General features: G+C 36.3%; 4 protein-coding genes and 1 long non-coding RNA gene across 5 annotated transcripts in view; 3 read left to right on the top strand and 2 right to left on the bottom strand.

Moving 5' to 3' along the window:
• Positions 1–33559: 33559 nt before the first annotated feature.
• LOC128126284 (uncharacterized) lies at positions 33560–34889 on the top strand. The gene is made up of 3 exons (XR_008224062.1): positions 33560–33682; positions 34063–34115; positions 34427–34889. It is a non-coding gene; the product is annotated as an uncharacterized LOC128126284 (long non-coding RNA).
• Positions 34890–37962: 3073 nt separating this feature from the next.
• On the bottom strand, positions 37963–40320 carry LOC128125967 (uncharacterized). Its single transcript, XM_052763629.1, has 2 exons — positions 40171–40320; positions 37963–39573 (listed from the first exon to the last, which is right to left on the bottom strand). Exons 1-2 carry the CDS (start codon positions 40318–40320, stop codon positions 37963–37965), a joined length of 1761 nt encoding a protein of 586 aa, XP_052619589.1.
• A 5834-nt stretch (positions 40321–46154) lies between these two features.
• On the bottom strand, positions 46155–48290 carry LOC111897897 (pentatricopeptide repeat-containing protein At1g31430). The gene has a single exon (XM_023893845.3). It carries the CDS (start codon positions 48252–48254, stop codon positions 46251–46253), a length of 2004 nt encoding a protein of 667 aa, XP_023749613.1. The 5' UTR covers positions 48255–48290; the 3' UTR covers positions 46155–46250.
• A 1967-nt stretch (positions 48291–50257) lies between these two features.
• LOC111897972 (uncharacterized) lies at positions 50258–51076 on the top strand. Its single transcript, XM_023893925.3, has one exon. The coding sequence runs from the start codon at positions 50258–50260 to the stop codon at positions 51074–51076; it is 819 nt and encodes a 272-aa protein (XP_023749693.3).
• Positions 51077–70814: 19738 nt separating this feature from the next.
• The window catches only part of LOC111897903 (GDP-fucose transporter 1), a 1659-nt gene continuing 384 nt past the window's right edge, over positions 70815–72089 (top strand). The window contains exon 1 of the mRNA XM_023893855.3: positions 70815–72089. This exon is cut by the window's right edge and continues 384 nt beyond it. Within this exon, the coding sequence (XP_023749623.1) occupies positions 71206–72089 (884 nt within the window). The 5' untranslated portion in view covers positions 70815–71205.

Raw genomic sequence — 72089 nt, forward strand, 5'->3', positions numbered from 1 at the left:
AACGGAATTCAGAAGTTTTAACTAAACTGTCTTTATAAGAAAATATGAGATTTTCTTGGATAACAACTTTTCAGAAAACCAAACGAAACATGTTCTTTTTACATAAACAAACAACTTATGAACTCACCAGCTTTATGCTGATTTTTAAACTGCTTGTATTCTCAGGTTCTCCTTAGACAGGTATCCCGCGTTCTTTTGCAGAAGATGGAGCGTGTGGAAGTCTCATCTTACTTTTGATTAAACTTATGTATCTACAAAACTTGTATTACTTTACTTTCATACAAATGTAATGATTCTATGTAATGTAATGTTTTGTGTTTACTATTCTTACTATGTATATTGGTTGCGATACTACATGACGTCCTTCGCCCCGGAACGTTTCCGCCTTCGGTTTCGGGGTGTGACAGATTGGTATCAGAGCCCTTGTTTATAGTGAACTAGTATACCAAACCTTACATGGTATAAGACTATAAACACTAAAGGGCCAAAGTGCTCTGAACTAAAAGTATACTTTAAAATATAAGTACTTTCAAAAAGTATACAAGTATACCTAACCGCCGGAATCCGTAACCTCGAGTAGAACAAAACATAAGTAAATGGGTGTTGTACACTGCGGTTAAACCTGGTCAGTTATGTAGTCGTGTCTAGGGTCAATATAGTCTGATCAACTATATTCATTCGAGACACGGCCAACATGTCCTTGGGAGTGACTGTGGTGTTCAGCATGCCTAAAACTTACCCAATACCCAGACAACTAGCCGTCGTCACAGCGAAACATAAAATACTATGGGAGTATTTTCTAGAGCCAACTTCGTTATAGAAATCCTCATTCAAGCGTTACTCCTCACTCATTTCTTTAGCGATAGCTTATCTGCTTTGATAAATCTTTCCTGCTTATCGCTTATGGAACCCTATATCTGTCATAATGAGATATCCCCTGTTTCATATCTCTTGATTCAATTCAGAGGACTTACCATCCTCTTTTTCCTAATCATTTTAGATCAAAATGTCTCCAAAGAAAGGACCCAGCTCTAGGAACAACAACTCTCCGCCACCATATTCTCCTCCGTTCGATGCTGTCTTATTTCAGACAGTTGTTACTGTCGCAGTGACGGTTGCAATGGTGCTTTTGAACCCTAGCCGGTCCAGTGGACCAGGAAGTAATATCTACCCCCAAAACCATGAAGATGATCAGGAGCACCAGAATGAGAGTAATGAGAGTAAAAAGGTTTTCTGGAAAAAGCGAAAGGGTCAGAGTTCACAAGGATCTTTCAAGAAGCACAAAACAATGGTAGTTCAAGCTGCTACTACTCCTGTCGCTGCTCCTACCGCTCAAACACCTACCACTAGGTATGCTGGTAACCTCCCTTGGTGCAACAGGTGCAGTTACCACCATCTTATCCCCGGCCCATGTCGTGAAAAGCTCTGCAGCAACTGTGGCAAGAAGGGCCACCTTGCGCGAAACTGCAAAGCACTAGCTCAACCAACCAATCAAGCTTCCGGATCGAGTACCGATCAGGCCTGCTATGGGTGCGCTGAAACCAGACATTTCAAGCGAAACTGCCCCAAGACAGCAACAGGTAGCAACGTTGGGATAGCTCTGGCTATAAAGCAGGAGGAGGCAGTCGCCGATCCCACCATCGTCGCGGGTACGTTCCCTCTCGACAATTCTTATACTCGCATCCTTTTCGAATCTATTGCCAAAGAAGTTTTATTAGTCATTCATTCAAGCGTCTTCTTAAACATAGTCCTCGTCTAGTAACCGAAACATTTACCGTCGAGATGGCTAACGGTGAGAAAGAACACGTCAACGATAGATTCATAGGTTGTACCCTTATCCTGAACGATCATTCCTTTCCCATCGACCTAATGCCAGTTTCCATAAAGAGCTTTGATGTTATCATTGGCATGGATTGGTTGATTTCCAATCATGCAGATATCCTTTGTTACGAAAAAGCCATCCGTCTTAATCTCCCCTCTGGTCAGACTCTCATAAATCTACGGCGATAAAATTAGTTCCAATCTTCACATCATTTCTTGCATCAAAGCTCAAAAGCTTCTTCAAAATGATTGTCACGCATTCCTAGCTCATGTAATCAATGAGGAACAGTAAGTTAAAGACCTCAAGAGCATCCCCGAAGTCTGTAACTTTCTTGGTGTCTTTCCCGAAGAGCTTCCAGGAATTCCTCGCAAACGTCAAGTCGAGTTTCGCATCAACCTAATTCCTGGAGCTACCCTCATAGTCAAGCCCCCGTATCGATTAGCGCCAGCAAAAATGCAAGAGTTATCCAGTCAGCTTAAAGAGCTAATTAGCAAAGGATTCATCAGACCGAGTTCCTCACCCAAGGGAGCCTCGGTATTGTTTGTGAAGAAGAAATATGGATTCTTTCGGATGTGTATAGATTACCGCGAGTTGAACAAGTTGATCATCAAAAACCGATATCCTCTTCCTCGAATAGATGACCTTTTCGACCAATTTCAGGGAGCCAGTTACTTCTCGAAGATAGACCTTAGATCAGGGTACCATCAGCCTCGAGTTCACAAGAATGATGTTTCCAAGACAGCATTCAGGACTCGATATGGACACTACGAGTTCGTAGTGATACCCTTCGGCCTAACCACTTTCTTTGGTCATGTGGTAAGCGAGGAAGGCATACACATGGACCCGTCCAAAATCCAGGCGATAGAGAATTGGTCAGCATCGAAGACACCCACAGAAATCTGTCAATTCTTGGGACTCGCTGGCTACTATTGCAGGTTCATCCATAATTTTTCCAGAACCGCCAAACCCTTAACTACTCCGACACAGAAAGACTTAAACATGAGGCAATGGCGATGGGTAGAGATGCTCAGTGTTTATGAGTGTGAAATCCGCTACCATCTCGGCAAAGTCAATGTGGTAGCAGATGCCCTGAGCCGAAAGGAGAATTCAAGCCGCAAGGCGAAGACATTATTAACGATTAAGAACATCAACTGTAGAGGATTCTCTCGTCTGTTTAACACTGTGAAGAAGAAGGTACCTGGCTCCGCTGCTGGCCCAAGTAACAAATGAAGGTCTCGCTCCAATTGACGCAAAGGGGGAGATTGTTGGGTTGAAGATTTGCTCAAGTGTTGCGTCTTTGGGCTCGACTGTTTATTTATTTTATTTGTATTCCGGTTTGGTCCTGTCCAACCGAGAGCCCATTATGTTTAATATATAAGTATATGCTTGCATGCATATTAGGTTAACGATCATTCTAGAGCGTAACGATAGTATTACAGATTTCTTTGATCGTTCTTGTAACCTACCAATCCTCTACAGTTGATGTTCTTAATCGAGCTCTTCTGAGGATTCTGTTTAATCATTCGACACATTTAAGTTCGGTAGATCCGCCAGGGAGATATGATGTGCAGTTCTTGCAGATCCCCGAATCACCTTGAACCGAACGTTTATGAATCTACCTTCGGTGTAAGGCTTCAGTACCCAAACGCTTACTATCTTCTGGGCGCTCCAAGTTAGATATTGAGGACGAGCAGCCGTCAGATAGAAGTCGATGAGCTCCCTATCAAGCTCAGCGTTCGGATGAGGGACTTCAAAGATATTTGAGAAGGCATGGAAGATGAATGCCTTTCGAGTCAACGGCATGTCGAACTGCGAATCGACAGAATTAACGCAGTCGAACGAAATCACCAGCTCGACTCACCGAATGGTTTAGAATCGGATCATGTGCTTCTAGGATGTTGGATAAAGCAGCGTGTACATCCGAAACACATGTCTTGATGACCTCCCTTTCGGATCGAAGGGCTTCCAGCTGTTGTTGAGAGTTTGATAGCTGAGTGCTCTTGACCTTTACGGCGGTGGTTTTGCTTGCTAGAATGTCCATTAAAGAGTTTTCAGCCGCAAGATCCTCTTGTAGCTTAGCAAGGCGCTCATCAATGGAGGCACGAAGGGACGAGTTGCCGTCGCTTATGGTTTGGCGAAGGGCAGCGAACGAAGTCAACTCCGTTGAGACGAACTTTGCCAATTGCTGAACAATCGGTTCCAAAGTTGTCTTGGTAGAATCCGCACTCTCCTGCAATGACTTCAGCAGAGAAGAGGCGTCTGAGAATAGTTTATCGACTTTTGCGGTCGCAGCCTCACAGGCTTTGGTAGAGGCGTCGATGGCGGCAGTTGCTGAGGCTACCGAATCATGCTGAGCCCTGGAGAAGGCATCAACAATCTTCTGAAGAGCAGCTTCTGATAAGGAGGACTATTGGTAGGAAGAGGAGGCGAGAAGTAAGTCAACCTTCTCGTTGAGCTCCTTAAGATGCTTCTTTGTCACTGGAGCATCATCCTCTTCATCACTCTGAACCTGAAACGGACTGAAATAGACCGAATAAAAGGTCATGTGATCACCGCCAAGGAAAGGGTTTTCTCCATCAGAGGCATTTTCTGGAGATGGAGGGGGTGGTGAAGCTGGGGGTGTTGTGGGTTTTGAGGATTCAGGTTGAGTATGGGGTGGGGTAGTTTCGGGTGGTGGTTGAGTGTGGGTATGTTCGGTTGTATGGGTTTCGGTTTGTGGTGGTTCGGTTATGGGTGGGGTTTCGGTTGCACTGGTATGAACCCCCGTATCAGATACGTTGGTTGTAACCTTTGCTGTGGTTGTTGTTGTATTGGTGAAAATGGGTGGTGGTATAGGAAAAGAGGTTGGGGGAATAGTGGTAGTGGGGTTTATGGTCGGAATAGAAGTAGGGATAGTTTGTGTGGGTGAAGGGATGGGTGAATGATGGATTTCCATGTCTGGAGTAGGGGATCGGGGTGGGGTATTGCCTCTTTGAGGGGTTTCGCCTCTTTGAGAGCCGTCCGAACCCGAACTCTCACCTTCCGATTCACTTGAAGAGGAAGGGATGACAAGCTTGCGCTTCGGTTGAGTCTTCCTCCTCTTTGGCTGTGGGGACTGTGCAGCCTTTGTCTATTTCCTCTTCTTGGGAGAAGGACCCTTAGTAGCTTTGGTCGCTTGCTTCCCTTTGTCCGCCTTTTTGCCCCTTGGCATCGGTTTGTCAACATCGTGGATGGACTTGAGCATTTCCGGTGTGAGTTCCCTTGGCCCTGACTGTTTGAACTCCTTGATCGTCCTGATGATCCTGCTGTCAGAAGGAACATCGCCGTACATTGTCTCCGGAATAGAGCCAATGAAGGAAAATTTGGACGCATCAGATACGATTATCTTGGTGGTATGAAAAGTACCGACCGAAGACATCACCGCACCAGCAGCAGTAGGGATATCCAGCTTATCCATCGCCCACTTGGTGATAAGGATCCAGAATCGTGCAAGCGACACCTCCGAATGCCTTGATGAAGAAGAAAGGCTCTGGATGAGCTGTTGCCAGAGGACCAACCCAAAGTCCAAGTTGATCCCGTTGTAGACTGCATACATGATCGACAAGAAAAGTCGACTGGCACCGTCGGATCCTGAGCTCCGTTCCGACAAGCCCTTGAAGAGGACTGTGAACATGCCATTCCACTGCGGCGGCAAGCATGACTTCTTGAACTTCGCAACTGAGACGAGCGCCTCCGTGTACCCCATGTTATAAAACATGTTGTAAAGATGGCCCACCGGAATCGTTTCCGGATGGATTCTTGAAGAGTCAGCAGCAAACCCTAGCAGAGTGCAGAATCGTTGCCTTGAAATCGAGGTCTTGTGATCAGTAACCTCAAAGAACACCCGCTCAACTGCTTTGTCGTAATAAGCAGTCGCATACACCTGTGAGAGAGTCACCATTGGCACAGACTCAATCCTTGAGAGAGCCGGAGCTATTTGGGAGTACTTCAAGCACTCAATGATCGGCGACATGTAGGAGTCGTACGCCAGAGGGCTGAGATCAATCACCAGACATTGTTGTGGACGAATGGGAAGGATTTGTGAGGTAGCATGGACGGAAGAGGATTCTGCCATTGTTGAAGGTATGAAGAAGATGATGAACAGGAAAGCTTTTTGGGAGAATTTGTTCTCTTGAAATTTCGGAGGCAGTAAAGAGGTAAATGGTGGTGAAGACTGCCTTTTATAGTGGATGATAGGAGAGAGAAAAATCGTTTCAAATGTTCTATGGAAAGACGAAAAGGTTTTCTGAATGACAGATGTGCGACAGTTGAGGCGTGCGATGATCATGTAGGAGAGAGAGTGTCAGATTCCTAGGATCACACCGCCCAACAAGCGCCGTTTCAGAAGAAAACCGTTTCAATTCCTCACGCCCCTTTAAGTTTCAGAGAGATGACGCTTGGATTTTTCACACGCGTCCACGTTGTCAGTAAAAGTATGGCCGTTTCAAATTCACACGCGCCCATTTTTAATTACCGGTTGAAATTCAATCCATTTAATTTCCCGCCTGAGTCAGCAACTCTTCGTCTTATCTTTTTGAATCGCATCTTTTGAATTAACTGCCCACGTGGAGGATTGTTGACCACGTCTTAATTATTAACCACCAATTCAATAAATCAGCCTGAAATTAATTAGTAACGGAATTTTGGAAAATCAAGGATTTTCGTGCAAAGAGTGTAAAAAGAAAAGAAATAAAGCAACTCTTTTTAGGATTAACTGTGATGTCAATAATGACACGAAACTGATGATCCCGGGCACGAATCTCTTCCTTTAAGGTCAAGAGAGACCTTAAAGTGTTAATGTGGATTCCTGTTGAATTACGATCAAACACTTTTTAAGAAATGTTGAAAGGCTTCTTTTAATTAGGCTACTTTATGGTGGGTTTCACTTTGATGCAACAATTCTAATCTTGAAATAAGAAAGAAAGTGATCAAAGTACTTGTGAGACCGGTGTAGTCTGTTGAACAAGTAGGTAGGAATTTATTTAAAATTGGCTTGGAAAATATAAAATCTCAAAAAAAATTAAAAACTGGATCCCAAGGGAAGAAATGTTATGGTGTCTAACAATTTCATAGGAATCACACAAAATAAAATTTGAGATTTCATGAAAGGTTATCCGTCAATTCTTTGGTGAAAACTTGAGCAAAGTAATTGATCACCGTCAATTCAGATTTGGTGTTGAATTTTGGGTTTCACTCAGCTCGTAGTGACACGAAACTAAGATCATAAACACAGATGTTGTGTAACCATAAACCTCAGTGGTAATTTCTGAGAGTCTCAAGGGTTACGTTGATGAAACAAATGTAATGGAGAAGTGTAATGGAGATGGTGTAAGAAGATAAAGTACCTCTGCTGTGAAAATAAGGACCAAGCAGAAAAACTCTTAACTCATGTGAGAAGAGAGTGAGGTAGCTCATGATTAGAATAAATGAGGTAGCCTTATTGGGAAGACAAGGTTTGTGTATACCAGGTCATGAAGGCTGTTATTCAAAATCTTATGAGGCTTGGGACACATACAGCAGCATGCTTCTAGGGACACTTAAGTAATTCATCAATTATACCACCATAAACGAACGAACACACATCAAGAAAAAAATATTTTTGGAGTTTTTGAGATTTATTAAAGAAATAATAAATAAAGAAAAGAAAAGAAAAAATTTAATAAAATTAAAAAATATGAAAAACCGAACCCGAGCGTTCGGTTGGTTTCGGTTCCAGAGAATTTTGAAAAACCGAACCCGAGCGTTCGGTTGGTTTCGGTTCCAGAGAATTTTGAAAAACCGAACCCGAGCGTTCGGTTGGTTTCGGTTCCAGAGAATTTTGAAAAACCGAACCCGAGCGTTCGGTTGGTTTCGGTTCCAGAAAATTTTGAAAAACCGAACCCGAACGTTCGGTTGGTTTCGGTTCAACAAAATTTTGAAAAACCGAACCCGAACCTTCGGTAGGTTTCGGTTTTGGAAAATTTTAAGAAACCAAGGATTTTAGACATGCAATTGGAAAATATTTTCAACACTAGGAAAAACAATTTTGTACAAGTAATATACAACCAAGAAAAACTACCTTTGAAGTGATGAGCGAGTCAGATGGTTTAACCGAACCCGGGCGTTCGGTTGGTTTCGCTTCTTATGTTTGAGGTTGAGAGGTAGTGTGAGGTACTGACTCTGATTCCATCATACCTAGCCCTTGCAATATTCTATTGAATGATGCTTCAGGAAGAGCTTTGGTAAAGACGTCAGCCAGTTGATCAGTGGTTCTTACGAAGTGAACTTCGACGTTTCCATCTTCCACGTGATCTTTGATGAAGTGATACCTCAGTGCTATGTGTTTGGTTTTAGAGTATTGCACTGGGTTATGACAGATCCTAATTGCACTTTCAGAGTCACAATATAGTGGGATCTTCTTCATATTGAGTCCATAGTCTCGAAGTTGACTCTGGATCCAAATCACTTGTGAGGTGCAAGAAGCAGCGGCTATGTATTCCGCTTCGGCAGTAGACAACGACACACACGTTTGTTTCTTGGATTGCCAGCTGACCAACTTCCCGTCAAGGAATTGACAGCCACCAGTAGTGCTTTTTCGGTCGAGTCCACATCCTCCAAGGTCAGCATCAGAATAGGCTTGAACGAAGAAGCCTGAGTTGGATGGATACCATAGACCTAAGGAGGTGGTTCGCTTGAGATAGCGTAAAATGTTCTTCACTGCAAGCATGTGAGGTTCGCGTAGGTTTGCCTGAAATCGAGCACAATAACACACAGAAAACATGATGTCAGGCCTGCTAGCAGTAAGATACATTAGTGAGCCTATCATTTGACGATAGAGCGTGATATCAACAGCCGGTTTGTCTAGGGATGGAGTTAGCTTGGTGCCGAATGCCATTGGGACTTTGACTTTGGAGTCTCCCATCATACCAAACTTTGCTAGGAGAGTCTTCGTGTAAGCTTCCTGATTGATAAAGATGCCTTCGGGTGCCTGTCTAATATTTAAACCAAGGAAAAAGTTAATAGGACCCATTGAGCTCATTTCAAATTTAGTCTCCATCAACTTTCTGAATTCAGTTGTTAAGCTGGGATTCGTAGAGCCAAAGATGATGTCATCGACATAAATTTGAACTATCATAAGGTGGTTACCTTCCTTTTTGCGAAAGAAGGTTGGGTCAACCGAACCTTGTTTGAATTTAGACATCTTTAAGAATTTAGTCAGCGTTTCATACCAGGCTCTCGGAGCTTGTTTAAGGCCATACACAGCTTTATCCAGAATATAGCAATGGTTTGGATACTTTTCGTTCACGAACCCAGGAGGTTGCTCCACATACACGGTTTCTTCAAGTTCTCCATTAAGAAATGCACATTTGACGTCCATTTGGAAAACTTCAAAGTTTTTGTGGGCAGCATAAGCAAGAAATATTCTTACAGATTCCAGCCTAGCTACAGGAGCGAAGGTTTCTTCATAATCAATTCCTTCCTCCTGACAGTATCCCTTTACAACCAGACGAGCTTTGTTCCTTATAACATTCCCTTCCTTGTCCATTTTGTTCCTAAAGACCCATTTGAGACCAACAACCGAAGCATCTGGAGGAGTTGGAATAAGGCGCCAGACTTTGTTCCTTTCAAATTCGTTTAGTTCATCTTGCATTGCTTGAACCCAATCAGAGTGATCGAGGGCAGTGTTAACTGTCTTCGGTTCAACTTTTGATACAAATGAGTTAAACATACAAAACTCAACCTTTGAAAATAAGGATGTCTGTTTTGCCTTCAGTTGTGATCGGGTCAGAACCTTCTCAGAGACATCGCCAACCACTTGAGAGATAGGATGATCTCTGGTCCATTTGGTAAGAGGAGGATAGTTTGGATCAAAGGTAGGGTCTAGTTCAGCATTGATCATTTCTTCTGGATTGGATTGGCTATCGTAATCAAGCGTCATATCATCATGCTCCCCCTCGATTGATGAGCTTTGAGAAACTTGAGGTTCAGAGGTTTCTTGTGGTGCTGGACTTTCAGGCGTTGAAGCACCTTCGGTTGCAATTGTAGAACTTGGCTGCCCCTCGACATGTGAGCTTGGCTCCCCCTCGACATGTGAGCTTGGCTCTCCCTCGACATGTGAGCTTGTCTCCCCCTCGACAGAAGCATCGTTGAATGGAGGTTCATTAGAAGTCGATCCTCCTTCATTCATTCTCCTTGCAACTTCTTCGACAATCTGCTTCATGTGGTCAACCTTGTTGTCTGCTGCACCTACTTCTGAGAGAGAAGCTTTCTCTGGTTCATCAAAGAGCTCCAGAAATTTTTCGTATAGATTAGCGATCGAGACTGTGACTTGGCCAGTTTGAGGAAAGATTTTCCCAGCGGTGTCTTCTTTGGCCTGTAGCTTTTTGACATAGCTATCGTCAAAGGTCACATAATATGTCTCTTTAATTTTTCTCGAACGCTTGTTTAGGACCCTGTATGCCTTGGATGTGAGAGAGTAGCCCATAAAGATTCCCTCGTCGGCTTTGACATCGAACTTGTTGCGGTGTTCTTTAGAGTTAAAGATGAAACACCGTGAGCCGAACACATGGAAAAATTTCACATTGGGCTTTTTGTTGTTTAGTATCTCATAAGGTGTGAGCGTGAATCGCTTGTTGAGATAAGACCTGTTCTGTGTAAAACAAGCAGCAGAAATAGCATCAGCCCAAAAGTAAAGAGGTAAGGAAGCGAAACTTAGCATAGTTCGGGCAGCTTCACACAAAGATCGGTTTCGTCTTTCGACTATTCCGTTCTGTTGAGGTGTGTAAGGAGCTGAGAAGTTGTGACTTATTCCCTTTTCTGCTAGAAATTCTTCAAACTCCCTGTTCTTGAATTCCAGACCATTGTCGCTCCTGATGTTGCGAACGAACTTCTTGAGCTGTACTTCAATTTGCTTGATAAACACTTTCAACTTATGAGTCGCTTCAGATTTGAGCTTTAGAAAGAATACCCATGTAAATCGTGAAAAGTCATCAACAATAACAAGGATATACTTGCTACCACCGATGCTTTCGATAGATGAAGGACCACACAAATCAATATGAAGTAATTCGAGTGGTTCAACAACTTTTGTGTTAATTACAGATGGATGACTTTGACGACTCTGCTTCCCCATTTCGCATGCAGCACACAAATGATCTCTGTCGAACTTGAGCAATGGAAGGCCCCTAACATGACCTCCAGTGACAAGTCGGTTGATATCTTTAAAGTTGAGATGAGAGAGTCTTCGGTGCCACAACCAGCTTTCGTCAGATTGAGCTTTTGATAACAGGCATATAGCTGGGTTTCCTTTGATGGGTTTAAGGTTTAGAGGAAACATTTCACCCTTTCGCTCCGACTTGAGAATTACTTTCTTTGTCTTTTTCTCAATAATTTCAGAACCTTCATCATCGAATGAGACTTTGAGACCTGTACCTCCAACAAGCTGAGATACACTGATGAGGTTGTGTTGGAGTCCTTCCACATAAGCCACCTTCCTTATAGTAAAGTCACCATTTGTTATCATCCCGTATCCCATTATGGTGCCGAAAGAGTTATTTCCAAACTTGACATTGCCACCATTTGCAAGAGATCTATATTCCCTGAGCTCCTCTTTCCTCCCTGTCATGTGACGTGAGTAGCCACTATCGATGTACCATTCTTCGTCGAACTGCTCGTCACTTATAACCTGCAAAAATTAAGCAGATTTAGGAACCCAAAGTTTCTTGGGTCCATGTGAGCTTTTCATGGGAACGGGAACAGTAAGAGAGATGTCAACAAGATATGTTCGTTTTATGAGTGTTGTTTCATCTTTCTTTTTAATGGTAAAAACTTTTATTTTATTAGGATTGGATGCGTTCGGTTTAGACTCTGGTGTGGATAGAGAAACCTTCCGTTTGCCCTTTCGTTCAGCCGATAAATGAGATTTTCGAGAAGAATGAACAGAATGAGCTTTAGAGCAAGATGGAGATGAGTTGGTAGAAGTAGAAGAATTAGATGAACTAAAAGGAGTGGGTTTGGATTGAGAGGACTTCTTGGCTGGAGACTCTAGGTGACCCTTTTGCTTTTGATCATTGGAGGGACTGACCTTAGAGTTTTGTTCTCTTTTAACTTCAGAACCGAACCTTTGCATTCGGTTGGAATCGTTCTTTGAACCGAACCTTTGCTTTCGGTTGAAGTCATTCTCAGAACCGAACCTTTGCTTTCGGTTGGTATTCTCTTGTGAACCGAACCTTGGCTTTCGGTTATTGTGGCTCTCAGGCTTTCCGACAGGATTGTTTTCATACTTCAGATTCTTGTCTTGATGTGAGAAGTATGCATTCTGGGATTGCCAGAATTGCCTCCTTTCAGAGAGATTCTTCCTGTATCTTTGGTTCCTTTCACGTTTCTTATTCCTCATCTGCTTCGGTTGATGATGAATATTAGCCTTCATTTTCGGTTTCTCCTTGGCAGGTTCATTTTGAACTGTAGGAGTTTCACTATGAACTGAGGAAGTAGAGGGAACGTCTTCTTTTGCCGAACTTTCATCCTCCTGAGGAATGTCTTTCGTACCACTGGTGCTTGGCTCATCGAAATTATCTGGCTTATTCAAGGGTTCAGGTATGTATCTACCTTTACTCATCCAGGAGGTCCTTTCAGATAAGCCCACCGTTTCGTTTGCATTATCTATTGGAGCTGACCAGAAGTACTCATCACAGCCATCAGCATTGTCTTCGTTTACAATAGCTGTGAGTTCAGCCGTCTGATGTTCGGTTACTCCATTGACCTTGTATACTTGATTTGGAGTGGTCCTGACCTTTTGATACACAACTGCTTTTTCTGCTAAGATCGGGGACTTTTGTTGGGACAATCGAGCGAACTCCACTGAATTTTGAGAAATAAGATTCTTGTGGTTTTCAGGTTCGCTTTTAACAAATTCTGAGCAGTCAACCGTATCCTCTACAGAAATTTCACTCATGTTGTCGTCCTCGTTAAGCTCAGATGCATTTTCAACATCAATTTTGTTTTCTGAGCTTACGTTGGCGTTTAAAGAGTCAAATTTTTGTATGGTTTCGGTTCTCAGTTTAAGTCTATCATTTTCATCCAAAAGGTTTTTAAGCATGTCCTTGTGGTCCTTGGATTTAATGAAGGACTCAATTTTGTCCAGTCCATACATGTAGGTCGGATTGATATCATCAGACGATATCACACTCTCACAATTATAGGCTTCAGCATCGATCTCATCCTCCTTAAACTCAAGGAAGGGCAAAATCATGCGATGGATCTTTTGGCCTATTTCACAGTCCAAGTGAAGCTGAGTAATATTAGAATATAGACGTTTTGCAATTAAACAAAAAACATTCCGCTGTTTTAACAACTTTAAATTGTCTGTTTGTAAATAAATGTTTTCGTCTTTTATTTTAACTAATTCAGACTCCTTCAACTCGATCCACATCCACCGCTCCTCACTCTTCGAAGACACCCTGCTTAATTGATCAGTTAGGTTAGAATTGGTGACTCGAGTTTGAGTTAAGCTACTATCTAGATGAGAAATTCTTGTATTAACGTTTTTTAGTTCTTTCTCATATGAGGATTGTGGTACTTTAAATGAAATGAAAACTAATTGTACCTTCTTTATCAGTTCATCAAGCTCATTGAACTGCTGGCTGAGTGGTTTGGCCGTAAAGCACATGTCCTCCTGCCCCTTCGGTTCATCGCTTCCACCATCAGTGTTGTATCCCCTCATCTGAGATACATCAGACACCATGAAGCATCTTCCTCCACTGCTCTCCTCCTTTGCCACATAAGCCTTTCCATGAGTAGGCTTCCTCACTTCATCGTCTTCTGAGTCGGTAGACCAAACTTCCACGCTACCGAACTCATTATCAGCAATCGAACCCTACACAATAAGAGCATTCATGGAAGGGTTAGCGGTAGACTTCTTCTTTCTCATCTCATCGAGCCTTTTCTGCAGCACAGCTTCCTCATCCTTTTCATCATCCTTTTCAGCCATCTTCTTAAGGACACAATCTTTAGCATAGTGGTTTTTCCCACCACAGTAGTAACAGCTTACTCCAGAATCACCATCCACCTTCGGTTCCTTCTTGGGCTCCTCAACCTTCGGTTCATTGTTAACCTTTTCTGAACTGTAACTCCCCTGCCAGTTTCGGTTTTTATTGCTGGGGAATCTCTTCTTTATGAACCTCTTGGGATTGGACACCATCATAGCATAATCCTCAGACGTGAGGTCATACTCCTCCAAGTTGAGGTCTTCATCCTCCATCACAGCTTTACTTTTTGATAGGAGGGCCAACGAACCAAGGCTTGAAACAACGTTCTTCTCCTGCAGCACAATCTTCTCTTGGGATTTGAGAATACCCACCAGTTTCGCCAAAGAGTATGATTTAAACTGCTCATGGGCTTTGACTGTAGACACCACTGCTCTCCATTCAGACCTCAGACCATTTAAGAACGTAACCTTCTGCTCGATAAGCTTCCTTTCGATGTCATGTTTGATCATCTTGCTGAGAAGATGATTGAAGCGATCGAATGTCTGGGTCACTGTTTCTTCGGCTCCTTTCCTGAATTCTCCAAACTCAGATAAGAGTAAGGTTTGGATAGAATGTTCAAGATCCTCGTCTGTAGAATACAGTTCGAGAAGTCTATCCCAAACTTCCTTTGCCGTCGTGCATGAGCTGACCAACCTGAAGGTGTCGGACTGAAGGGCGAATCTGATCAACCTTAACGCCTTGATATTGCACTGGAATTTGTCCTTTTCATCTTGTGCAATATCTTTAACATCCTTCAGCAGATCATTGTACTCCTTTTGAGTCTTAATAATCCTGGACGTTGCAGAATGAGAGAAAGGTCCATTAATGATAGCTTCCCATATGAGGTATCCATTATCCTCAGATCCTATCATGTAGTCTTCGAAGTGATGCGCCCAGACTTCATAGTCATGTGTATATAGGATTGGAATCTTCGTGGTTGAACCGATGCTGTTAGAAATATTGATTTGATTTGATTGCGACTCGTCCATTATGATCGAAAAACCTGTTCAAAGATCAGACCTGTAATAAAGCAGATTAGGGCAAAACAATAAATATCAAGATACGTCAATAATGAGATGACGGCTCAATAAATATCGGTAGTTGCGGAAAAACCCTAATTGAAACCTTTTCACAGAAAAGATGTGTATCGATTACACAGTCTCCTGCTCTGATACCAATTGATGAGATTTAAAACCTTTAATCTATGAAGATCGATTAGATCTCAAACAGGTAAGTAAATATAAAACTGTAAGAACACGAAAATAAGAACGAGACAAGAGTGAATCAAATGTGTCGAATGATTAAAAAGAATCCTCAGAAGAGCTCGATTAAGAACATCAACTGCAGAGGATTGGTAGGTTACAAGAACGATCAAAGAAATCTGTAATACTATCATTACGCTCTAGAATGATCGTTAACCTAATATGCATGCAAGCATATACTTATATATTAAACATAATGGGCTCTCGGTTGGACAGGCCCAAACCGGAATACAAATAAAATAAATAAACAGTCGAGCCCAAAGACGCAACACTTGAGCAAATCTTCAACCCAACAGTTCAGATAAGATGTACCTGGATCTTAAGAAGCTATACTGGTGGCCAAACATGAAAGCCGAGATCGCTACCTTCATGGACAAGTGTCTGACTTACGCCAAGGTAAAAGTTGAGTATCAGAAGCCCTCGGGTCTGCTCCAGTAACCCGAGATACCTAAATGGAAATGAGAGATGATTACCATGAATTTCATCACCAAGTTACCCAGATCTCCGAGTGGGTACGAAACCATTTGGGTAATTGTCGATCGTTTGACAAAATCCACTCATTTCCTTCCGATCAGCGAATCATTCAAGATGGAAAGACTTACACGAACCTAAATCCAAGAGATAGTCCGACTGCACGGTGTACCTGTGTCCATTATCTCTGATCGAGATAGCAGGTTTACCTCTAGGTTTTTGACAGTCCCTTTAGAAAGCTCTTGGAACTAAATTGGACATGAATACAGCCTATCATCCTCAGAAAGATGGACAGAGTGAGAGGACTATCCAAACCCTAGAAGATATGTAGAGAGCATGTGTACCCATTTGCCTTTGATTGAGTTCTCGTATAGCAACAGTTACCACACCGGCATCAAGGTTGCCCCTTTCGAAGTCCTCTACGGTCGTAAGTATAGATCCCCTCTATGCTGGGCCGAGGTAGGGGACACGCAACTAGCCAAAAGTCAAATTCCCGACAGTACTCTCCTTAGTATTGAAATCATCCGAGAAACCACCGAGAAAATCATCTAGATCCGAGAATGATTGAAAGCTTCACAAGACAGACAGAAGTTTATGCCGATATACGACGGAAACCTCTGGAGTTCCAGGTTGGAGACCGTGTCTTGTTGAAGGTCTCGCCCTGGAAAGGCATGGTACACTTTGGAAAGCACGGAAAACTTAACCCGAGATACATAGGACCCTTCGAGATCCTCGCTAGGATCGGTTCTGTAGCTTATAAACTTTGATTACCCCATGAGATCAACGAAAACCTGAACTTCACGGAGGAACCAATCGAAATCATGGATCGAGAGATCAAACGTACAAAGCAAAGTCGCATCCCGATAGTGAAGGTTCGCTGGAATGCCAAACGGGGACCCGAATTCACTTGGGAGCGTGAAGACTCGATGAAGCAGAAGTATCCGCATCTCTTTCCAAATCCCTGATTTGTATCTTAATTTTGAATTTCGGGACGAAATTCCCTTTAACGGGGGGATAATGTGACAACCCGAAGTTAGTTCCATCGCTGTAACCCGTTCCGTCAATAAAATTCGTCCTTTTTCGAATTGTTTCCGTTACATTTTTAAATTAAGTCATTAAATTTAAGACTTCTATTGTGACTTAATGGGTGTCCAAACACGTTAGAAACACATGAAAACACCCCGAATTAATAATTGGAAAATTTTAGTTTCGACCACATCGGGTTACGACAACTTAATCGGGTGCGACCCAAAGCCTCGTTTAACGTCAGTATTGGGTAGAATTCCACCGTCAAGGAGGTCTCGGGTCGTATTAGCATGGTTATACGACTCACAATACGTATTAAAAATAAGTTTGTTCACGGATTTTATATCTATAGTTTTATATATTAAAACTACCTACTGTTGTACTGGATGGTAATCCAGGGTTTTCAATCTATAGTTTTACGTATTAAACTATCTACTGTTGTACCGAACGGAATTCAGAAGTTTTAACTAAACTGTCTTTATAAGAAAATATGGGATTTTCTTGGATAACAACTTTTCAGAAAACCAAAGGAAACATCTTCTTTTTACATAAACAAACAGCTTATGAACTCACCAGCTTTATGCTGATTTTTAAACTGCTTGTATTCTCATGTTCTCCTTAGACAGGTATCTCGCGTTCTTTTGCAAAAGACGGAGCGTGTGGAAGTCTCATCTTACTTTTGATTAAACTTATGTATCTACAAAACTTGTATTACTTTACTTTCATACAAATGTAATGATTCTATGTAATGTAATGTTTTGTGTTTACTATGCTTACTATATACATTGGTTGCGATACTACATGACGTCCTCCGCCCCGGAACGTTTCCGCCTTCGGTTTCGGGGTGTGACACATTTCTTCGGGAGTAGCAGTTTCTGGATTGATTCTCTCGAGCTTCTCATCGAGAACATACTCTTTGTCCTCGTAACGCATAATTGTGTGAATGTATCTTATCCATTCGCTAAAGTTCGATCCATCGAAAGTCACTTTTTGACAAAGGCTTATTAGCGTGAATGAGCTAGCAGTAGCGTTGTTTGCGTTAGACATCTACAAATATAAAGGAACAAAGTTGATTAGAATTAAGTCTCTAATTAACACCCAAATGAAAATTGAGGGCTAGGACCCAACAACATTATCTACATATTAGAAAAGGGATACCGTAATCCAACATGCAAATAATTTGGAGGTAAGTGAATGACGATTCACTAATTCTTAATCATGAAAAACATAACCTTTAAGTTTTAAATGTATTGAGAATTCCTATATTTCTTTGAGATTCATTGAAAACTTTCAATGGCATGTTTAAATTTCGATATGCCCCTCCAGTTTGTTAACTGGGATACCGAGGATCACAAAGCGGGTGTGAATAACCATGCAAATCTACATGGCGCCTTCATTGTTACAATCACCTATTCGATGTGCCGGTAAACCACACACGCTCCATCGAACTATGACAAACAATGAATCACCCTTTTCCACCTTTGCTTAGAACCAATTAGTGTGACGGTTAACCACACACGCTCCACTAACTTCTTAGCAAGGGTGCAAAGTGTAATTTCATGGGATTGCATCAATTCACTTTTCCTAAAGTAACTAAGATTGGGAATTTTATAAAACACGTTTAGTTACTTTATAGTTTCATTATACTTATTAATGAGAAGAAGTTTTCCCTATCCTACCCGTTCGGCTAACGCCCCTCCACCAGCCAAGCAAGCGGTGGGTGTGAGTGTACACCCATTGAGCGCCATTTTATAGCCAGCAACCTTATACCCACCTTATAGAATGGCTTCGTGAATGAGGCCTACTAACAGTAAGACTAGCATATTTTAACTCATACATATATATATATATATATATATATATATATATATATATATATATATATATATATATTAAGCTTGTAATAATATATTATTATAGTGTTGAATTTTAAACTTGTAAAATTCTAGGGTTTGAAATTTAAATTATTCAAATTAAACTTTTAATCACAAAACTTAAATTTCAAAACTTGAGGACAAGTTTTAAACTTTTCAAAACATAAGGATCAAATAGCAAATAATGTAAATCAACAATTAAATTATCTCAATTTGATCTTATTCAATATTACTTGCAAGACAATCACCAATTCAATTCAAATAATCAATTATTATCATATACGGACATTATTATTCAACTAATTGGTAATTATCTTTTGTTTGGTCAAAAATATACTCATCTATATGGTTAAAATCGGATTTTAATGACCCAAAACAGCTAAGGCAAGTTTCCTCAAGTAAAACAGCAAGAAATCCTGAAATTACCTTTTTCTGACACTCGAACTCGCCAAGTTCCCACTATGGACTCGCCGAGTTGGAGCTACTCGCTGAGTCCACAGTGGAACTCGCCGAGTTCATCAGGAAGAAGCACAAAATCGATTTTTTTAAGGAACAAGCAATCAATCAATGCATCAATTCAATAGAAATCAATCAAAGCTCTGATGCCACTGATGGGTTTGAGCACATACAAACCCTAATTGCTTGGATCTAGGTTTCTCTAATTGAACATGCATTGAATCCAAGACTTACAATACTAGATCTAATGTAAACAATTGAATATAATCATATGAAATTGAATCTAGAACAATACCTTGGATTACTTGCTTGATACTTCTTCTTCTTGGAGCTTAGAGTCACAATTGTCACTCCTCTAATGGCTTACAAACGCCAACTAACAAGAAGATGATCTTGAGAGAGAGGGAGGAGGGTGAGAAATCGACCCAGGGTTCCTTGTCTTGCATGAGTGCCGATTTCCCTCACCCTAGGGATCTATTTATACTATGAGCTACTAGGGTTTTACCTTAAACCCTAATTGAATAACTTAGGCCCTAAGCAATCCAAGATCCTCCTAGATAATAGGCTCGGACGATTTTAAGGTTCCCAAACCCTAAATTTCATCCACCCTCATATCCATAAGGATACATAGCCCAAAACACAACTATCACACATTTGACAGTTTATGCCCCTTTATTCAATTAAACTCTTTAAGTCACCAAATTAATTCTTAATTAATATATGACTTATATTAATCAAATAACAGTATTATTCTTTTAATATATTATTCTCAGAATATATTAACAATAATATCTCTTCTCTCTTAACAAATCATCCTGTCAAGTTGCTATAGTGAAGACAACCCAAAAAGACCATGCACAACCGGATCAAATAGTTACCAAATATAGTTATAACCTTAGACACTAATCCAACACTTAATGCATTAATCTCTCATGTATAACTATCAAATCCAATGCCAAAATACCACTAAGAGTCATAAAGTTTCCAACTTTATGACTTAGCATGACCATTAAGTGCTCAATACATAATATCCCAACTTCTTAATACCTTAAGATGCTCTAGAGCATGCATGGAGGAAAACTAAGCATCAAGACCACATTTTTATGATTTAAGACCCCTCATAAGGTCTGAAAGGACGACTTATTTGGTCAAGAGCATGTCATGCTCAAGAATCACCATATTTGGGACCAAAAGTGCCATTAACCAGAACCAGATCAACCCTAGTTAATTTATAACACATGTTGTATATTCTATTAGAATATTAATTATAATTTGGCCAAGAGATATCATCATACCACCTCTATTTGAAAATTAGATCGAAAATGAAGATTTTTCCAGAAAAGAATGGTACTACTGTGTTAGAGTAGTTACATAAAAAGCTAAAAAAGTTAGATCTAAAATCATATCAAGTGGAACTATTTAAAAGTGACATTTTATTATAGGGATAATGTCATAAAAAGCCTTAAGTTTGGCAAAAAAAAAGTGTCGGTTTTACCCTTCAACAGATTTTTGGTTCATTTATGCCGCAAACTTGTCATTTTTTTTTTTTGTCGGTTTTGCCCTTTTTACCTGTAATAGCATGTTACCATAAATTATTTTTTGCGAAAAACTCTTAAGTTTACAAATATTCTATCTTTAAATTTATGGAAAAGAAAGTGATAAAGATATTATAATAACAATCACCTTTTTTAAGATCTGTTTAATAAAATACATATTGTTTTGGACAAAACAAACTAATATTACAAGAAAACTTATAAAAAAATTGATCTTTAAGACTAAATATGCTTTCTAAGTAATGTGATCGTATTTACTTCCCCGACTTTGCTGAATGACATGGCAATGATCAAAGAATCCACCCAGCTGATGTGTCACCTGACAGTCTTATGTGGCTGCATGACATGTCAACCTTATTATGTCATGCACATCCATTGGTAACGACTCCACACTTCAACTTTTTGATAGATTCCTGTCAATATGAGTGTAACATCCTTTTCTATCATTTCTTGTGAGAAAAAAGATGCCCATCAAACTCTAAACATTTTTCTCTTGTGGGCCACACATCAAACTCCATACATTTCTTCTGATATGCATGTCTGCTGAAATTTTTAAAAATAGGGGCCCACATATACATGAGGCACAGCATTTGATCAGAACTCCACACTTATTTTCGTGGGTAGACTTATGTGAAAACTTGCCCATTTTACTTCTCTTGCTCATAAATATGCATGGCTTCTCAGTTTCTTTCCTACTCACAACCACAACCTCAACATTTCTTCATAGTCTGTCATCAAGGAAATGTCGTCTGTCACAAAGTCAATCAGAGGGTGGTTGGGTAGGAGTCATGCTAACATGGAGAAGAATGATAGCGGCTACTACTATACTCCAGCAGCCAGGTTTGAAGGAGATGGGGACGATGACGATGGAGATTACGACTATGCCCCCGCAGCATGATTTAATTAATGAAAATTTAACATTAACTCTACTGTTGACAAACGCATAACGGTAGCCACTGAGGGACCACAAACCTATTTGGGTTTTTGTATTACTAAATTAGCAATACAGCTAAATGGTTTAGTATATAACACTATTTTTTCTACTGCTTATGAGATGTAGTTGTTTACTAATCAATATGTATGAATTATAAAGGCAAGACATATGATGATCCTAGTTTCATGTGTTTAATTAGTTCATTATTTTTATATGTTCAAGCAATATGATTTACTATGTATGTTTTATTAAGGCAAGCCAAAAGACATATTCAGTTATGTTTGAACCTCAAAAGTTTATAAAAGAAAGGGTATAATGCATACTAATCAACATGTAACTTGATGCATGAACTTAATTTGATATTCTCTGATTTTTACAAATAAAATGATCAACAATGTTCACGAGCATCCTAAGCAAATCAAAACAACACTAATAATAATACCTCCTTTGGTGATTTACTGGCCAAGACTATCTCAACCCATGGCCTTACAACTGATTTAATCTAGTCATCAAAAATTTATTAAAACCGTATTAATATCTAGCTCCATATCATAATTCTCTTACACAGATGTGTTCAAACTGAAATAAACATCTTGCGTTGCAAGATGAGAATGTTGAAGTAATTCAGAAGTTTTCTTTAGTCTTTTAGCACGTGAAATTGGAATAAGAGAATAAATCAAAGCCATGTGACAGATATGCCCCTGGTCTTTAGGAAGTAGCTGTTAGTTTCCTGATTTTTCTGTATTTCTTTTGTTTAAATCGCATGCATTGGGTACGTTGTAAACTGTAGTTCCTCTCCATTTTGGAATTAATAATACATCAAAACCTTCGCCTATTTTTTGTGCTCTGTTTTGTTTTCCTGTTATTTGGTTGTGAAAACCTTTGGCAGAACCTGCAAAGTCCAACATTGTGGTATCAGAGCAAAGTCCTGGTGCATGCCCAAGTATCAATCTCGTGAAGAGATGACAGGAAACAATGGCAACAGTGACAAGGATGGTCAAATAACTCTCCATTATCCAATGTTATCAAGAACCAACTATGGAGCATGGGCAATCAAAATGCGTGTCTTCATGCAAGCTCACGGTGTATGGGAAGCTGTTGAACCACGAATAGCAAACACGGTGGTGGAGGTTAAGAAGGACAAGATGGCACTAGCATTCATCTATCAAGGGATACCAGAAGACCTTGTAATGTCACTAGCTGAAAAGAAAACAGCCAAAGAAGCATGGGAAGCCCTGAAGACAATGTTCATGGGAGCAGATAGGTTGAAGGTTGCAAGAATTCAGACCCTGAAGGCAAAATTTGAAGCAATGTACATGAAGGAGACGGAGGGCGTTGATGAGTTTGCTGCGAAGGTGACCAACATCGTTAGTACCATGCGCACTTTGGGAGACACTGTAGACGAGGCTTATGTAGTAAAGAAACTACTCAGGGCGGTGCCATCCAAGTTTCTACAGATTGCCTCGACCGTAGAACATTTTGGAGACTTGGACACGATGACAGTGGAAAAAGTGATTGGACGATTGGAAGCACATGAAGAAAGAATGAAAGGGCACAGTGACAACGAAGACAAAAGGCTCCTATTAACGCATCAAGAATGGTCTGAAAGAAATAAGAAGAAAGGAGAGGGTGACACCAAATCAAAAGCAAATCGTGGAGGATTCGGTGGATCACGAGGACGAGGCAGAGAAAGAGGAAGAAATGGCAGTAGTCGTGGTGGTCGGGGTAGAAGTGGCTCTCATCACCAACGTGAAGGAAACTTCAGTTGCATCTAGCAGTCAGGACAAAAGCAAAGTGCAGTGTTACAACTGTCAGGAACATGGTCATTATGCAACTGAATGCAAAAATCCAAGAAAAGAAAGAAACCATGAGAACAATTTGATCCAGGAGGACAACGAACCTGCACTCCTATTGATGTCTCTTCAAAATAAGGAAGAACTTGGTGAGATTTTTTTAAATGAAGAAAAAGTAAACCCAGAGTTGAAAAAGAAAGGTGGGGAATCAAACCAGTCAAAGCTGTGGTATCTTGATACCGGAGCAAGCAATCATATGACTGGTGACAGAGGGAAGTTCCATAATCTGAATAAGGAGATACAAGGGTATGTCAAGTTTGGGAATGAAACTAAAGTAAGGATTGAACGAAAGGGTTCCATAATTTTCCAATGTAAAAATGGAGAACAAAGGAAACTTCAGGAAGTGTATTACATACTTGACCTCTGCAGCAACATAATCAGTCTTGGCAGCTGTCAGAAAGTGGGGATGAAATCAAGATAAAGGTGCCATTCGTATGGGTCCATGATAAAGCTGGGAGATTGCTAATGAAGGTACAGAAGTCCCTAAACCGTCGCTACAAAATAGAGCTTGAAGAAGTCAATTCAAGATGCTTGGTTGCTGAAATAAAAGACCCAACTTGGTTGTGGCATACAAGGTTAGGTCATATAAACTTCACCTCACTGAAATTGATGTCTGAAAGAGGCTTAGTTGAAGGAATTCCTAAAATGGTGATTCCATCAATATCATGTGAAGGATGCCTTATGGGGAAAAAGTCACGATATTCATTCCCATCAAGTCCAAGCTTCAGGTCAGAAGAAAGACTAGGACTTGTACATGTTGATTTATGTGGGCCAGTCACACCACCAACACCTGCTAGCAACAGGTACTTTATGTTGATAGTTGATGACTTTAGCAGGGTCATGTGGGCGTATCTGTTGAAGTCAAAAGATGAAGCCTTTCAGACATTCAAGAACTTTAGAACAAAGGTTGAAGTAGAGACTGGGAAAAAGATGAAGCTACTAAGAATAGATCGAGGGGGAGAGTTCCTTTCAAAGCAATTCACTGCATATTGTAATGAAACAGGGCTTGACAGACAATATACCTCACCATTCTCCCCACAACAGAATGGAGTCGTGGAGAGACGCAATCGAACTGTACTCGAGATGTTAAGAAGTTGCTTAAAGACTATGAATGTACCAGATGTACTATCGGGAGAAGCGGTGAATCATGCAGTCTATGTACTAAACAGGGTATGCACAAAGGCACTAAGGATACTACACCGTATGAGATGTGGACAGGAAGAAAGCCACATATCGGACACTTAAGGTTGTTTGGGTGTACATGTCATATGAAGACTGCGAAGAACCACCTGAAGAAATTAGATGATAGAAGCAAGAGGGTCGTGTATCTCGGTACAGAAAAAGGATCCAAAGCTCATAGACTCTTAGACCCTGGCACAGGATTGATTCATGTGAGTAGGGATGTAGTGTTTGAGGAAGATCAATGTAACACCGTAAAAATTTAAAACAATTTTTCGCATTTTCAAACACATTTTTACAAACTCATTCATTCATAAAATGTCATAGTATCATATCTTTGTTTCACAAAACATCTCCCAAGATCGAAATACATAAAATCCCATGTGTGTGTACGAATCAAGTCGGCACCTTCCCCCGGTCATCACTGGTACCCGAAACACATAACACGTAACATTGTAAGCATAAGCTTAGTGAGTTCCCCAAAATACCACATAAACACATATCAGCCACTCAAGGTTGTAACTCTGTTGACCCTCTGGTCGAATATCTCTGTGGGACCCTCTTGGTCCCATAACTCTGTGGACCTACTGGTCCTAACTCTGTAAACTCTGAATCATGCAATCACATATCGCAATAAATCACAACACGTAGTATCATACAAACACACTGGCATATAGCTCTAGAATACTCTGTCACACAACTCTGTTACCACACTAGGTAATGTATAATGAGAAGACTCACCTCAGGCGTCTCGATAAATCTCTGACTCGGTAGAAATATTGCCTAGCCTCCGCCTATTCACATAAAGTAAATACTCTTATAAATATAACTCTCGAGACTAGACTCAACCTGCGATTGGCACCCTCAGAAGGGTAAAAGACTATTTTAACCCCCCCCCCCCCCCCCCTCTTGACATAAGTACTCCATTGTTGACCAAACCCTAAAAGTCAACAAAAGTCAACGGTCACACTTTGACCCTACTCGCCGAGTGCACTCTGGTGACTCGGCGAGTTCACACATGTTCTCTAACACTTTGTCCCACTTGGCACGCCGAGTCCTTCCCTATGCTCGACGAGTCATACCAGTCATGAATCGCAGGGCCACCCCGACTCAACTCGCCGAGTCTCAAGAACAACTCGGCGAGTACCGCCTTGAACTCCAGTCCTCTAACCCCCTTCTGACTCACTGAGTCATCCCCCAACTCGGCATGTCTACTCACTGAGCAATTTACGTGAAACCCTAACCTTACTCGCTGAGTCTCAAGAACAACTCGGCGAGTTCATGCCATGCACAAACTTTACTGACCTCCTGAGGTCAGATCTGATTCCCTAAACCATAGATCTGGCCTCCCCAAGCATGAATGTCACGTAAAGTCCGAAACTTGATGCTTGTATAACAACAACAACAAGGCATCAAAAGGAGATTTAGTCCCAAAAATGGCAACCTAAGTCCAATAACCCCAAACTGATCCATAAAGCTCCAAGGGTTAAGGTCTCTGGACCTCTTTGAGTCCAGATCCAAGGCACAAACTCGAAGAGGGACCATTTGCTCCACATAATCACTCTCCAAAGGGGTTAGAAAACCCTAACTCTAATGCTCAACACCCAAACTGAAGGAGGTTCGAACTATTACCTCAAAATGAAGTCTCTGAACTCTGGAACTGCTAGAATCGCACCTCCTCTTTGCTCTTGGTCACCTCCTTCTTGCTAAACCAAAGGTACAAGGATCAAAAGTGACTTCTTCTTCCTCACAACGATTTGGCTCACTTAGGGTTCTCTCAAGGGACTGGTAGTCGCAATGGGAGGCTATAAGTGCCCTTAAATAGGCTCCAAACCCGGGGGATTAGGGTTTCATTAAACGGCGTGGACTCGCCGAGTCCGGATGTGAACCCGGATGAACATCCGCGACCCTACTCGGCGAGTCTTGGCTCCAACTCGCCGAGTTCCTCCACAAACTCCAAAATAATTAAATAAAATAATATACCTGGGAATCCGGATGTTACAATCAAACTTGGAATTGGGAGAAGACGACCAAGATAAAGGCAATTCCAGGCATGAGCTTCACAGTGGAAGGCTTTAATTTCAACGAATTTCACAGAGATGATTCAGATCCAGAATCCTATACCCCACAACACGGGTACGGGTCAAGTGATGATAGCAACTGGACCGGAGAACAACAGCCCACTAGTTCTCCATTATGCTCTCATGGAAGCCCACAGAGTATACCCTTAAACCAACCTGATACACCTAATTCACCAGTGACGCCCAATTCTCCCACCACACCGAACTCTCCAACTGAAACAACGAGCACCGCTTCCAGCTCCACAGGAGGTGGAGCTCCAAAACGATACTGACTCCTCACAGAACTGTACGATCAAACAGAAGAAATCGAACTCCCTAAAGAACTAATGATGATCCAAGATGATGAAGAACCTAACTCATACCGAGAAGCAAAAGAGAAGATCGAATGGGTCAATGCAATGAAAGAAGAGTTGGCTTCAATCAAAAAGAATAACACATGGAGGCTTGTCAAACTCCCAAAAGGGAAAAAAGCGATCGGTTTGAAGTGGGTCTACAAGGTGAAAAGAGATCCACATGGAAGAATTCTGAAGTATAAGGCGAGAATTGTGGCGAAAGTGTATATACAGAAATAGGAAATTGACTATGAGGAAGTCTTTGCTCCAGTGGCTAGGACCGAAACTGTACGTGTAATTTTGGCACTTGTTGGGTCGAATGGATGGTGGGTTCACCATCTTGATGTAAAATCAGCATTCCTGAATGGAAGATTGGAAGAGGAAGTGTACGTATCTCAGCCTGAAGGATTCGAGAAAAGTAACAAGGAAGGAAAAGTGTACAAGCTTTCAAAGCCCCTATATGGATTAAAACAAGCACCCAGGGCTTGGAATTCATGCCTGGACAAATACCTGAAGAGTTTGGGATTTACAAGATGCTATCAAGAGTATTCAGTGTACACAAGGAAAAGAAAGGGGACAATCTTGATTGTTGGCGTCTATGTAGATGATTTGTTGGTAACCGGTGATTGTCCAAAAGATGTTGACAAATTTAAATTGGAGATGAAATCCAAATTTGAAATGAGTGATCTTGGCTTACTGAATTACTACTTGAGAATCGAGGTAAGTCAGCATGGTACAGGGATAAACTTGAAGCAGGAAGCTTACGCGAAGAATATCCTAAACAAGACCAGAATGATGAACTGTAATCCAACGAAGAGCCCAATGGAGCACATGTTAAAGTTGCCTAAGGATGAAGAAGGAGAACTTGTAGATCCCTCTGAGTACAAAAGCATTGTTGGTGCACTCAGGTAATTAACACACACACGCCCTAATCTTTCGTTTACAGTAGGGGTTGTTAGTCGGTTTATGGAGAAGCCAACTATAAAACACCTTCAAGCAGTAAAAGGAATACTTAGATACATAAAGGGCACCCTAAGTTATGGTCTATCTTACATTAGAAGGGAGAATAGAGTCACTCTAACAGGGTACTCAGACAGTGATTTTGGAAAAGACATGAATGATGGAAAGAGCACAGGTGGCACAGCATTCTACTTGAACGGGAATCTGGTAACATGGATGTCACAAAAGCAATGCAGTGTAGCTTTGTCTTCCTGTGAAGCAGAGTTTATGGCTGCAACTATGGCAGCTTGTCAAGGCATTTGGTTGCGTAGACTTCTCACTGAAGTAACAGGGCAAAAGGTACCACTTGTGGCTTTTTATGTTGACAATCGAGCAGCCCTCGATTTGATGAAGAATCGGGTATTTTAGGGGTGTAGCAAGCACATAGATATAAGATACCACTTTATCAGAGAATGTATTGAAAATGGAGAAATAATTGTGAGTCATGTGCGTGGCACAAAGCAGAAGGCGGACATCCTGCCAAAGTCCTTAGCAAGAGTGAAACATGAAGAAATGCGAGAACTAATTGGAGTAAAGCCAATCACCACCTCAGAATTAAGGGGGAAAATGTGGAAGTAATTCAGAAGTTTTCTTTAGTCTTTTAGCATGTGAAATTGGAATAAGAGAATAAATCAAAGCCATGTGACAGATATGCCCCTGGTCTTTAGGAAGTAGCTGTTAGTTTCCTGATTTTTCTGCATTTCTTTTGTTTAAATCCCAGGCATTGGGTATGTTGTAAACTGTAGTTCCTCTCTATTTTGGAATTAATAATACATCAAAACCTTTGCCTCTTTTTTGCGCTATGTTTTTTTTCCTATTATTTGGTTGTGAAAACCTTTGGCAGAACTTGCAAAGTCCAACAGAGAAGCATCTCCAGCAAGAAACTCATCAACATTGCCATTAATAACCTCAATAGAATTTATGTTTGCAAAGCTTTTATAGATTTTGGTAGTACTAGTGAAATGCTGCTAGTTGGCTAGCAGTAGATAATGGTTATACTGTGTAAAAGTATATATGCTACTCAGTTGTTGATTTATTAGACCATAATCGATCATAAAATTTCTAGTAATCCACAATTTCAACCGGTCTATGATATCTTTTCTACCACCGGAGCATTGTAACTCAGTAGAGTAGTTCTTGAACAATAGGTGTAACATTGTTGCTAGCATGTGTAAACAACAATTATGATCAAATTAGAAACTCTGGTGAATTGGTTACGTAATTACCCTAAGACAAGTCCAGATTACAAATCGTCCTAAGCTATTCCTTAATTCTAAATCCAGATCGATTTCATCAAATGATTTTCTATAGTAGAGGCACCGTTTGGTCAGTCTGGAATAAAGGTTGTATGTGTAATTGTGTAAGGTTTTCTATAAGGAAATATTCAGTATTCCTTCATTGGTCACCACAAATGTCACCATCAAAGATATTATGATAACCTACTCCTAAACTACACCTTAAGTCCACTTACGTCCACGACAGGACTTGAACCCTCAACCTCAAGGAGGGATGGCAACACCGGATACCGGTAGGCTAGAAGCCCTTTGGTAATGAACATTTACTCTTGTTGAATACTTGAATATCATTAACCATAACCAAATCAACCCTAGTTAATTTATTACACATGTTGTATATTCTATAAGAATATTAATAAACTAGGCGAATGTCCGCGCGTTGCGCAGAAACACCTATATAGTTGAAGTCTTTACAAATATATGTTTTTTTTAATATAGCAATAACGTTGTTGTTAAATTTGATATAATAATTCGTATTCTAAATTGATATAATGTATTGATTATTTTAAGTTATATGATAATATATACATCTATTATAATTACATAATCTCAATCGTTTGAATGACTTCTACCCGCGAGTTACACATGAATAAAATTAAATATGATATATGGTTTAATGTTATTTATAGTTGTTGTTATTGTTAATTGATTTTTTAAAATTTATTTGCTTAATGTTTTAATTTCTATTATTATAATTATTTAAAACATCAAACATTATTTTTTGATTTTAAAACTAACAATATAATCATTTATATAGAGTCATTTTTTAACTATTGTTATTGTAAGTTATTTTAAGTTGCTTATTTGAAAACTTTTAACGATTAGAAAAATATCAATAGGAAATATTTTAGTTAACTAAGATTACAATTAAGTTCTTGCATTTATCACTACAACTTATCACTTTTAACTATTTACAAAATATTCTTTGGTTTTTTAACTGAAACTGAAATTTATATTTAAGTTGACATTGTAATGTTATATTTTAATTAACAATTTAAGTATTTTGTCCAAACTGTTCAAAAATTGTATCTTTATTCTGATAATGGTTACCATACAACAACATATTAAATCTAATAAATTAAATATAATATGTTAAAAGTTAAAGACATAACTTTATAAGTAGAAGTAAAGATATTATTTTAAAATTGAAACTTAGTATATTTATGATTACACGTTTGGTTTGATATTTATTTAACCTTATTAACCAATTTATAATCATTATTAGAAAACACTACAATTAATCACTTTTAACTATTTACAAAATATTCTTTGGGTTGTTTAAGTTAAACTAAAATTTATATTTAAGTTGACCCTGTAATGTTATATTCAAAATAATAATTTAAGTATTTTATATAAATTGTTCCAAAATTATATCTTCAAAATGATAATAGTTTACATCCAACAATATATTAAAACTAATAAATTAAGTATAATATGTTAAAAGTTAAATAAAAATCACTTAATAAGTAGAAGTAATATATTATTTTAATATTGAAATTTAGTTTATATGTGATTACACTTTAGGTTTGATATTTATTTAACCTTATTAACCAACTTATAACTATTATTAGAAAGAAATTGAAAAGTCATGGGAGTTTCAAATGAATGTGGTGAAAGGAAAAATAAATGGGGGTTTCAAATGAATGTGGTGAAAGGAAAAATGTTTTAATATTTCTATTTTGAAACAAAATGTTAGTAGTAAAGCAAACATATAGTTACCATATTAGTTTTATTAAACATTATAGTTTAATTTTTAAGTCATTGTGATATATACAACTATTTGATAATTTTATAAACCGTTTAAAATTGTGTAAATTATATATCAAATGAATGATAATATAACGAGTAACAAAACATATGAACAAAAATATGAACTGCAACTTTTAAAAACATAAAAATAGAAAAACATCTATTATAACATTTGTATTAAAATATATATATATATATATATATATATATATATATATATATATATATATATATATATATATATATATATATATATATTCAACGAATAATAAAAAAATATGATAAATAAACACTATAACTTTTAATAACATAAAAACACAAAAAATATCTATTATAACATTTGTATTAACTTTTCATATTTAAATCACAAATCTCTTCAAATATATTAATGTTTTTAATAAGCAAAACTTTACAACCTTATAAAAGAAAGGAAAATAAAAAGTTATTAGTGATTACTAATTAATAATCATAAGTTAAAAACTCTTGAGTTGTAACTAATAAATATACATAAATTAGAAAACTCTTGAGTTGTAGTGTGAGTTTCAAATGAATGCGGTACTTGGAAATGTGTATTTTTTGTTATTATTATTATTATTATTATTATTATTATTGTTATATTCGTCTAAATAATTGGTTTTGATGCATCATTTTAATCTCTTCAATTATTAAACATAAAGATATTTAATTATAAATTTATAACATACATAGGTGCATATTAAGGTTGTAAAAAACGTTCGACGTTAGCTAGTTGGTGGACTAGGGTCAAATGATTAATCGGCTAGGCGGTGATTTATCGGGGGATTAATCGGAGACCATTAATTACTAATTTGTTGAATTTTAAAAAATTAAATATGACTAATATCATATCAAAGTTCGTAAATACCACTAATATGATAACAAAATAGGTTAATATGATTAATACAACACTAATCATGCCTCAAATTGTTTAAATTGATATAAAACTTCTTCAAAATGTTAAAATTTCATTGTTTTATAATGTTTCACTCATTATGTATGTAGAGATTAATCGCAAGACGCCCTCTAATCGGTCGAGTAGCGCCTAGGGATTAATCGGGACTTAGTCGGGATTTTTACAACAGTGGTGCATATACATGTTAAACAAATGACATATTATATATATATATATATATATATATATATATATATATATATATATTCATAAATGTAATATGTAATTCTTGTCGTAGTAATATGGATAAATTACTTTCATATGAAGAACATATCATGATAAGTCTATCATAATTACATATCAAATGTTAAAAATTATGTTATCTTTTAAATATGTTGTGTACGATAACCCAACAAAAAAAATAATAGAAAATAAACATAATCACAATAGAAAAACTACAATCAAATAAATAAGAGCATTAGGTGGTTGAATATATAAACAAAGATGTTACATAAATATACATTTAAATCAAAAGAAAAAACTAATATTCATCAACTTTGCTCAAACAAAAAAAAACCTATATCCGTTTTCTGAATCTTCTTTCTTCATTTAACACCATTCAACCATAGAAACTTGATGACAATTCTTTACTAACCTGCAATCAAAATATTTTTCTTGAAAAAGAAGAATCAGAAAGATATTCCAAGCAAAACATTGATGTTTGAAGATTCACATTCAAGATTGAGTAATACATACAAATCACATATAACGATTAAATGAGAAACTGAATATAAACAAAGAATAGAAAAGCTTCATTTGTTTTGGTTGAAAGATATTCCAAGCAAAACATTGATGTTATGACATCCTTCTTACATGTAAGATTTTATATAACACAAAAGTCACAAAAGATTGACCTTTTTATAGTAAACTTCTCACTAAATGCTAATTAAACATAATATAAGTTATAAAACTTTTGAGTGTTAAATCATAATTTAAAAAAAACTTTTGAGTTGCATTAGTTAAAAAATGGGATTTCAAATGAATGTGGTTTGAGGAAGTTAAAAAATAGGGGTTTCAAGTGCATGAGATTCAAAAAAAAATGCTAGCTTTATAAGTATGTATGATATGATTGGCCAAGAGATATCATAATAGCACCTCTATTTGAAAATTAGATCCAAAATGAAGATTATTCCCGAAACGAATGGTCCTGTGTTAGACTAGCTACATAAAAGCTAAAAAAGTTGGATCTAAAATCATATCAAGTGGAGCTATTTAAAAAGTGACATTTCATCATAAAGGTCTAATGCAACCTGTCTCAAGAGGCAAACCATAACACAAGAGTCAAAATACTTATATTCTATCTTTAAACTTCTGGAAAAGATAGGATAAAGATATTGTAATAAAAATCACCTTTTTTAATATATGTTTAATAAAATACAGATTGTTTTGGACAAAACAAACTAATATTACAGGAAAACTTATTAAAAAAAATTGATCTTTATGTCTAAATATGATTTCTAAGTAACGTGATCGTATTTACTTCCCTGACTATGCAGAATGACATGGCAGTGATCAAAGAATCCACCCTACTGATGTGTCACCTGACAGTCTTATGTGGCTGGATGACCTGCCAACCATATTATGTCACGCACATTCATTGGTAATGACTCCACACTTCAACGTTTTGATAGATTCCTGTCAATATGACTACAAAATCGATCCTTTTATCTCATTTCTTCTGAGAAAAAAGATGCCCATCAAACTCTAAACATTTTTCTCTCGTGGGCCACACATCAAACTCCATGCATTTGTTCTGATATGTCTGCTGAAATTTTTACAAATAGGTGCCCCCATATACGTGAGGTACACCATTTCATCATAACTCCACAGTTATTCTTGTGGGTAGACCTATCTGAAAAAATGCCCAGTTTACTTCTCTTGCTCATAAATATGCTAGTTTCTTTCCTAATCACAACCACAACTTCAACATTTCTTCAAAGTCTGTCATCAAGAAAATGTCGTTTGTCACAAATTCAACCATTCAAAGGACCCGCATGGACTCGCCGAGTCGCCCATGTGCACTCGACGAGTCGGGTCAAATTTTGACCGTTGACTTCAGTTGACCTTAGGGTTTTGGTCAAGCTAATTCAGGAGAGTTCAGGGATGGGTAGAATGGCCCTCTACCCAACCTATATAGATGAGACTATGAGAGGGTATTGATCAGGTATGTTTTTGGATGATAGGAGGAGGCTAGGTCGGGACGTCGAGCACGAGAGTTTATCCGACTTCATTCGAGGTGAGTCTTCTCACTATACATTACCTACAGTGGTATCCATGTGTAGACCAGAGGGTCTTGTGTGCTATGTGTATGTATGAGATTATGTGCATTTGTTATTTGTATGCTATGTGGTGTATAGACCGGATCGGAGGGTCCAACGATATAGACCGGACCGAAGGGTCCAACGAGCCACGGGACTGGAGGATCCCGCTGAGACACATTGACCGGAGGGTCGTGCTATAACCTCAAGTGGCGTATGTGTTGTATGTCGTATTTTGGGGAACTCACTAAGCATTCATGCTTACCGTGTTGTGTGTTATGTGTTTCAGGTACCAGTGAGAATCGCGGGAAGGCGCCGGCATGATCTGTACACACTTGCGGAGTTTTTTATGTATTGTGATCTTGGGATTTGTTTATGGAGATGTCATGTGATACATTGAGATTTGATAATCTTATAAATGAAATTACATTTTTAAAGTGAAAAATTGTTTGGAAAATTACGTTGTTACAGTCATGCTAACACGGAGAAGAATGATAGTGACTACTACTATACACCAGCAGCCACGTTAGAAGGAGATGGGGGCAATGATGATGGAGATTACAACTATGCCCCTGCAGCATAATTTAGTTGATGAACATTTAACATTAACTGTAGCAAGGTGAGGGACCACAAAACCATTCATGGAGATTTTGTATTACTAATGCAATACTGCTAAACGCTTTAGAATGTAAAACAATTTTTCCTACTGCTTATGAGATGTAGTTGTCTACTAATCAACACATATGAGTTACAAAGGCAAGCTAAATAATGATCCTAGTTTCTTGTCTTTAATTAGTTCGTTATTTTTATCTATTCAAGCAATATGAGTTAATATGTATGATTTAAGAAGGCAAGCCAAAATACATATTGAATTATGTTTGAACCTCAAAAGGTTATAAAAAAAAAGGGGTTAAATGCATACTAATTTAATTTGACAATCTCTGATTTTTACAAATAAAATCGACAATGTCAGGAAGATCCTAATTAAATCAAAACAACACAAATAATATCCCAATCAGTGATTTACTATGCAAAACTATCTATTAACATGAAAGCATGTGACGGTCCTGTATTGATGAAGGATTATGGTGATGACAATGATAGTATTGCTCTTGTTTCTTGAACTTTATCTTCTTCAAGTGGAATTCCTGATTGAAATAACACCTGAGTCTCTTCTTGAAAGGCCAAAGATAAAGTTCCTCATATCTCAATCCATGGGCTTACAACAGATTTAACCATGTCAAGAATTTATTGAAATTACCAAATTAACTAGCTCCACGTCATATTTCTCAAACACAAATGACAGTTTGAATAATGTGTTCAAACTGAGATAAAAATCATTCATTTCAGGACGAGAAGCATCTCCAACAAGAAACTCATAAACATTTCTATTAACCTCAATAGAACTACACCCAGGCTCCTTTCTTATTTTGAGTCCTTCGTATCTAAATCTTTTCTAAAACTACCAAGAACATATTTTAGCTTGTTGCATGTCCTTTGGATCAGATTGCTTGTGATTGATATATAGTTCATAGATTTTGTTTTCAAGGATTCCTCAAAAGTGCTAAAAAATGTGATTTAATAATAATCATGGACTCATTTATTCAAAAATGCATCTAAATAAATGTCGTCAAATAACTATATCCCATTTTTCGAAGTTTAAGAATGGCATGAAAACATTTTCCGGAAATTTTGAGATTCAAGTGTATTTTCTTTTATTTAATACAAAATTATTAAGTTTTAGAGTGACAAATCAAAAGTGAAAATAGTTCCCTAGGTCAAAAAGCACTCATTTTTTACATGGCTGCTGTTATGAGTCCTAGACGGTTCAAATAAATTTTCTCTAGATTTGGACACTGATATTTATTTCGATTTTTGTGCCTTTAATCATTATAAAATTTTAAAACCAGGCTAGGCTCATCCAAATAACTTGAAAATTTACAAAGATCACAATTTGGGTTAGATGTGATCGTAATAACATTTTTCAGGATTTTTAATCATATTTTAACAGGACCACCATATATTCTGGAAAGTTATAGAAATAAATTTTGGAAAAGTTTAGATATTGTTTCAGTAGTTTTAGTAACTACTTCAACTTTCTTAAAAATAAACATGGGTAATTTATAAAACCGGCTTTTCCTATATCAAATGACGTTTTAGTGTTATTAATCATGATAAATTCATGCCAATGTGGGACTAGCCCACTTGGTAGAGGCTTTGCCTCTTAGATGGGAGGTCTCGAATTCTAATCCAGACGATGAACCAGATAAAGGTTAGAAACTATTATGATTAAATTTTCAAACATTTTTATGAATTCTTATTATTTAATCATATTTTATTGCTTTTTTTTTTAGATATAAATTATAATAAATAGTTAAACATATCCAAAAATCATAAAATTTTTGTAACGAAACTATACCCACTCTTAAATAAAAAAAAATATATAAATTTTGGTTGATTTTGATACTGTTTTGGTAATATTCTCAAATTTATGAGGCTTAAAATGTATAATAAAACTCTTTTGTATATATTAAATGAGCAATTTTTATGACAAATGTTATTACAAACGTTCTAATATGTATAAAATATATTGACACTGAATACAGAGACTAAATAAAATAAGTTAAATTTTCAAAAATAAATATAAGTTTTAAGGCATTTTATAATAGTATAGTATTTAAGTATTACTTGAACTCGAGATCCAGGCACAAATCTTACTAGTATCTTTACGTTTGGTAGGATCAAAGTAGGATTGGACATTCGGGTTTCTGTCAGTGGATCAATTACGGTTTGTCTGTGGATTAATTGTAGATTGTCTATGCCCATTATTGCGTGTATTCATAGCCCCTTTTTATTTTTTTTCATATTTTGGGGTGAAAAACATGTTCTTATTATACAAAATGTTCGTACTAATTTATGACAACTCCTCACTCACACCGAAATGTGAGTGCATGTTACCTATGTACTTCTTATGTTAATGATAGAACATAGAGCTTGATAGGGCAGTGCAGTCGTAGGCTTGGTTGTGGCCTCAATGCATTAGCATGTATTATTACTTTTGCTTATAAATTTACATAACAATTACTTACACGTTTTTGTATACTTCTCAATTGGTAGTTTCATGTCAAACAAAGTTCGGATTTGTATAACCTAAGTTTCACAAACCTGTGAACTCACCAACTATTTCGGTTGTTGACCTCTCATTTTAACATGCTTTTCAGAAACACGTCAGTAAGAAGACACTTAGGGATACACCACTTGTAGAAGCAATGTGCATGTATTCATTTTTATTGTACAGTAATTTCTTAAAACAATGTTTCAAAACTTTTATAAACTTTAATGCTTTTAAAATACTATGGATGGTGTTATCTTTTACCTTATGCTATGGAACATTTTCTTGTTGTACCTCATGCTTCCACTTTAGCACGGTGTGACAACCAGATTCTTCCTTTGAAGTTCGTGGAACGTCATATAGGTACGGGTATTATCTTGTGGATGGGATCTATCCGGAGCACGCTTGTTTTGTGAAGTCACTGTCTTATCCAAATGAACGAGAAACGTTGAAGTTTAAGAGAGCTCAAGAGAAAGCGAGAAAGGATGTTGAACGAGCGTTTGACGCTCTTAAAAAGCATTGGCATATACTTAAATATCTTGCACATTATATGGAAATAAAGAAAATGAGTGAGGTGAATTATACTTGTATCCAAGGGCAAACCCAAGAAATTTTTTAGGGTGTTCCTAATAACTTGTTAAACATCCAAAAACTAGAAACATATATAAATTATCAAACAACCACAAACTTCAAACATATATATTACAAATTCACTAAGGTCGTCGACGAGTTTTCATTTTATCAAACATATTGTTGATATCTTGATTGGCAACATCCGCAAAAACCTCTTTTTCGATATAAGCAACCAAGTTATCATTCATCCATTGATCTCCCATTTTATTGCGTATCATGTTCTTCACAATCTTCATAGCGGAAAACGATCTCTCAACTGTTGCTTTTGAAACCGGTAACGTCAATGCTAATTTGATGAGCAAGTAAACCATAGAAAACACTTTATCTCTTTTTGTTTCAACCATCTTCTGTGCAAGATCGCCAATCCCATTTAGATTCAAAAACTCTGACGAATTCAACATATCGAGAATATAAGTTTCCAGTTGATCGTTAAGTATCTCCAAATCCATATCTGAAAAATCATTTGGATATAAACGAGCTAGCTGAATTAATTTGTTTTTATCAAAAGCTGCAAATGAGTTATTTGGATTGAGACTCGCCATGAAAAGAAGCAATTTTGTGCCAGTCTCACTAAAATGACTCTCTGGTTCTGTGCGTTGCAAATCAATGACATCGTAGAATAACTCTACACGATAGTAGTGTAAGTTTGTCCTCTTTGGATATTTTCGTCGTGACCGTCCAGGAAGTAAGAACATTGCATCCATGTTGCAAACCTCAATCTCGTGTTTTTTACAAAACAATGTAGTCTGAGTGAGCATAGAATCCCATCCACTATCCCTCAAATTTTGCAATTGCATCTTGCAAATTCTAACCATGTTCAATGTATTTACAATATCTTGATCTTTCCTTTGCAATGCTTGGGATAACTCATTCGTAATACCCAATAATTTTTTCATGAAGTGCAGAGAAAATATGAAATTAAAGGTCTGCAAGGAGTTAATTAACATATCAGCTTCACATTTTTGTTCTGGGGTTGCTCCACCTTCCGTAATAATCTCAAGAACATCTAAAACGGATGGAAACAATGTAATCATACTTATCAAAGTACCATAATTGGATCCCCAATGTGTGTCTCCCGGTTTGATAAGAGATGTTTCTTGATTGAGGCCTCGACTGCTTATGATTTCACCTAAACCAAGTGCTTCAATAACTTTGGAAGCTTGTTGTTCTCGAAGACGGTCAAGACGCTTGCAAGAACCTCCAACAACATTCACAACATTGGTTAGCAACACAAACAAAGAAACGATTTTTGAATTATTTTTTGCCACCACTACAAGAGTAAGTTGAAGCTGGTGAGCAAAACAATGAATATAATATGCACTTGCATTTTCATTCAAAATCAAAGTTTTAAGACCACCAAGTTCACCTTTCATATTACTTGCCCCATCATAACCTTGTCCCTGCAAACCTGAGATGCTCAACCCATGTCTTGAAAACAAATTATCGAGTGTCTCTTTAAGTGTAATAGCTGCAGTATTTGGGACATGCTCAATACCTAGAAAGCGTTCAATTACACGACCTTCTACATCTACATACCGCAACACAACACTCATTTGTTCTTTAATCAAAATATCACAAGATTCATCAACAAGGAGAGAGAAAAAACATTCGCCGATATCATTTATAATGAGCTTCGTTGTTTCAATTGCAGCTGCATGAACAATGTCTTTTTGGATATCTGGTAAAGTCAACTTTAGATTCAAATGAGCATTATTGAAAGTAACATCTTTAATGCTTTGATTATGATCAGCTAGAAATTACAACAACTCTATAAAGTTCCCTCTGTTAGCTGAAGTTTCACTTTCATCATGTCCTCTAAATGCAAGACCTTGTCTTAATAGAAATCGAATACAATCAATTGATGTATCCAATCGTATATCATAGTTTATTGAACTTTGTGTTGATTGCTTTGCGAACGCAACATCAACGCGTTGTTTGTTGTTCAATAAATCCTTGCACTTGGACCAAGCTTGGTTGTGAACACTCTTGCAACCTCTAACATGTTGATTCAACTTTTCTTTATGTCCCCAATTTTCAAATATTCCCACACTAACAAACGTTTCACCGCCTCCTTGTGCTCCAACATATGGTTTGAATAAATAACAATATAAGCAATACACAGCATTTTGAGTTACACTATATTCTAGCCATGTAGAATATTCTTTAACATTAAACCAAGCAACATTAAATCTTCGTGGTTTTTTGCCAAAAAGAGTGTAAGGAAACTCGTGAGATTTAGGTTGGCAAGGCCCTTTTAAGAGGTATGCTCTTCGAACTTCGTCTCAAACATTAGGATCATAATCTAAAATCCTAGTCCTCATTCCAGGGTCTGAGGGAAGATCTGGTAAATTGATTTCCACACGGCTATGTTTAGAAAAATCAACATTAGATGCCTCTGATGAATCCGGAATTTTTCTCTTTGTTAAATATTTCTCCATGCCTGTTGAATGATAAGTGATTAATAAATAATAAGTAATTAATGAAAAATAAGACTTGTTTCTTATAATAAATACAATAACTAAATAGAAAAATAAAAAGGTAATATAGGTTCTACTTGGTCTGTTCATATGTTTGCATAGAGAAAAGAAAGAAAGATATAATAATTAACAAATATGTATATTCAAACATCAAAAAAGCAAGAGATAACAATTAAAAGATAAGTATATTTACACTGTGAGTTGTGACTTTCTCTTTTCACAGCATGGGCAAGTGTACTGTATGCAAGTGTGCAACAAAAGGAATTAAATAAACAAATGGTGGGGATCGGTTGCTATATCTTTTCCCATAATCTAAATAACATAATTTATACAATAAATAATAGGATCATAGGAATCGTATCTACTCCAATTCTAAATAAACAAATTAACGGAATCCCAATTGCTTTGCTGCCGACATATACAACAAAAGTATACCCTAAATTCTTTGAAAATATAAAATATTTACATACAATAAGTCAATAACCTGCTGCTTTGCTTGCTTGCTCGATCGCAAACTTCAATTAAGAGAATTAGAAATTTAGAAGACGATGCCTGGTTGTCTTACTTGCTTGATCGCACTTTTCTCCATCTAATTTCCCGCTAATTTGATCTAATGAGATTTGGGGTTCGGACTAATGAAAGCGACGAGAGTGGGCCTGGCTATTTGGGCTAGTAAAAAAAACAAAAAAAAATAATAATCTGAGGGTGGGCCTGGGCTCCCTCTGGCCCCAACGTGGCTCCGCCATTGCTTGTATCATATTGCATAATATGATTCTCAAAGACGAAGGAAATGCAATATGTTGGAAGTGATGAGGAGACCAATAATTCATGATGTTGAGACCCATCATGTTCTTCGTAGATACCTAACGGAACATATTGGAACTGATGACCACATCGAGCTTAACGCAGAACCTGTCAATGATTTAGAAAGGGAAATTTTCTGATGAAGATGTCATTTAGCTCTACCTATAATTCGTTTTTTAATTAATATGTAGGTTTCGTAATTTCAATTTATGTGTTTTGTATTTTTAAATTTTTTTTTTCTTGTAATTTCCTTTCAAGTTTAATGAAATTTTAGTTTTAAAATAATTTGTTCAAGGATAAATATTTTTAATATTATTCATTTACCAAAAAAAAAAAAATAGCGCATACGTGGCAACCCACATGGTGTTTTTTTCTTACATTCAAAGCATTAGTTATATCATGATAATCAAACTAACCATAAGCTTCTAATAAAATGTAAAAATTTGATAGGTTACAAACTTGATATCCGAGTTTTGATCGACTACACACCTCCAAACACATTTTAAAGTTGCATATTTAATATAAAATACAATTTTTATATAACTAATACATATTTATACATAAAAATATGGTTTGAGTGTAAAAAAAAAATGTATTTATACAAAACTATGGTTTTTAAATGAAAAAAAAAAACATATTTATACTGTTTAAATGTATTAAAAAAATATTTATACGGTTTCAAATAGAAAATTGTCAACATTGAACAAAATTGGAAAAAATGATGTTCGATTTGGAACAAAAAAACATAGTGTCAAAGTTGAAAGAAAAAATTAAACTTGTTGTCAAAATCGAAAAAAAAAAATGAAAACTTAGTGTTTTTTGTGAGAAAAAAAAAATTCAATTTTGCCACGTCAGCATGCAACCTCGGTCAAGTGGTCAAAATTGTAACAAATTGGAAAACACAGTGTCAAAATTAACACAAAAAATAACACTGTGTCAAAATCGAATTTCTTTGTAAAAAAAAATGTTTTTTGTGCCATTTACCCTTATAAAAAAGGGGTTAAATGCATACTAATTTAATTTGACAATCTCTGATTTTTACAAATAAAATCGACAATGTCAGGAAGATCCTAATTAAATCAAAACAACACAAATAATATCCCAATCAGTGATTTACTATGCAAAACTATCTATTAACATGAAAGCATGTGACGGTCCTGTATTGATGAAGGATTATGGTGATGACAATGATAGTATTGCTCTTGTTTCTTGAACTTTATCTTCTTCAAGTGGAATTCCTGATTGAAATAACACCTGAGTCTCTTCTTGAAAGGCCAAAGATAAAGTTCCTCATATCTCAATCCATGGGCTTACAACAGATTTAACCATGTCAAGAATTTATTGAAATTACCAAATTAACTAGCTCCACGTCATATTTCTCAAACACAAATGACAGTTTGAATAATGTGTTCAAACTGAGATAAAAATCATTCATTTCAGGACGAGAAGCATCTCCAACAAGAAACTCATAAACATTTCTATTAACCTCAATAGAACTACACCCAGGCTCCTTTCTTATTTTGAGTCCTTCGTATCTAAATCTTTTCTAAAACTACCAAGAACATATTTTAGCTTGTTGCATGTCCTTTGGATCAGATTGCTTGTGATTGATATATAGTTCATAGATTTTGTTTTCAAGGATTCCTCAAAAGTGCTAAAAAATGTGATTTAATAATAATCATGGACTCATTTATTCAAAAATGCATCTAAATAAATGTCGTCAAATAACTATATCCCATTTTTCGAAGTTTAAGAATGGCATGAAAACATTTTCCGGAAATTTTGAGATTCAAGTGTATTTTCTTTTATTTAATACAAAATTATTAAGTTTTAGAGTGACAAATCAAAAGTGAAAATAGTTCCCTAGGTCAAAAAGCACTCATTTTTTACATGGCTGCTGTTATGAGTCCTAGACGGTTCAAATAAATTTTCTCTAGATTTGGACACTGATATTTATTTCGATTTTTGTGCCTTTAATCATTATAAAATTTTAAAACCAGGCTAGGCTCATCCAAATAACTTGAAAATTTACAAAGATCACAATTTGGGTTAGATGTGATCGTAATAACATTTTTCAGGATTTTTAATCATATTTTAACAGGACCACCATATATTTTGGAAAGTTATAGAAATAAATTTTGGAAAAGTTTAGATATTGTTTCAGTAGTTTTAGTAACTACTTCAACTTTCTTAAAAATAAACATGGGTAATTTATAAAACCGGCTTTTCCTATATCAAATGACGTTTTAGTGTTATTAATCATGATAAATTCATGCCAATGTGGGACTAGCCCACTTGGTAGAGGCTTTGCCTCTTAGATGGGAGGTCTCGAATTCTAATCCAGACGATGAACCAGATAAAGGTTAGAAACTATTATGATTAAATTTTCAAACATTTTTATGAATTCTTATTATTTAATCATATTTTATTGCTTTTTTTTAGATATAAATTATAATAAATAGTTAAACATATCCAAAAATCATAAAATTTTTGTAAGGACACTATACCCACTCTTAAGTAAAAAAAAAATATAAATTTTGGTTGATTTTGAAAATGTTTTGGTAATATTCTCAAATTTATGAGGCTTAAAATGTATAATAAAACTCTTTTGTATATATTAAATGAGCAATTTTTATGACAAATGTTATTACAAACATTCTAATATGTATAAAATATATTGACACTGAATACAGAGTCTAAATAAAATAAGTTAAATTTTCAAAAATAAATATAAGTTTTAAGGCATTTTATAATAGTATAGTATTTAAGTATTACTTGAACTCGAGATCCAGGCACAAATCTTACTAGTATCTCTACGTTTGGTAGGATCAAAGTAGGATTGGACATTCGGGTTTCTATTAGTGGATCAATTACGGTTTGTCTGTGGATTAATTGTAGATTGTCTATGCCCATTATTGCGTGTATTCATAGCCCCTTTTTACTTTTTTACATATTTTGGGTTGAAAAACATGTTCTTATTATACAAAATGTTCGTACTAATTTATGACAACTCCTCACTCACACCGAAATGTGAGTGCATGTTACCAATGTACTTATGTTAACGATAGAACATAGAGCTTGATAGGGCAGTGCAGTCTTAGGCTTGGTTGTGGGCTCAATGCATTAACATGTACTATTACTTTTGCTTATAAATTTAGATAACAATTACTTACACGTTTTTGTATACTTCTCAATTGGTAGTTTCATGTCAAACAAAGTTTGGATTTATATATCCTAAGTTTCGCAAACCTGTGAACTCACCAACTATTTTGGTTGTTGACCTCTCATTTTAACATGCTTTTCAGAAACTCGTCAGTAAGAAGGCACTTAGGGATACACCACTTGTAGAAGCAATGTGCATGTATTCATTTTTATTGTACAGTAATTTCTTAAAACAATGTTTCAAAACTTTTATAAACTTTAATGCTTTTAAAATACTATGGATGGTGTTATCTTTTACCGTATGCTATGGAGCATTTTCTTGTTGTACCTCGTGCTTCCACTTTAGCGCGGTGTGACAACCAGATTCTTCCTTTGAAGTTCGTGGAACGTCATATAGGTTCGGGTATTATCTTGTGGATGGGATCTATCCGGAGCACGCTTGTTTTGTGAAGTCCCTGTCTTATCCAAATGAACGAGAAACATTGAAGTTTAAGAGAGCTCAAGAGAAAGCGAGAAAAGATGTTGAACGAGCGTTTGACGCTCTTAAAAAGCGTTAGCATATACTTAAATATCTTGCACATTATATGGAAATAAAGAAAATGAGTGAGGTGATGTAAATGTTTTTAATATTATTCATTTACAAAAAAAAATAAAAAAATAAAAAATAAGCATTGCATACGTGGCAACCCACATGGTGTAAATGGCAAATTATGGCTACAGTGTGGCAAATCTGACGTGGCGCCTAGGTGGACCATGGCAAGTGTGGCACCACTTCCCCACCTTAAAGACTAAATATACTTTCTAAGTAACATGATTCCACTTACTTCCCCAACTTTGCAGAGAATCCACCCTGATGATGTATCACTTGAAAGTACTCTTATGTGGCTGGATGACATGTCAACCATATAATGTCATGCACATCTGTTGGTAATGACTCCACACTTCAACTTTTTGATAGATTCCTGTCAATATGAGTGCAACACCCTTTTCTGTCATTTCTTCTCAAAGAAAAGATGCCCATCAAACTCTAAACATTTTTCTATTGTGGGCCACACATCAAACTCATTTCTTCTGACATGTCTGCTGAAATTTTTACAAATAGGTGCCCCCAGATACTTGAAGCACACCATTTGATCATAACTCCACACTTATTCTCGTGGGGAGACCTATGTAAAAACATGCCCAGTTTACTTCTCTTGCTCATAAATATGCACGGCTTCTCAGTTTCTTTCCTACTCAAAACAACAACCTCAACATTTCTTCATAATCTGTCATCAAGAAAATGTCGTCTGTCACAAAGTCAATCAGAGGGTGGTGGGATAGAAGCCATGCTAACATGAAGAAGAATGACAGTGACTACTACTATACACCAGCAGCCAGGTTTGAAGGAGATGGGGATGATGATGATGGAGATTACGATTATGCCCCCGCAGCATAATTTAGTTGATGAACATTTAACATTAACTGTAGCAAGGTGAGGGACCACAAAACCATTCATGGAGATTTTGTAGATTTTTGTATTACTAATGCAATACTGTTAAACGCTTTAGAATGTAAAACTATTTTTCCTACTGCTTAAAGAAAGCCAAATGATGATTCCTTGTTTCATGTGTTTAATTAGTTAGTTATTTTTATGTGTACAAGCAATATGATTTAGTACGTATGATTTATGAAGACAAACCAAAAGACATATTGACTTATGTTTGAACCTCAAAAGTTTATAAAAAAAAGGGGTTAACCTTAAATGCATACTAATCAACATGTAACTAGGTGAACCAAGTTAATTTGACATTCTCTGATTTTTACAAATAAATTCAACAATGTTCAAGAAGATCATAAGTAAACCAAAACAACACAAATAATACCTCATTCAGTGATTTACATATTACAATGAAAAACTATCTATTAATTAACATGAAAGCATGTCAAGAATTCATTGAAACCAAATTAACCAACTCCACATCATATTTCTCACAAACAAATGACTGTTTAAACAATGTATTCAAACTGAAATAAATATCATTCATTTCAGGATGAGAAGCATCTCCAGCAAGAAACTCATAAACATTTCCATTAACCTCAATTGAACTACACCCAGGCTCTTTTCTAACTCCATCACCTCTCATTTTCCTTCTTACCTTCTTCACATCTTCCCATCTCCCAACAGAAGCATAAATGTTAGCCAAAAGCATATGAATACTCGAATCACCACCTTCAATTTCACTTAACCTATCAGCTAAATCCTCACCCAAATCAACATCACCATACAATCTACACGCACTCAACAAAGCACCATAAACTGGAACTAACATCTCATCTTTCTCCCTTGGGATTTTGTTAACTATCTTTTCTGCTTCTTTCAGTAGCCCAGCTCGACCTAAAAGATCAATTAAACACCCGTAGTGTTCTATCTTTGGTTCGATTTCATACACTGATTTCATTGATTCAAAATGCTTCCATCCTTCCTCCACCAATCTCCCATGGCTACATGCATTTAAAACCCCGATGAAAGTAATATCATCAGGCCTAAACCCTAATTCATTCATCTCAGAGAACAGCTTCAATGCTAAACTGGACTTTCCGTTTAAGGAAAGTGCACATATAATTGATGTCCATGAAGCTGTATCTTTTTCATGTAACCCGTGAAATACCTCAAGAGATTTCTCTATACACCCACATTTTGCATACATATCAATAAGAGCTGTTCCACATACAGCATCGATTCTTATTCTATGTTCTTTCATATATTCATGAATCCATTTCCCTTGTTTTAAACCCCCAATTTGTGCACAACCTGTTAGGAGAGCAACCATTGTGAAGTTGTCAGGCTTAATATTGTAGGTTTGCATTTGTTGGAATAAGGACATTGCTTCATCTACATGATTAAACTGTACGTATCCATTTATCATTGATGTCCATAGAACAATATCTTTAACTGGACTATTATCAAATAATTGTCTAGCATCATCTAATTTCCCACAGTTTACATATCCAGACACCATACTTGTCCAACAAATTACATTTTTATTCGGTAGCTTGTTAAAAATCTGGCGTGCTATATGTAAACATCCACATTTGCAATACATGTCGACTAATGCATTACCAATTTTAGTTGTAAACCCGATATCATGAGTGACATAATGGTGTATTTCCTTCCCAAGTTCAAGATTTTTTAAGGCTATACAAGCTGAAAGAGTGCTTACAATTGTAGCCTCTTCAGGCTTTACACTTTTCTCTTCTCTCATTTGTAGATAAACGTTGATAGCTTCCTCAAATTTCTTACACTTAACATACCCTGAAATTAAAACATTCCATGAGACTGAATCTCTTTCAGGCATTTCATCGAACACCTTCCTTGAATCCTCAATGCGGCCCAACTCACCATACATATCCATAACCGAGTTACATACATAGCAATCAAACTCGTCCCCAGATTTGACGACAAACCCATGAATCTTTTCACCAGTGGAAGCTTCTCGTAGATGCCCGATTGATTTAAACACAAACGGGTAAGTATAATTATCCGGCCACAATCCATCTACCCTCATCTGATCAAACAAACGAAGTGCTTTCCTGAAATGGGCGCTCTTTGTGTATGCTTTAATCATTACATTGTAAACGAGCAAGGAAGGGGTTTCGATTCTGTCAAAGATTTTTTGAGCGTAGAATAAGTTTCCAACCGATGGGTCTGCCGAGAAAGCCACGAGCTTCTTGATAGCGTCTACGTTTTGAGCGAGACCAAGAACAACAATTTGGGTCTGGATTTGCTTCAATTGGCTCATGGATTTGCAGTTTTTCAGGAGATGTATGCATGTTTTGTTGGTGGGGATCAAGAAGTTTTGAGTAGTTGAGAAGTTATGTGTTCTTAGATGGTAAAACTGGCGGGAAAGAAACGTGACGATCGAGTAATTGGTGAGTTTCGAAGCCATGTTTTAGCTCTATTATGTGCCTTAAGGTAACGTGATATTAACTTGTATCAAGCTTCTCAAGATAGGAATATACAAGCACGTTTTTTATTTCGTAAAATTGAATCTTAGGGTGTGTGGGTTAGCTTTTTTTTGAGTTCAAAAGTCCTTATTTGAAAAGTTACAAAAAAATAGGATTTTCATTTTTCCAAAAAGTTCATTTTCGTTGTATAAAAACTTCAAAAGTAACTTTTAAAATTAGTTTGTCAAACATTTTTTTGCTTTTTTTTCTTTTCTAAAAAGGACTTTTGGCTCTAAAAAGCTAAGTCAAACACCCCTTAACATTTCCAAAAACAATTAAACGACCGCAAGATTTTATTAAAAGCAATTAAACATATGAAAAATACGTTGATCATCTATAGTTAGCAATAAAAGTTTAAATTATGAAGAAAAAAAAAATCCCACTAAATTATTTAACATTAAACAATTTAAAATTGGTTTTTTTTAGAGTTCATTAGATTAGGTAGTTAGTCCTAAGACAAAAAAAAAAAAAAAAAGTATAGATTACAAAAATAAATAAATTAAAATATCTTATGATCAATATTAGGATCCTAACTCCTTAATTGCATGCTAGTGCCTAGTAGTGAAAATGGAGCCCTTGGGCAATATTTATATATACTACCACATTATACTGATTTTAAGCATTAACATTCATTTATACGAGGTCGTGTCTTAAGTAATAGCTAACATCTTCAAGTCTAACCTCACCTTATCTTCTTGTTTCCTTCTTGAAGCTCTCTCTTTGCATGCTCGCAATGAGCATCTCGATGGTTGTACCCTGTAGACATGTCCAATCCAGCGCTCTTGTTTCTCTTAAAGTCTCTATGATCGACGTCACTCCCATCGAATTCCTTATTGTCATGTTCGGCATCTAGTCCATGGTAACATCCTTATTTCTTCGACTTATGCCTTCTTCCCGTTTTCTTTTTTTAATCGTACAACATTTAGATTCATAAAACAAAGTAGGTCTTACCGTCACCATATATAATTTTTCCCTGGTTTTTGTTGGGTGTTATTATCATACAAAAATTTGTGGTTGTTTTCCACTTTCATCATAACGCCATTATGTGGTGGGTGATGTCAGCCTTGATACCATGTTGCTTATCGCTCATTGACATAAGGTATTTGAAACTCTCTTTTCAGTGTAGAACATGACCATTGGTATATACATCAAACTATGGGAAAATGACACATACGACCTATGAACTTTCTAGGGTTTACCCTTTTACTCACTTAACTTTTTAAGTGGCTTTATGAAGGAACGAACTTTATTTTTTCGGGTCGATTACGCCATTATTTCATTTGTGAAGGGTTCATCTAGTCATATTTATGTCACATGTGTTAGTTAAACCATTTGGCTTGCTAACTGTGTATGTCATGTCATTTAATGATAGCTTTACTTAAACGAGATCTTTTCCCGTCAACTGTTCACCACTTTCGTCTCTTTCGATAAACCCTTACTTGCTTTCGTCTCCTCAAACCTCAAACATGGATCTCGTATTCATCTAAGTCGATGCATTTCCAAGGAATCTTTGTAAAATACTCCATACACTACACTGGGGGATTACTCAGAGGTTGTCAGACATCAATTTCGCAGGCATGGACAAGAACGGGTGTTATGAGTTTATCGAAAGGTTCACTGGAGAAAAGTGTGAGAAGCTCTATTACTGTCAACCATATAATAATTTTCCCAAGGTTTTACCTTAATTTCCAATGAGATGTATTATGCCAATTTTATAGCAATAGCTTATGAATGTGGTGTTATACTCCCCATGTATGTAGACCATTTTAGTAATAGTAACATGCAGGAATGGTTGGAAGAACACAAAGAATAGGTTGTTGATAACATAGTAGAAGAAGTGATCGATGGTGCAGGACTAATTAAGGAAATTGAGGCATGTCATTTGGATGAGGATGACCATAGCAGCCCTCATTTTTTCAAAAAAGATAATGGTCCTGATGTCGATATGGGTGAGAATGTAGCTTTGGGTAACCCTTTGGAAGAAGCTATGGATGACAATGGAGATGTTTATCTAGAGTTGCCAAATATTTTCAATGAAAAGTTGCACTGGAAGGAGCGGGAACCTGTGTTAGGTATCAGGTTTAAGAGTCCTAAGCAGTTGAAACACATGCTCTGTAACTATGCTGTTGCAAATGGTTATCAATTAGGTTTTTTGAGAAATGATAGTAGATGGTTGCTAGCCAAATGTTGTGATGGAAAATGTACATTTAGGGTTTGGGGTTCATGGATGAGTGATGATAAGTCTTTCCAAATCAAGTCTCTTATTAGTGACCATAATTGTTCAGAGGATTTCAAATTTGAATCAATTATCACGTATAGATTGATAGGTACCCACTTTACCCAACAATTTTTTAACAATCAAAAGATGAGTGTGAGATTAGAGGAGGTGAAAACCACTTTTGGTATTGTTGTGAGTATGAGTGAGTGTAAGAGAGCCAAGAAGTATGCGTTGAGTCTAGTTGAAGGCACGGTCGCAAAAAATTATGCTAGATTATGGTCTTACGGTGAGGAGAATAAAAGATCAAATCCTGGATCCACTATTAAAATTTATGTGGATACAATGCTTGATGGTAAGAATTACTTCAGCAATATCTACATATGCTTTGCTACAGTCATAGAGGGGTGGAAGGGAGGGTGTAGAAGGATCATTAACTTGGATGGTTGTTTCTCGAAAAAAATTTGCCAAGGTGAGTTGCTTTGTGCACTTGGTAGGGATGCTAACAATGGAATATTCACAATTGCTTGGGCAGTTGTATGTGTGTAAAAAAGGAGAATTAGAAATAGTTCATTGAAAATCTTTCAAAAGATTTGTAGTGTTGGAATGAAGGAAGTGGTTTGGTTTTAATTTCTGATCAACACACGGTATGTTTGTAAAATATTAAACATAGTATAATAAATATTTACATTTCTAACTTCACCTTTTATTAGTACATATGCAGGGTTTGGTTGAGGCAGTCAAAGAAGTATTCCCAACAGCAGAACATAAGCAGTGTGTTAGGCATATATATATATATATATATATATATATATATATATATATATATATATATATATATATATATATATATATGCTAATTTTTGAAAGAAGTTTAGTGGAGCCAAGTTTGAAAATTTGTTTTGGAGAGCAAGCAAGGCAACAGCTGAAGCACATTTTAACATAGTCATGAAAGAGATTGAAAAGTTGAATCCTGAAGCTGTTAAGCATCTTATGGATAGAGATCCAAAGACTTGGTCTCTAGCTTTTTTTAGAGTTCACAATTCATCTTGTGAATCTTTGGATAATGGCTTTTCAGAGAGCTTTAATAGTGTCATTTTGGATGCTAGGAAGAAACTTATTATCATCATGTTAGAGGACAATTGTATATATGTGATGCAAAGGATGGCGACTATGAAACTAATAGGTCAAGGATGGAATCGTTATTCTCTTTATCCAAACATCATAACAAAATTGAATATTCTCCAAAATGAGAAAATGTATGCACACTTATTTATTCATACATACATTACCTCTCTAAACTCTAAACATTTGCATTACATTATGTAGGCATTGGCAGGTTGTGTCTTATGGGGGTATGAAGTTTGAAACAAGGAAAATGGATGAGTCGTATATTGTTGATGTCACAAAAAAGGAATGCAGTTGCAGGTAATGGCAACCAAATGGGTATGGTTGTTTTCATTCAGTAGCTACATTAGTGTATTTAAACATAACACCTGATGGACCATATGTAGACCCATTGTACCTGGGGGCCTTCTTCCATAATACCTATAAACAGTCCATTAATGGCATGAATGGGATGAATATGTGGCCTTCTACGAATTTTATACCTCCATTTCCTCCTTTAAAAAGAAGGATTCCAGGCAAGCAAATAATGAAAAGAATAAGGGATGCTTCTGAAAGGTCTAGAAAACACACGGTTTCAAAGGCAAGGAAAAAGGTTTCTTGTGGCATATGAAAACAGAAAGGGCACAACAAGACCACTTGCACTCAAGTGCCAAGACCTCCTAAGACTAATGTCACAAAGAAACAAAAGATCATGCAAACACAAGAGTCAGTGAATATGCAAGGGGGTGGATAATATGTTGTTATGGGTGATGCAGTTGAGCCACAAACTGATGAAGTTATGAGGGTAAACGAATCTAAGCAAGTGGTGAGGGTTAATGAAGTTGTGGAACTGGGCAGGATTAATCAAGTTGTTGGCCATGTGTATACTACAGGTCAACTAAGAAAGAGGAAAAAGTCAAAGAGAATTCTTAAACTAAATCTTGCTAAAAGAGTTGAAGGTGAAGGTAGTAGTGTTGGATCGCCAATGGAGTTAGATTAATTACAGCTTAAATTGTGGGTCTGTTATGTAGATTGAACAAGGGAAATTATGTTTGTTATGTTCATGTATGTTATAATAATCTTAACATTTGATATTTGGATTCATGTATGTATTTATAATTTGACACCCCCAAACTAGAACGGCGGAAACGTCTGGGGGCAGATGGAGTGAGTTCATGTACAGTATCATAACAATTGAATAGTAATGAAACATAGCAACACAAACATTCATACATTGAGATTTCGAGTATTACATTGTTTACAAAACTCTGCTTGTTCAAAAGTCGAACACAAATAACTGAAGAGTAGAAAAACATGAAACGATGATGTCGGCCCTCAAGAAGGGTTGAATACATGCCTATTGTTTTCCTGAGAATACAAGTGATTTTGAAAAGTGCCAACAATTAAGTTGGTGAGTTCATAAGCATTTTGTATGAAAAAGGTTTGTAACTGTTTCGCGAAAAATGGTTTCGTATACTTCAAGAAAATCTGATATTTTCTTTAATATGATTTGTAATTGTATGTAATTCATTTGTATCTTTTCCTTGTAAAGTAATAATGTATGTTACCAGAAAATCCAATAATTTCTTAAATATGAACTGTAATTGTATGTAATTCCTTTGTATCTTTTCCTTGTAAAGTAATAAGGTATGTTACCAGAAAATCCAATATTTTCTTAAATATGAACTGTAGTCTTAAACCCTAAGACAAAGATGTAAGTGAATGTTGTACTAAAAATAGTATATGGTTTATTTCATTTTATAAAACTAATGAAGTATAAGCTTCTTGTAAATCAAATAGTTTCGCTAACTTTTAGTAAGAGTTTCCAAAAACCATGTAGTTTTATAACCATAAGTTTTCTTATGATTTTATAACATAGATTATGTTTTTTTAACAATATGTATATCACAAATATTTATACCAAGATTAGTATAAACCATAACTTGCGCAAATAATATTTTATCTTTAACAAAAGGATGAAAACATGTAATTATTTGTGGGATAAACAAAGTTTTACTTGTATTCCCCCCCCCCCCCCCCCCCCCCGCCCCCCCTAAAACATGGAAATGCTTAAAAATATGGGGTATGAACTCACATTGGTTTGGTTTGGTGGATGATTTGAAATAAGTAGACAAGGATTTCGAACTTGGCACTTGGTTGGAGTGGGATGAACTTCTAAGAATGATTACTATCCTAACAATATCAACACATAAATATGTGTGTAAAAATAGTGGAACTAACATATAATCATATGTAAACACTAGGGTATTATGAAAAACACTTACCAAAGAAATCTAGGGATGAACTTGGGGCTTAATTCCCTTGACACTTGGGAATAGTTTTCTGGAGAGAAAGAGGAATTTAACAGAGAGTGGAATGAAGAAATGGTCAGGCTTTATGAGGTTAATCTCTTTTAAATTCAATGAATGGTATTGATGTGAAGTTTACTTGGATAACTGAAGGGTAATGTATGGATATTTGGACGATAATTCGTGGTTTACTGTGATCACATTGGAAATGGGGGTGAAATCACATCCTAAAGTCAACCATTTTTGTTTGTTTCCTCCTCTAGACCGCAAACCCCTTGGAAACACTCTTGGGTGACCGAAATCACCCCATCCCTTGGGGATTTCTGTCCTAATGGTTCTAGGATGGTGTTTATGGCCAAACTATGGTTCACTAAGGGTGTTTACGGCCAAACTATGGCCCGTTAAGGTAGTTTTCGGTTCATGTATCACCCATTAGGATGATTTCGGTCCTCATGGTTTGGATATTGGGTGTGTTTTCGGCCTTGGTGTCTTCTAGAATGGTGATTTCTGCCTTGGCAAACCGAAATCACTTGGTGAGTGGGGTCCTAGGCCTAAAACTATAAAGTAGTGTCCTCTATAATTGGTACCAATTAATTTGTTAGCTAGTCTCCTACCTGTTTACTACTAGCATTGATTTTTAAAGTATGCATGACACACCTATATATATATATATATATATATATATATATATATATATATATATATATATATATAATCATCTCATGGAGCCCTCTTGGTTTCCAAATAACCTTATTCCATAAAGTTACATAGGTATACATTGTGGGTACACTTATACACAAGACCCCTTGGACTTGGTTTGACCCAAAATTTTCTAGTTGTCACATATAATATGTATGATCTTATTTATATTAGTGTGTATGGGGTACTTTAGTCATTACAAATAGTTCAACAGGGCATGTTAATGTTAGTTTAGGGGTACTCTAGTCATTCGAATCAGTTAATCCAATAGGTGTATGTTATTTCAGGTAATTATTAAAGTAAGGGTATTTTAGTCAATCAAAGAAGTTAAATTACTTACAGTCCTTTTAGGCGTATTAGTGTCATTTTAATTAGTTAAAGAAATTGGGGTATTTTTTTTCATTATTTTTTATTTATGTGAACCTGTAACGCCCGTACATCAGGGCTAGTCAATTTAGAGACGATAGGCGTCAAAAATGACTTTTTGATGGAAGATTATCTAGAAGGATTAATCTTAACCAAGTCGTAGTATATGTCACAAGGTTTCCGTGCATATAAAGAACGCCAAAATCCGAGTTATAACGAAGAAGTTATGACCTGTCGAAGTTTCGCGACAGAACCGGCACGACACAGCGCAATGTAAAAAGTGAATTTACGTTAGAGCGGTATTTAGCCTTAGCAATCTAAACGAGGATCGAAGGTCTCGTTATTGGTATCGAAGCGATAAAAATTTAGGCGAGAACGGACGTCAAACGAAGAAGTTATGAATTTATAACGAAGTTTTTATGTCGCGGCATATTAAAAATAAATAATAAAAATAAAGTCGAAATTAGCCGATGGAGTCTAAAGGAAAGTTGTAGAGCGTAGTCTCACCTTCGCGTGGATATAAAGAACGTCGAAAACGGAGTTCGTATGAAGAAGATATGAATTTCCGAAGTTTATTAAATAATTTGTATTTATTTTTAATCTTTAATTCGGAAGCATTATCCGAAGGAGTCACCGATCTGATCCGAGGTACGCCCCGCGTACTCCGAAGGTGTCGACATCGCAGCAAGTGGCTTCGGATGACACATGCCATGACGACTTCGGACCAGTACGCCCCGCGTACTCCGAGGCTCCAGCCTCCTATAAATAGGATGCGAGGGCAGCCGAGTTCTTTTGCTATTTTCTCTCTTCTCTCTCCCATTTTGCATCGATTTGCATGCCAGAAATACCCCGAAGTCCCGGTATCATACTCGAGCCCCGAGGCAAGTCCCGAGATCCCGAAGATCCCGAGAAGTGTGGTTCCCGAGCCGAAGCTCTGTCCGCGAGAAGTTCGATTTTTGTGGAGATCTTCCAGATTTGCTGAGGATTTCTACTTCTGCAAGTCGTAGTGCTGTCCGATCATCTTATGATCAAGTGAGTGTATACTACCTTTCATAAACACGATAATAATACAAGTATGGTTTGAGTGTATTAAGTATATTGTTGTTTATATGTGTGAGTGTATAGTCACTTTCATCTTACACATAGATATGAAGTATTTTATATGAAATACGTGCTATGTGTTTATATGTTATTTGTCTATTTGAGATGGGCATGGAAATTGGAGTTTTATACAGGTGTTAAATGATTTAAACTGTGTAAGCATTTATATCTACAAAATTGTTGGGTAGAACATAGGTAGATGGAATAGTTGGTGACTATGGAGTTAGCGCCTATTGTATAAACCTTGGTAACTATGGAGTTAGCGTCTGTTATTAGATAAACCTTGGTGACTATGGAGTTAGCGCCTTTTGTATAAACCTTGGTGACTATGGAGTTAGCGCCTATTGTATAAACCTTGGCAACGATGTGACTCCGTGCCTATTTGATGAACCTTGGCGACTATGGAGTTAGCGCTTGTTGAGTAAACCTTGGCGACTATGGAGTTAGCGTTTGTTGAGTAGACCTTGGCGACTATGGAGTTAGCGTCAGATAACTATGGATTTAGTACTTGATAAATAAGCTTTGGCAGCAATGGAATTCGTGCCAAATTCCTTATGAATAAATGAATGAAGGATAGTTGGTTCTTAGGGTAAAACCTTAAGAAGAAAATGGGGATGGGTAATTGGGTTGATTGTTAGCTGATTACATATAATAATTATATTATTGTGGGTTGAAAACCCTATATGCTCACCAGGCTCCCAAGCCTGACCCACTCAGTTTTCTTTTCATTACAGGTAATGGCACAAGGGTATAAATTTGAGGACTTGACGAGAGATTTTGGATTATAGATCAGTAGTTGAATAACTATTGTAAGGTCTATTTTATATTGTTTATGCTTTTGGTATGTAACGAACATGACATCCCGAGTTTTTATTATTTAATGAAAATACATTCTTTTCGAGAAATGTTTTGATAAATGGTTATCATATTTTATTTTGGGAACAAATTCCGCAACCGTTTTCTTTAAACGATCACTCTGATTTATAAAACAAAGCATAAACAAATCGGTTTTTTCTGGCCGTGAAATTGGGGATATCACAGAACCCATCAGGGGTATTACAGTCAATATTTTTATGTGACTTAACCCATTAGGGGTATTTCAATCATTATTTTTTATTTGACTAAACCCATATGGGGTATTACAATCAATATTTTTTATGTGACTTAACCCATTAGGGGTATTTCAGTCACTACTTTTTTATTTGACTTAACCCATTAAGGGTATTTCATTTCTTCCAAGAAATTATCCAAAGTGGGTAACCAGAAAAACAACAAAAAAACTTTTCCATTGTTTTCCATTTCTCGGTTATAGGCAACGACAAATCTGGGTATTAGTGTGACATCCCCAATTTCACGGTCAGAAAATACCTATTTGTTTATGCTTTATTTGAAAATCAGAGTAACTTTTTGAAGAAAGTATTGTGGAATTTGTTCCCAAAAATATGATAAATATTTTATCAAAAGCATTTCCGAAAAAGTGGATTTCATTATATTAAAACATCGGGATGTCATTGTCAATACGGATCAAAAGCATAAACTGAAACATCATAGGCCTTAGAACATTTATTTATATCTATTGGCCTATAATCCATAAACTCTCATCCGATCATCACATCTATGCTCTTTTGCCACTACCTGTAATACAAGAAACTGAGTGGGTCGGGCTTGGGAGCCTGGTGAGCACATAGGGTTTTCAACCCACAATAATTACGTTTATTACTTTCATCAAATCAAACAACCCGATTACCCGTTCCCATTATCCTCATTTTATGTCCCTAAAGCATCTATTTCAAGGGGCCTAGCCTAAGGATTTTCATCGGAGTGACCACACTGCTTAGGGGATTCCTCAGCAATTTATGTCAAATAAGGCAACCATGAGGGGGATGGACTACACCTGGTGAACACATAGTTCAAATAAACACCTACAGGTTGCAAGCCTGCTAGTGCTAGCGTTCCACTAGACTGTCTAGAATAGTCTGTGGTCGTCATCTATACTCCGCTAGATGATTGTATCATCATAAACATCGAGGCCTCTCATCATTTTATCACACATTAACTACTTCATCTACCCATGTTTTACCCAACATTTTTGTAGATATAAAATACATATATAGTTTAAATCATTTAAAAAATGTATAAATCGTTCATCCAGCATAGATATCAAGAACACGGATAATATGCACACATAGCCTGTAACTTATATTAAATACTTCATATCTATGTGTAAGATGAAAGTAACTATGCACTCACTTGTTAAACTGATGATTCCCAACTCGGTCAGCGTTTCACTTCTTAATAATTGGTTTTCCTTTGACGAAACCTAGTATTATTACCACTAGATTTTAATCTAATATTTATCACGACTATTTACGAGCGTTATTATTTTATAAGTGTTAAACAATACTTTTCAACCACTATGTACAGACAGGGGCCCGACATGAAACACCGAAGGCATGATCATTTTGGCATTCTAGCACATCTAAAATCCAGCAACCCTATGCATCACTTCAAACTAGATTTCTCGTATCGCGAGTAGTTAAAAGCGATTATAATAACACTTTTTATATTATATTTTATAATATACTTATTGCTTATAAGTTCATAATAACAATAATAAATTTAAACATAAGCTATACTTAAAGTGGGGTAAGCATAACTCACTTATCGGGAGGTTTGGCTAGGAACTGGGCTCTGCGGGGGCAGAACTTCCGAGCCGAAAGCTCTTCTTCTCGGAGCCTTATGGCGCTCCGACACTCACCTTTTAGCACTTGGGAAGTCTTAAGGGTTGGGAGGGGTTTAGAGAGAAGTTATAGAGAGAGAGAGGGAGAGAAGGGTTGAGCTGTGAAGAAAATGGGAGAACCTCGCATGCTATGTATAGGCTTGAAATTGGATAAACTCGGCGAGTTCTGTGCCTCCAACTCGTCGTGTTGGAGTGCCACAAGTCACCATTCGGTGGCAAGGCGTGGGGAGGAAGCAATGGTCAGGATTGTGCCACGTGTCACTCACAGATTACTCCAAAAACTAATTATCTTCTAAAATCCGTAACTTTCGTATATGAGCTCTGTTTTGACATTCTTTATATCCACGCGCAGGTGGTAACGTGATCTACAACTTTCGTTTAGACTTCGTCGGCTAATTTTGACTTTATTTTTTAAAGTTATATTTTAACAGACTTAGACATATAAAGTCAATTAAAAATTCATAACTTTATCATCTGACGTCCGTTTTCATCTATTTTTATATCGTTGAGCTCCTATTAATGAGATATTCAATTTTCGAATTTCGGGCTACATACTGCTATGCCAAATCTTAGAAAAATCATAACTTCCTTATATGAAGTCAGATTTGGAAGTTGTTTTTATGCACGCTCTCGGTTTAACGTATAATACGACTTTCGTTTAGATCTCTAAGGCTAAAAAGTACTTGATTGTAAACTCACTTTTTACGTCACACAACGTCGTATCAGTTTTGTTGCGAAACTTCAACAGGTCATAACTTCTTCGTTATAAGTCAGATTTCGGCGTTCTTTATATCTCCGGAATCCTTGTCACGACCACTACAACTTTCTTCATAGATATTGGGTTTATCTATTATTTTATTGTTAACATTTACTTTTATTCTTAGTTTTTACATCATTATAAGCAAGTTTAATGCACATAAATTCACATAATATTCAAATAATTCCTCTTTATTACTTCAAAATAGGTTACAATTGTTGACCCTAACTATTACATTATCATACTAATGCTTAACCAGAAACACGGACTTTACAATTAGATTCTTCTCTTTTGTCCCATGTCCCACACACAAACTTTGGGGTTTATGTTTTAATGGTTTAAAAAGTTCGACTTTGTCGTGTGGTCCCAAGAAGAAAATCAACAAAAAAATTATGCATATTACTTCACGACACATGCACATTTAGATTTATAACAACAAAATTTTAACTTAACCAACATTTCTGTAACATCCCAAAATTTACGACCAAAATTTTCATTTTTGATTTAATAATTATAAAACCATTTGTCTGAAAACATCATAGTACTAACTCATATCAAAACCAATGTATCCATAGTCAAAACATGTCATGACAAAATAATATCAGAGTATAAATCCCATAGATCTCATGTGCGGAAATCCTGGTGTGATGTGTTGCAGTCATGCCGGCTCCTTTCCCTTTGAAGAGGAAGTACCTGAGACCAAAACTGAAAACCATAAGCGCAAAGCTTAGTGAGTTCCCCCGTTATACCATATGCATACAATAAACAAACTACCATGCATATACGGGTGTCCGGTCTACCCTGCTGAGCATATATGGGTGCTCAACCTATCCTTGTCAGGCATACGGGGGTGACCGACCTACCCCTGTCAAGCATATCTGGGTACTCGACCTACCATGTTAGACATATATGGGTGTCCGACCTACCCTCTAGTTTATCTCAACCGGCTACGAGGTCTAACCCACCCCTCCTACCACGATCAAATAATATCATAGCATACTAGCATAAAGCATAAAAGATAGTGGAACACTAGACAATTATCACAAAGACAATCATCTCAACTATAATCAACTACTAGTGGGTCGACATTGGTGCCTTCGACCCACTTCTACTGGAAGGTAACTCACATCAATAACTGGGAATAGCTGCAAAAACTCCTGCTCTGAAATCAACCCCTATCAGACTCCTACAAATAAACATTTCCTTTAATTACCCTTTTCACACTCATAACCCCCTTAAGGGTCAACTTTGGTTAAGGTCAAAGTCAATGTCAACATCCTGGTCAAATTTAGCATCCTGGTTGACTCAACTCGCCGCGTTGGTCCAGCAACTCATCGAGTTTCAAGAATCTGGAACCCTGAATTTCGATCCAACTTGTCGAGTTCTTTCATAACTCATCGAGTTCCTCCTATCCGTAGAATCGGGACTTCTCCAACCAACTCGTCTATTCATCCTTGAAGTAGTCGAGTTTTGCCCTTTACAGACTTGGAATACTTCGACCCAGCTCGTCGAGTTCCTCTATGGACTTGATGAGTTCTTCAGTCTGTTGATCCATCTTAATAGATTAAGCTCTTATCCTTCATATCTAAGTCACGTACTTCATCTACATACTGAAAATGTCCTTTTAAGGGTAAAGTTTCCAACTTTACCCGTTAATAGCCCTACTTAATGGGTTTAGCTCAAACCCTAATTCTTTAAGACCTAGATCTTGATCCAAAAGCCATAATACTTCAAACTAAAGTATAAAATTTGAGATCTAGACCCTAGACATCATATGAACACGTAAAGTCCCTGACTTTCCCTCCTTGCTTGGCCTTTTGGAGCTTAAAAGGCCAAAATGACACCTTAAAGCGTGCATGGGGCTTTAATGGCCATAAAGTTTGCACCTTTATGCCATGAAAGCACTCCATGATTCCAAATCTGATGATATACTCACTTGGGACGTCCATTTCCCAAGGACCATGCTACTAGCATCAAAACTCAATATAAGTGAAAATGCAGAGATCTAAGCATACTATAGACAAGATAGGAGATTATACCTCTGATGAACCAAAAATGAAGCTAGACTTCTGGATCTACTCTTCTCCAACACTTCCTTGCTCCTTCTTCAAGTCTCTTCTTCTTCAAACCCTTAAGAATGCACCAAAAATGGCTCAAAACTATCAAAAGAGTTTAGGGTTTCGTGGCTAGGGTTTGGGACGATGGAGGATGCAAATGAGGCCAGACTTTGGAGGTTAAGGTGTTTAAATAAGGTGCTAAACCCTGAAAATTAGGGTTTCACTCTGGCAGCCCTACTCGTTAAGTTAAGGCTCTTAACTCATCGGGTAGGCTTTAAATCCCGCGTCCAAATTCCATTCCTACTCGACGATTTTGGGGCCTCCAACTCATCGAGTTCCTATACAAAAATGAATAAACTGATTTAAAATACATACCAGGAACCCGGGCGTTACAATTTCATTCATGGGTTTCTGGTACATCTTTACATCGATTAAACAAGTTAAAACAGGATCTGTACCTCCATCTTACTACATACGACAACCATCACCTGCGATTAACATCAAAAAACTTATTATCACAACAACATGATCACAAAACCACCAAGCACGACCACCAAATACTACAACCAGAAACCAAAAGAAAAGGAACAAAATGCCTTACTAATAAGGAGAATAAACCAGGTACACATCAAAACAAAAGAGAAACCCACGATAGAAATGTTGTAACCTAAAGTTCTTCTATCATTTTAAGAAGTTGTTGGTTAACACCCTCACAACAACAACGACAAAAACCCCAAGAATCTATTTCACTTTGTTGCACTTGTTTTTACCCAAAACGATGTTGACATGCGATGCTTGCAGTGACCAAAAATGCCTCTTCAAATCAGCAACCATGTTAGATTGATCGAGTTGACCTGCCCTAACATCATCGACTTCATGATTTAGGGCGTCCAAGTCTCTAGTGATGTTGCGTCGTAGTTCACGAAGGTCGTTTGCAATCTTTTCCCTCAGAAGAAACACCTCCAACTGTGTCTGCAGTAGATTAATCACCATGTCTTCATTGGTGACTCCATTGGAGACATTTTCAGCTATGTGCCAACTATAGTTGGGTGACCAACTGTGATTTGGAGATGATCATGAAGGCATCATTTTTGTGATTAGTATTGAAGTTTGGGGTGCAGTTAGGGTGACCAGCTTCCAATTGTGCCATTTTAAGGTACAACCTTCACATTTTATACGGAGGTGGGGGAACAGTAAGAACGTGGCCTCTACGTTTCACATTCAAAAACGATGTCGTTTGGGTCAAAGACGTAAGTACAATTTCGTCATGTCATCGATGATGTGTCAAATTGGGATGATGTGGCATGGTTACCGGGTATATCAAGTAAACAAAACTAAATTGTTAGGTTGCAACACTCTTCGTTCCCTCATAAAGCCACTTAAAAAGTTAAGTGACTAAAAGGGTAAACCCTAGAAAGTTTATAGGTTGTATGTGTCATATTCCCTTCAAACTATTGCCTATTTCCCACCTTGCAATTACCATATATACATATATATATATATATATATATATATATATATATATATATAGAGAGAGAGAGAGAGAGAGGTTCAAATGTTTCTCGCATCTATTGTGTGCTAGAATGCACCAATAAGAATTTAGTAAAACTTATATGTATATTAAATGATATCCATACTTATAATTCCTTTTTATGGAAACTAATTAAATCCGTCATTAATGTCAACAATAATATTCTTTCAGAATGAATTCGTATCTAGAAGAATGAGAGTGTATTCTAGCAGAATGAGAGTGTATTTAGTAGAATACACTTTCGTTTTTCATATTCCATGCAATTTTATTGTATTTTAAGTGAGTGAGTCATGAAATAAAAAACAAACTCATACATAAAAACCTAGATGCGAATTCATTCTGAAAGAATATTATTGCTAACATTAATGATGGATTTAATTAGTTTCCATAAAAAAGAATTATAATTTTGGATATCATTTAATATCTATCTTTATTTAATTAAATAATTATTTAGTTTTATTAAATTCTCAATGATGCATTCTAGCACACAATAAATATAATAAACACATTAACCTAACCTTATATATATATATATATATATATATATATATATATATATATATATATATATAGGTTCAAATGTTTATAGCAACTATTATATGCCTAAATGCACCAATGAGAATTCAAGAAATAATAAACAATTAAATAAATCATTTAAGAGTATTTTGGACCTTTTATACTTTTAATTAAGGAAATCATTTAATTGAAATCCTACAATTAAGGAAATAAAATAAATATATTTGACCTAGTCATTTAATTGAAATTCTGTCAACCATTTCCCTACCGCCATCTTGTGTCGTCGCCTCCCTCCAGATCCACTTTCGTCGCCGCCTCTGACTTGCTCAACAGTTGTAGCCGCCTCCGATTTCTTCCACTGCATCGCCAACACCCTCCATTACTATTTTGATGCCGCTTTGAGAAGTCCTCCACCTCCCTTGACTTCGTCTGACAGCAGGAGGTTGTTGGCCTCCACCGTTATCATTAAACACCCCACCACCACCGCCCGCCGGCTGTTGCTATTCTGCCACCTCCAGCCACCCTTTTCGGTTAAAGGTAACCTCACATACCTCTATTTTCTTCCTGTATACATCGTCGATCAATAGAAAACACAAAATGATTTTATTTTTTTACTCATCGTGCATAAAGGTCTATACAGGAAGAAAGTCTCCTCCTGTTTATCAACTGAACCAAACTCCCAATTCAAAATAAATTTGTTTAACCCAATTTCAAAATCTATTACAAATCTAGTCCCTAACTCAATAAAATTCATTTAATTTGTGCAAAACAAACCATCTCCTACAAATGATTTTTATATTGGTGCTAATAGCCTAAACTAATAATTATTTTATTTACATTTAACCCTCCTTGTGATTTATTTGCAAAATAATTTCAACTCTGTTGCAAATGTGTGTTTGTTTCTTGAATTCATGACTGGGAATGAATGCAGATGTGTGTTGATGATTCAATCACAACTCTTGAATTATGTATTCAATCACAACTCTTGAATTATGTATTCAATCACAACCCTTGAATTCTGTAATTTATTCTATTAGAATATATTTATATAAATGTATTCTATTAGAATGCTTGAGAATAATTGTTAACAACAAGTATATTTGTGTTAACTGGTAATGAATTTGTGATACTTTATGGTTGACTTTATAGTCTCTACTACATTCTGTCATAATTTATATTTTGTATTTTCTACTATATTCTATCAAACTTTATAGTCTTTAATATATTCTGTCAGAAGTTATAGTTTTTATTCTTTTAGAATGCATTAAATTTTTTAATTTTTGAAACTTGATTATGTTTTCTTTGTGGATTTAGGTTTTGAAGAGGCTAACATTGATGTGGAGAAGGAAGAAAACATAGAAAACGAGAGTGTATTATACCAGAATGTGTTATGCTACAATGTATAAAGTGTTGCTTAAAAATAATATTCTCTCAGAATAGATTAGTGTTTTTGTTAAATTTTGATTTTTTAGTTTTTTTTGTCTTTCAAAATGTTGTTATTATTCAATGAATCACAATCGTAGTACAATGTAATTATTTGGTATATTATTAGTTCAAGAATTCATTTAATGTATTCTTTTCAGAATGTATTTACTAGTTTATGGTTGGCATTCTATCATTCTAACAGAATAAAATCGAAAAATATATTTACTAGTTTATGGTTAACATTCTATCATTCTGACAGAATAAAATCGGATTTTTAATTTTGAATTAGTTTAAAATATTCAGATTTTTAAAAATAAAGGAATTAATTATCCCTAAAAATCCAAAAATTTCCTTTTTTTAATATAGTTTAATTGACTAAAATGCCCTTATGCTGAAATTTGTATGATTATATGGTACATATTATCCTATTGTACTATTATAGACACACAGATCATGATCTTTGATTATATTCCATCCTATGGTCCAAATCTGTGCATTCTGGCACACAATAGTTACTAGAAACAAAATAACCTAACCCTATATATATATATATATATATATATATATATATATATATATATGTATATATATATATATATATGTATATATATAGAGAGAGAGAGAGAGAAAAAGAGAGAGAGAGAGAGAGAGAGAGAGAGAGAGCTAGGTTCAAATGTTTTTAGAAAGTATTGTGTGCCTAAATGCACCAATGAGAATTCAAGAAATAATAAAACAATTAAATAAATAATTTAAGGGTATTCTGGACATTTTGTACCTTTTAATTAAGGAACCATTCAATTAAAATCCTACAATTAAGGAAATAAAATCAATATTTTTTACCCAATCTCTTTTGCATCGTGTATTATATTCAAGGAATCAATATTTCTTTGGTCCGGTAATCCACATACCCTTGTCCTCGGTTAGGGTTCTTTCCCCCTTCCATCTTCAATTCTTAGTCGTCCTTCAAACTCTCTGATTCTGATTTCAAGTTCAGGTATCTGATTTTGGATTCTAATTTCCAGAAACCAAACAACAATCAACACAACAGAAATGGTATATACACACACTCGATCGTCAATCGTTAATTGATATTCTCAAAGCTCGAAGATAAGTTCTTGATCGTTTTATTTCTCTTTCTATTTTGATTTCTCAGGAATCGGCAAGTTATGAATAGAAATTCTACATTGATTGCGAAACCTCGAAAACACTGTTGTGGAGAAGCGGTCGTTTAGCCAATAGGTGATCTTCTTCTTCATCTAATTTTGATTTGAATCCATGTATATTTGGATGTTTTGGTTTTCCTGAAAAAATTTATGATAATGGATGGGATATAACTCATGGTTGTTTGGGTTTGTTTCTTGAATTCAAGAAACTGAATTGGTAAGACTATCACTAATTTCTTTTGAAGAAACTGAAGAAGCACACAACGTGTTTGATAAAATGCATAGTTGAAATCTACATATTTGTAACTGGAAAACAAAATATTATTTACCTTAATCCTGAAAATAGATTTTATATCCAATTGTTTTTTATTTTGAAAATAGATTTTACAAATACAAATGCATCTTACATGTTTTTTTTGTGTTTCTATCTGTGTATGCTTTTGTAAATGCCCAAAATGAGACTAGATGAGCGTGAAGGTACATCTGATATAAACTACATCTTTGTAGTTATTAATTCAAGATACATATTTGTGTTAACATGATCTTTTCCTGCATTTATATTTCAAATGTTTTGTTCGTTGAGTATATTCTTGATAATACAAATTCTTTTAGAATATTCAAAACCATTTTGCAAGAATAATTTATTCTGTAAGAATATTATTGTTGTATTCTGATAGAATTGTAGTTAATTAGTTATATGTTTAATGTGCAGTTGTTACAAGTGTATCACTACAAAATATTCAGCAATGAATCTGTGATAAAATGGCTTGAAGACCTGATGGGAAAGACTCCTTGTATAAAATCATTCTCATGCAATACAATTCTGACAGAATGTCAATCTCACAAAACGTCAATCTCATACAATGCTAACATATTTTTTAAGTGGCTTAGAGGTCAAACATATACAAGACATATAGAAACGAAACAAAAAAGTGAATGAGGATTCTTTCAAGAATGCCGATATTTTTTTTTTTTTTGCAAGAGATTTCAAGAATGAATGTAGTTTATGTTCATAGTTGAATTCGTTAAGAATGAATTTAATTACTTATTCTAGATTATGTATGAATTTGTATTTAAGTTCAGATGTATAAGAATATATTAGAATGTTTGTTATTTTTCAACATCTGATTCAAGAATTTTGTTTTTCTTCAATGATATTCTATTAGAGTACAATTCTGAAAGAGCATCATTCTAACAAAATAATATTCTATTAGAATAAAATTCTGAAAGAATATAATCGGTAAAAATTGAAATTGAATTAATTAACAAATTCAGATTTTTTTAAATTAGGAGAATTAATCATCCCTAAAAATTCAAAAATTTCCTTTTATAAATGTAGTTAGTTGTCCAAAATACCCTTTTGCTAAAAATTGTGTTATTATATTGTATATGTTACTCCATTGTAATATTATACACTCTCAAATTATGTCCATTGATTAATTTCATCCGTTGGTCCAGATCTGTGCATTCTGGCACACAATACTTAGTAAAAACAATATAACCTAAGCCTATATATATATATATATATATATATATATATATATATATATATAAACATATAATCCAAACAATAAGCATATATAATTCATATATGATTTCAACAAGTTACAACACCCAAAACATTTTCTAAACTAAATCAACAGCTTTCAACAGAAAAGTTATGGTCTATTCACGAATTGTTTTGACCATCTTAAACGAAATATTTTTCAAAACTGTTTAATATGAATTTAGTTTAGGCTTATACCTTTCTAATGACTACCTGCACATATTCATACGAATTTTCTATAATTTATGGTGATTTTTACAAAACTTCCTATCACTTCAAAAATGATTTCGGACCAATCTGTAAAAATGGTCAATTTCACCATAGTTAGAGACCATTAAAAATCATAATAAAAGTTATGAACAAACTAGGCACATTTTCTAAACTCTAAGACTTTACGGATCTAGTTTTCGACTTACAGTGATTTTTCTACAATTTTTCTAAAAACAATGACAGAAATGTTAAAACTAGTAAAAACAGTCTACAAGTTTATTAACCCTTTGTAACATGTTGAGCAAAGTGTACAACCATGTTTAGCTACATATTTAGTGTATTTCATGTTACTTTACCTTCACGTAACAGAGTTAGTTATTCATAAGGGTTTTCATCCACTTCAAACTTGTAGGATAAACTATAATTGGTATAGTTTATAGAAAGATAATACTACAAACATACTAAGGAATGCACACTTATAATGAACTATATTAGGTATAGTTGATAGTACAATAACACTACAAACATACTAAGAAAGGTACACATATGATAAACTATAATAGCTATAGTTTATGGTACATAACACTACAAACATACTAAGAAAGGTACACATATGATAAACTATAATAGGTATAGTTTATGGTACATTAAACACTACGATCATACTAGAATGTTTCACTCACTCTACACGTAAACTCGTTAAATCCAGTTGTGAGACACTACTTCATCGTATTCTTAGAGTACTGTTTAAAGCCCTATATTATAACCATAATCTCTTGTAGGGAGAGTGTGATACTTGTGTATAAATCTATAGTGGGACTGACAATCCCGCACCCTAAGTTACTTACAATAGCTAGATCGGTAGGTCTGGGGTGACAAATGTCAAAACATTCTGACGCCTGAAGAACGTCGTAACAGGTTTACTATGTCAATTGCACGGTTAAACTGGAAATTGTAAGCACAAAGCTTAGTGAGTCCCCCCCCCCCCCCCCCCCCCGATACCACTTACAACACATAATAAAGGTGTCTGACTTGAACAATGGACGCGTCCATATAATAGGCCATGTCCATATAATTGACCCCACCTAAAGGGACCTAGTCCAGATAATGGGCCCCGTCCAACATGATTGACCCCGTCCAAATAATAGGCCTTGCACAACATACAATAAACATACATATAAGCATGAGTCATAAGACAAAAAGCATACAACGACACCCCCGTGTACTACATAGTATAGTGAGAAGATTCACCTCACAGTCAATGAAGATAATACCACAACTTGCAAGAAATGCGTAGGCTGGTCCTACATACCACCTAAACATTAATCAAAAGGTCAACCTCATTCTACAACCTAAAACCCTCAAGTTGACTAAAAGTCAACCTGGTCAAAAAGCCAATGGTCAACGACCATTGTGTTGGGGTGAGACCTTCGTTGCACCATGGTCTAGCACAGTCAAAGTGATCACGGTGAATCTACCCACCACGTCATGGTCAGTCCATGATCACACCGTGGTTTGCCTGGAAAATTCGAACTCTTATTCAACTCTTAATTCATTAAGTTTGTTCCTAATACTTTCTAGAAAGCTTCACGGCACCCTAATGGACCATAAAATTCGTAACTTCATGGACATGTATGTCCAACAAAAGTCCTTCACCAATCTAGGTCAAAATAGAGGAAAATTGGGATAAAAAACCATACATGGCACTAAATAGAGTTGCGAGTCCATATCTGAAACACATGACACTCTTGGGACCTTAATGAGCAATAAAGTTGCAAACTTTATTACTAACAACCTCTCAAAACTTTCTAACAAGATGAAACTAGCTCAAAACCTAGATCTAAAGGGAAAGAACCACAAAGTTGAAGACTTGGAGACTTACAGAGGTCCAGTGGATGCTCAAGGAGATTGAGGTGCACTTGCTAGATGATTCCTTGCTCAACAAGACATTCCTTATTCCTTCAAATGCCAAAAACCACTAAATGGAGCTCAAAAGATGAAAAGGGAGGCTAAGGTTCGATGCAATATCTCTTGGAAAGATTGGGGCTGAGGGTGAGAGAAGTCATAGCCGTCACATTCCTTAAATAGGGCTCAATGCTCGACACTTAGGGTTTTAAACCCTAGCCGCCATCGCTTCATGGTGAGGGACAGACCATGTCGTGGTCATTACAAGGTTGAGTTTTTATAAAGTATACAAGAATAAAAATATTAATGTACAAACTTGGAAAGCAATATCTCACGAAGTAATTCTATTTTTGCAGATGCATAATAACAAAGAATTCAACAAATTTGGAATGTTTAAATAAAAGAACGACTACTTGTTCAATAGATAGATTTTTTAGGCTCGACTATATAATAAAACCAAAAATGTGTGATCAGATTGTGTTAAGATCTTAAGATTCTAATCGGGATCCTAAATCCCACTAGAGAGTATACATTTTGCTTCATGTAGATCTTAGTGAGATCAAGATCGTTTTTAAATTATAAGATCTTAAAATCGTAAAATCTTAAGATCAAAATCGGGATCTTAACAACTATCATTTTATGTCGATCAATAACCTTTTTATGTCAATTTTTTTGTGGGATTTTAAGATCTCGGTTCCGATCTAATAAAATTTAAAAGGATTAAAGGTATGATCCCAATCTTACAACTTTTGTTCGTTTTTTAAAAAAAAATTACTAATTGTTTCAATAAAATTAATTATTTTAGTGTTGTTTAAGTCATTCAAATCAAAATCCAAAATAATACGATTAGTCCAAGGACAAGGGAAATAACATGATGCATCAACCAGTCCCATGAAACACGGCATTCATTTACTTGTCAAGACCTCGAAATCAACCCAATCACTGTGCTTCGAGCTGCCCTTCACTGGATCTTCCCTCTTCTCTGCTGAATCCTAACATTATTCAATCAACAAAGGTACGCACTGAATCAATTTCGCATCTTTCACTGTCAATTCCTTTAGATCCGATCGTCATTTCGTTCCTCAACATTTTGCCCTAGTTCTACCACTCAATTCCCTTCAGTTTCATCAGATCAAACCGATTTTATCCAACTCCTAATGTCAATCTGAGTTGTTCTTTTGATTACAAGTCTTTGTAACAAAGTTCCATTGAAATTGGAATCGTTTTAGAAGATATCAGACACACAATGGCTGTACCGAAGCAACATTATGCAACAAGCAGTCTTGTGATTGGGTACGCTTTATGTTCAAGCTTATTAGCTGTGATCAACAAATTTGCAATCACCAAGTTTAATTACCCAGGGCTATTGACTGCTTTGCAGTATCTAGTTTCAGCTTTAGGAGTTTGGGTTTTGGGGAAATTAGGGTTCTTGAGCCACGATCCGTTCGTGTGGGAAACCGCTAAGAAATTCCTACCCGCTGCTATCGTTTTCTATCTCGCAATCTTCACAAACACGAATTTATTGCGTCATGCCAATGTAGACACGTTTATCGTCTTCAGATCCTTAACACCCCTTTTGGTAGCAATCGCCGACACCACTTTTAGGAAGCAACCAATTCCATCAAAACTTACATTTCTATCACTTTTAATCATCTTGGGTGGTGCTGTTGGCTATGTCGCTACAGATTCAGGATTCACATTGACTGCATATTCATGGGCATTTGCTTACTTGATCACAATCACAACCGAAATGGTTTACATCAAACACATGGTTACAAATCTTGGATTGAACACATGGGGATTTGTTTACTACAACAACCTGTTATCTCTCATGATGGCTCCATTCTTCTGGATCATGACTGGTGAATACTCTGATGTGTTTGCTGCTGTTGGATCAAACCATGGGAATTTGTTTGAAATCATAGCATTTACAGCAGTCTCATTATCATGTGTTTTTGGACTTCTAATCAGTTTCTTTGGATTTGCATGTCGAAAAGCCATATCTGCAACTGCATTCACTGTAACTGGTGTTGTAAACAAGTTTCTTACAGTGGCTATAAATGTTTTGATTTGGGATAAACACGCAAGTCCTTTTGGGTTATTCTGTTTGCTTGTGACAATTGCTGGAGG

This window comes from Lactuca sativa, chromosome 5 (genome assembly GCF_002870075.4).
Source record: "Lactuca sativa cultivar Salinas chromosome 5, Lsat_Salinas_v11, whole genome shotgun sequence".
Classification (NCBI taxonomy): Eukaryota; Viridiplantae; Streptophyta; class Magnoliopsida; order Asterales; family Asteraceae; genus Lactuca; species Lactuca sativa.

Bases quoted from the DNA above. Each gene is read 5' to 3' on its own strand.
- LOC128125967 (XM_052763629.1), bottom strand. From the start codon at position 40,320: ATGGAGAAATATTTAACAAAGAGAAAAATTCCGGATTCATCAGAGGCA. The intron at 39,574-40,170 runs GTTTGAGACGAA...TTGAATCTAAAG, and splicing joins TTTTAGATTATGATCCTAAT to TTGACTTTACCAGATATCCA.
- LOC111897897 (XM_023893845.3), bottom strand. From the start codon at position 48,254: ATGGCTTCGAAACTCACCAATTACTCGATCGTCACGTTTCTTTCCCGC.
- LOC111897972 (XM_023893925.3), top strand. From the start codon at position 50,258: ATGGGTGAGAATGTAGCTTTGGGTAACCCTTTGGAAGAAGCTATGGAT.